General features: G+C 36.4%; 2 protein-coding genes across 2 annotated transcripts in view; one reads left to right on the top strand and one right to left on the bottom strand.

Moving 5' to 3' along the window:
• LOC110459868 (GTP-binding protein GEM-like) overlaps positions 1-2819 on the top strand; it is a 5552-nt gene extending 2733 nt beyond the window's left edge. Inside the window, exons 3-4 of the mRNA XM_021512333.1 lie at positions 58-241; positions 1479-2819. Of these exons, the coding sequence (XP_021368008.1) occupies positions 58-241; positions 1479-1741 (447 nt within the window). The 3' untranslated portion in view covers positions 1742-2819. The remainder of the gene's footprint in view (positions 1-57; positions 242-1478) is intronic.
• A 33704-nt stretch (positions 2820-36523) lies between these two features.
• On the bottom strand, positions 36524-54709 carry LOC110459869. Its single transcript, XM_021512334.1, has 4 exons — positions 53284-54709; positions 45617-45702; positions 42411-42594; positions 36524-37097 (listed from the first exon to the last, which is right to left on the bottom strand). The coding sequence occupies exons 1-4, from the start codon at positions 53999-54001 to the stop codon at positions 36823-36825; spliced, it is 1263 nt and encodes a 420-aa protein (XP_021368009.1). The 5' UTR covers positions 54002-54709; the 3' UTR covers positions 36524-36822.
• Between the last annotated feature and the right edge of the window lie 17380 nt (positions 54710-72089).

Genomic DNA, 72089 nt, shown 5'->3' with positions numbered 1-72089 from the left:
GTAAAGTATTTCATAATCTTGGTTTACTAACTTTATCTTTATTATGTTTCCCTACAGGGAGACCAGGGTAACCTGAACTTCGATGCTTACCTTGCTGTGTTTTCCGTGGATAGCAGAGCGTCGTTCGACACAGCAGTAGAAATGCTTAATCAGCTACGGGATACCCAGGGAATGGATCGGGCAATGATCCTAGTGGCCAATAAAATTGACCTTGTCCGGAGGCGAATGGTCAGCTCCGAAGGTGCGTTTTATTGATTTACGTTTGATTGACACTTAAACTCATAACGGCGATAATATGATTATAATACATTTTTTTGTGATTGATTTTAATGTTTATTTGCATTACTGTAGAAACATCAGGTGATAGAAATTCATTATTCTCTCAGGGTATTGACCTTTTCAAAATTAACAAGCTTTTGCTCTTTAGATAAAAAGGGCGTTTTGGAGAATTTTTATCTCGATTTTATTTAGAAATGATATTGGGAAATATCAGTGGGTCATGTCATATTCTCTTATCAAAGGGAGTGATGTTCTAGTTTTAATATCGTAACATATGGTAATTGATAATACTACTCGGATAGATTGAAGGTTCATTCATTAAACGTCACATATTGCCAACGTTTCATGAATGAATCATTCTCATCACCAGGCGATGCGGTACACATATCAATACAATGACAACAGACTTCAGGTTATGTCACGTGAAAGCATAGTCAGTTTCACTGCTACTAAAACCAAACAATAACAAGTCGGTAGATATAACACACGTTAGTAATATAAGAAAAGAAAAGAACAGTCCACAAATACGATATCTTTTTAAATTAAATTATTATTTAATTTTTCTTGATATAATTAAATTAAATGTCGGAAATGAAAATAATTTTGTATCCTGGAATAAAAGTAAGAAAAGTTAACAGTTCTTTGTCAACCCGAGTCAGGTGTAATATGTGATGATGTGAACGTCTATGATATAGTGTATGCTATGGTATCGATTTTAGGACATGTTACCGATACACAAGTATAGCATATCCTGATAAGTATAATAGTAATTTTGATTTATTCTACGCCTCTTAAAAAAGCCGTCCATAAATAACAAAAGGCTATTGTGTTCGGTGAGAATCACGCCATGTTTTCATTTACATTGGGAACGCTTCCTGTCGTGACTGTGTTATTGTAATTGCGTAACATTACAAATATTTGTTCACAACAGTCACCAGTAGCAATGACGTTATTGAAAATTAGTCACTGATATTTACAGGTTACTCACTATTGTATCGGTTTAATATCTGTCGCCAGGTTATAAAATCAATAAAAGGTACAATTGGCTTCAACATTTATCAAAAACATCGCAGTATAGTGTCCTATCGCAAATGACAAAACACAGTGCATATAGACAGCAGGATTTATCACAAAACAATGACATATATGCTTAACTAAAAGCACATTTTTATAAAATTGTTCCATTTCTGTCTTTTCAGAAGCAAAACGGATGGCTGAACACTTCCACAGTAAATATGCCGAGACATCCGTCACCCTCAATCACAATGTCGATGAATTACTGGTTGGGGTCTTACGCCAGATCCGCCTTAAACTTGACCCAGAAGTAGTTGATAAGTCGGAGGCATCCATTGCAGATGGTCAAGGACGCAGAAAAAGCAAAGGTGCGCGTGGACTTTTGAGTCGATTATTCCGTAAATCTTCAAAACAAAGCAGTTCTTGTGAAGATTTGTATGACTTATGAAATATCTAAAAGACAAGACATTGTTTGGAAAGTGTACGACAGTAACGGATGCAGTAGGTGTTAATCATAGGTGTTAATCAGCATTATAGACTTCATAAACATAATGCGTGGACTTGCCAGTCTTCAGATATCAATCAAACTTCGTCCATTTCAGATTTTAACTGACAATGATATCACACGGTGCGGGTGTTGACAATTATATTATCCATATGTGCCAAATCCTTTACTATTAAGTTACTTACATAGTATTGTATATATATTCGTATTGTTCAATCAATTGTCTATTTGCACCTATCCTATTTCAGTGCTGTATATAACATACTCCTCACTTACTCGATTCTTCTTTATCTTTCTCTTTTTTTTTTTTATACGAAATCGATTTAATGGTCATTAATTTAATAAAGTTTTCTACCAATAGGAATATAAATCACAACAGTTTATTTATCTTATCAGATCATTTTCATTTTTGGTTGGAAAGCTCTTAACGTAATCAAATAAAAGATCAATTATAATTCTACCCAACTGCTTTTGTAGACTCCCAGAGGTGATTTTATCATATTTTTGTCACCTCAGAGGCGTAATGATGTTACATTCCATTCCATTTTCTCCTTGTGTGTTGTATAGTTTGTCCATCTTTGAAAAGGATTTTACCTTTCCCTTTCATAAATAGTTCAGTTTTCGTTCGTTCGAAACGTTTAAATGACATTTTGAAAATATAAAACAATAAAACTGTTTACGTTCATAAATGGAAGGGAAAACAATGATTTGCTAAGACGTTCGAAGTATCATGTAATATACAGATCAGATCATGAATCAGTTGATGGTGCCCTATGTCTCATACTATCTATCGAAACATTGTATTCTTCTCATCATTGTAATCTCAATTGGTTTTCATCTCAATGTTCCCTGATATTTTATTCTCTATTTAAGTGTATTTTATTTTATTTGATACTACACATATATGTATCAGTGGAAGGACATTCTCATTCCAGAAAAGTATGTATATAAAGGTGTATGGAATATGTACATCGCAACGAGTTAGTTAAGATCCAAATAAATTGTGATATTTGTATAAATATATATCAGTTTTGTCATATTTTCACATTAATGTCGTTTTAGCTCTTTAACAAAAGTGATTTAACATTAACCATTTGGAGAGAAAAATGGTTTTACAGTGTCTTATCAAAGGAAAAGTTAAGTCTACTGTATTTGGCATGTTACCAATGTATTTCTTTAGATATCAAGGAGATGTCGAAATCATAGTTCAGTGGAAACAGAAAGGAAAAGGGAAAACATTAGTTCACCATAAATATAAAGTCATTAATGCCCAATACATTTTAAAGTTACACTCGTTGGAACGTGTAACTTGTTCAGAAACACATGAATACACATTAATCCTTCGCAATAAATTCAAATATCGTTTGGTATCATTGTCACTTGTACTCAATACACCTTACAGGATTAACCATAGATGTGGGATAATGTTAGCTCCAATACACCTTACAGGATTAACCATAGATGTGGGATAATGTTAGCTCCAATACACCTTACAGGATTAACCATAGATGTGGGATAATGTTAGCTCCAATACACCTTACAGGATTAACCATAGATGTGGGATAATGTTAGCTCCAATACACCTTACAGGATTAACCATAGATGTGGGATAATGTTAGCTCCAATACACCTTACAGGATTAACCATAGATGTGGGATTATGTTAGCTCCATATATATTTATATAATGTCTGAAAGTTTGAACGATGGAATCAGACACAGACAACCCGTTGATTGATAGAGTGATAACACTACATCGTGTCGCTTTTCTATAGAAACAAATACGAAGAGAACATGACCACTTTCACTTATGTCGATAACAGATATTCTACCACGTGACATGTAATGAAACTGTGTGTCTCGCTTCAGAGCCGATACACCAATAGTATGCCGGTACCTATCTTTTTTCGCGTATTACTATTTGCCATCTAATGCGTTTGTCTTCAAATCACAACATGCTGTGCATTTCGATGATTGTTTATGTTTTATTTTGCCTATTTAACCAAGATATATTTAGGAAGCATTACATCTGCCTATAATTTGTTGATTTATTGTAATTTCACAAGACATGATTGAAACCAATGAAGATATATCGTTTCCACTGCCTAAGCGTGACCCTTCATCTGGAACAAGTTTTGCGGAGTTTTTATATGGCTTGTGAATGTCAACAACAAGGCACTTTAAGAAAAACCCTATCTCCAATTATGATCAGAAACCCAGCAAGCGTCATTTAGTTTATAAAAGGCGTTTATTTCAATCAATCAAAAGCAACAATTCATCAACACTACTTGACATATCGCTGTTTTACCTCTGCGATGAGGTGAAGGGAGGAGTGAAACACGTGCATGGTATTCTAGAATCAAATGCATGTTCGCGCGTGAAATATCGTCCTACATTTGTATATGGTAATGAACCAATGAAAGTGTCTCTTCATCGTAAAAACAGTAAATTCGGTTATAACTACAAAAAGAAAAAATCACAGTGTAATTCTAATCGATCTCTAAATCACTACCAGTGATTCTAACGCAGGAATATAAATTGGTCCTGAAACCGATGGTCCACAATGAAGCGTCATTGCGATTATTGATAGTGTATACAATTACCAATTAACAGTTCGGAAGTTACGTGTAATACGTGTTGGCTCAATTTCAAACTTTTATCTGATGTCGTTGACAATATATATAATGTCTTAAATATTTATTACACCTTACGATCTATTAACTTTTAATCATGAGATTGATAAATATAGATAAGGAAATGGTTCGAACGGCATTTCGTTTGATGGCTGTAAAAAATATATCTCGATTTATCTTTGGCAGGTTTAATATGTTGCGGAAATATTCTTATGTTAATGTTAAATTAAAAAGTTTGCTGTGTTAAATATGTTGCAGAGTTTGTGTTAGCAAATTAGATAACGTTTTGATTAGAATGCCCTGTTTATTCATTTAGTTAATCAAAGAAAACAAAAACTACTATGAAGATGTAACAGTAAAAAGCATACTTGTATAAAGTCAGAAAATCACAGCAAATCGCTGTCGAGTAGGCAAGGTGTCTTTATCCACAGGACTTATGTGTCTAATAATCCTTTTTACTCTTACATGGTAAGAGCATAAACACGCCTCAATATATTGAGAGAGATACCAACAACATAAACACGCCTCTATATAGTGAGAGGCATACCAACACCATAAACACGCCTCTATATAGTGAGAGGCATACCAACAACATAAACATGACTCTATATAGCAGGTGTGAGGCATACCAACACCATAAATACGCCTCTATATAGTGAGAGGCATACCAACAACATAAACGCGCCTCTTCATAGTGAGGGACACGCCAACACCAAAAACACGCCTCTATATAGCAGGTGTGAGGCATACCAACACCATAAACACACCTCTATACATTGAGAGGCATACCAACAACATAAACGCGCCTCTATATAGTGAGGGACATGCCAACACCAAAAACATGCCTCTATATAGTGAGAGGCATACCAACAACTTAAACACGCCTCTAAATAGTGAGAGGTACACCAACAACATAAACACGCCTGTAAAAAGTGAGAGGTGCACCAACAACATAAACACGCCTCTATATAGTGAGAGGCATACCAACAACATAAACACGCCTCTATATAGTGAGAGGCATACCAACAACATAAACACGACTGTATGTAGTGAGAGGCATACCAACAACATAAGCACGACTCTATATAGTGAGAGGCACACCAACAACATAAACACGCCTCTATATAGTGAGAGGCATACCAACAACATAAACACGCCTCTATATAGTGAGAGGCATACTAACAACATAAACACGCCTCTATCCAGTGAGGGACATACCAACAACATAAACACGCCTCTATATAGTGAGAGGTACACCAACAACATAAACACGCCTCTATATAGTGAGAGGCATACCAACAACATAAACACGCCTCTATATAGTGAGAGGCATACTAACAACATGTACACGCCTGTATATAGTGAGAGGCATACCAACAACATAAACCGCCTCTATTTAATGAGAGACACACCAACAACATAAACACGCCTCTATATGCCTCTATATAGCAAGTGAGAGGCATACCAACACCATAAACACGCCTCTATATAGTGAGAGGCATACCAACAACATAAACACGCCTCTATATAGCGAGAGGCATACCAACAACATCAATAGTAACATATCGGGCTTCTCCGGGAGTAACCTAACCAACTACACCACCCACACAGGAAGACAGCACATTTGTTAAATCGTTCATCGAAGCACAAAACCATAGGGACTACCATGAACTGTTCCGTTAATGATAAGTTGTTGTCAAGTTTGACATAAAAGTTCTAAAACAACAGATTATATCAATACGGTATTACTATATATAGCTTGCATAGAGAAACCAGGGCGATTGAACCATATCAGGAACCCGTATCCTTTTGTACGCACACTATATACTGAACTCAATATCAGTTGTCGACTTTACTGCTGTGCCATAGCTAATTGACAGTGACTACATCGGATTGTAAACGGCTTATTGCTCTCCTGGGGGCAGTGTTCCCTTTTTAGAACGAAAAATCGTTTACTTTACCTTCAGCGCGCCTTGTGTATTCGTGTTTGCCGATCCTGGAAATGTCGGCAATAAGCACTTGTGGGATATCTTAATAACTCCTTCATTGAAAGTCCTACGATTCCCGGAAATTTAAATGTCAACCACTTTTACACACACCTATAGATTACCCTACGGTCAGATAGGTGCCATCGAAAGTGATTTAATTATAGAACTTCACACATATTTTGTCATCATTATTTAAGAGGCATCCTATACGCATAGAAGAACAGGTCTCGATAATTTTTGTCTGTATAAAAGGAAAACGTGTTAGGTAGTTTAAGATGATTTATATCATTCCCTATAACTTCCCGGTAAAGATCAACCCCTTGTGTTGAGGGAATTTGTTTAAGTTATTATATGTCAATCTTTTCTCTATAATTCTTAAACACACTAAACAAATTTGTTAGATTTAGTTTAACTATTCTACGCGGTGGACAAGTGGTTAAGGCGTCTAACATTCTGCTACCACTAGCCCTCCACCACTGGGTCGCGAGTTCGAGACCTACGTGGGGCAGTCCGCCAGGTACTGGCTGTTGGTTGGGGGGGTTTTCTCCGGGAATTCCGCTTTTTCTCCACCATCAAAACCTGACACGTCCTTAAATGACCAAACCTGTTAATAGGACGTAAAACACAAACAAACCAAGCCATTGTTTAAGTTGTATTGACTGTATGGATACAATTGTAAGCAAAGTAAAAAAAAAAAAAATCACATACACAAAACCCCAATAACTCAGAGGATTTTTATTTCAAGATATGCAACCTGAATCTCGAAACTTCTTAATTCTCAATTCTTAACTTTCCATTCTTAAGCTAAGTACGTACTTAGCTGAGAATTTCTCAAATTGGTGTATCTCGAAGGCGTTCTTAAACATTTGAGAACGTTCTTAACTAAGAATGTATTTGTTGATACATAAGGGGCCCTTTTTGGAACTCTTTAATGAAAAAAGTTTAACTAGGATAGATAATCCCGCACTTTTTTTGCAGTGCATTGAAAACCATATTTAAGACATATTATTGAATGCTAGATATTAAAAGAAAATATTGAATAATTATCCTAAACTGATTAAATTTATTTATGTATTGATGACGATTCATTAGAACCATGACTGGAAACTTTTTTATACAATGGTACAGTTCATATGTTCACGATATGAATTCAATAGAGCGATGAAAAAGGTGATAAATATGTACGCACGGAACAAAACACCCCCTTACCCCATACACCACCACCACTCCCCGCGGGAGGGGATAAAAAAAGGTTCCACTCTTTAAATGAAAATGTCTGTTACAGAAGCCTATTGGGTGAAATTTGAAGAAAAAAACTCATTTTAACGTGTTCACTATAATGTTAAAATTAGGGTTGTCAAACCAGAAAAATTTACTAACCGGTTACTCGAAATATCTTCTGACCGAGTACCCGGTTAATCGGTCAGTTCGGTAATCAAACAATTAGCAACAATAACTACAATTTATGTAATGCTTCTCTCATTAACAAAGCAATGACCTAGTTTTAAATGCGTGGAACGAGATTAACAGGTTGTAACGAGATTGCTAATGTAATAAGAAATACTATGACATTAGTTGTTGCATTTACAACATTTCCTTTAAGAAATATTTCCTGGGTAAGAAATATTTGAGGAAAGGTGCCTATCAGTATGCATGTATTCGCGATATGAAAATTTTACACTCGGGTGGGGTCAGAACCTGCCCCAAATCCTCTGGTAAAAATTTCCCTTTTCCCCATAACCGAATTCGCCATATTAGTTATTTGCCAATGTCTGATTTTATGGACATCCTGTGAAAGAAGACTGTATTGAATGGCCCCAAATGCTGGTTTTCTAATTATATACAAAGTGTTGGCTAATTATGAATAAATAAATAAATAAATGAAAAAATAACGATAAACACTGTGCCTTTCGTCTCCTTTCTCATTTCTAGCGGTTGAATTTGATGACTGATCAGACAATTACAGTTGGCCATTTTGTGTATTTAAGCACGTTCTTAAATATTTAAGCATGCTCCTTACCATTCTCAAATATTGAGCCCGTTCTCAACATAAAATTTGAGAATGCATACTTAAGAACCTTTGAGATACACTTTTTTTAAGTATATGCTTAAAGTTAAGCATTATGCTTAAGTTAAGAATTGAGAATGGTCTAAGAACCTTTGAGATACACTTTTTGAAGTATATGCTTAAAGTTAAGCATATGCTTAAAGTTAAGCACTAAGAATCGGTTTAAGAAGTTTCGAGATTCCGGGGCCAGGCCATTTTATTTTTTTTGCTGATACTTTTTAATGAATAGAATTCTGTTTAATTCTGGTATCACATACCCTGATCAATATTTCTATAGTGATACTTACATTTTAATTACAACCCTGATTCATCTAACAATAGAGAATATGCAGTTTATTACATACCTCACAAATCTTACTATAGTGATACTATAAGATGTATAAGATACCTCGTGAATTTGACTATAGTGGTACTGTCGGTTGTACATTTGTTACATACTGGTGAATACTATTTTAGTGATACAGCAAGTTATATAGCCTATCTACTGATAATATCATAGTTATACACATGGTTAATTTTACAATTGGAATGTAGTTTTATAAGATGCATGATTAATCAAACAAAAAACAAAAAGTAACGAAATGTCAACAAAACAATAACTAGAGCTAAAAAAAAAGATAAAACGCTGGTAAAATATGAAGGAAGGAAAGATTTACACCGAGAACCTTGAAAAAGTTCAAGAAGAATAAGTTGTTCCGGAAGGGTAAGCGTCTTCTGCTTCACCGATGACGCTTGCATGCAAATCTAGGTCTAATCCAAGTAATATCACGCTCTCACAGTGAAAGCTGGAGTAAGAACAACAAAACCACAAGACAGTCTAGTGAGCATAACAGTAATATCTACCTTCATATCACACAGAGAAATAACATATATCGTGGCTTGATCCTGACGGCGACCTGTCCATAGTCTTCAATCTGAATCTGTGGAAACCCTGTGTTTTGAGTTTTGTCTGTCAGCAGTCGAAATATATCATGGAAGTCGTGATACATGTACTCGGAGCAAGATATAACTAGTTTCATTAAATATCTTTTGCAGTTTTCTATAGTGTAAGCCATTTTTATTACACACCTTTGAGTGTAACGTTAGCGATACAGAGAGATTTATATCAAACCCAGTGAAACTTAGGTTAGTGATAGATAAGCTTTACTATATACCTGTTGTGTTTTGTATAGGGATACACTCAGCTTTATTACATACCTTGCATTTTATCCATAGTGATACAGCCATTGTGAGTAATAAACTGGCAAATCTCATCCTAGTGATACGGTCAGTTTATTACGTGCAGTGCAGCATGCGAATCTTACTTAAATGGTACAGACAGTTTTATTGTAACGTGCGAGCCCAACTTCAGAGAATGCTTTTTTTTTCCATCTACACGGCACAATATACATGAGTGTTACTTAGTAGCTGGAACACCGTTTTTGTAGTTGTTATCAATGATTAAATCGACGAATTTTAACAACAATTGGTTATACACTATCGATTGTCATTTTTTCGCTATGGCAACATGACGTCAATTTTCTATATAAATTTGAAATTACAACATTCATTACATAAGACATCAATATAAAGTTTCAATTAATAAATGTTTCGCATGTAACATAGTTCTTCGTGTTGGAACATCAATATAGATATAAGGTTTATCTTATACAGTAAAGTACTAACAAAGGTAGACTGTTTATATTAATATGAGGTAAATGTAAAATATGTTTTTATACTTATTGTATTTCATAAACCAATTTGTTAGACAGCCTCCATAATAATAGAGTTAATCTGATATGGGTTCTGTAATCAAACTTTAGACGGCTGTTTTTTATGGATTTTGTATTCACTTACAATAAAATATGTTTGTATTTTTCTAAAACAATTTAAACTAGTGTAGAGGAGTTTGTGTTGTAATGATAATATTTTGTTTTAAAATTTAAAATAAATGCCGATATTGTTCGTATATTATGTTGCTTTAAATATCGGAGACATAATTGCGCGTGTATAGAAACTTTAAAACTGTGATTCGGTTATCTGGGACATTGCACTTCAGTCGAAGGGAGAATGGGATTATTATACGTCATTGAAAATAATTTAAAGATGCAGACTACTATGTGGAATGGCGATTCCCACACTCCTTAGTTTAGTTGGCGTTATGGATCACTGCTACAGGCAGACAAATGGAAACAAGGTGAGTGACCAATTACCTTATTTAATGTACTTTATCACATACATATATTGGCAGTAAATGTTGGACTCCCAACGGTCACCTACACCGTTTTCATTCAAGTAGCCCTGTGCGTAGGAAACAATGTTTTTAATTAGATACAAAGGCAAACGATTTTCTCTACGTTTGTTTTCATTTATACATTTATTTATTCATTTTGTGTGTCGCACTATGATTTACTTACATCGATTTAGAGGGGAAATTTGGGTTCATAGTAACATTGTATTCATGGCCCATCAGTTGTGTACATAGACAATCACTGGACTATGTCGGTTATCAATTTGCAAAGTTGGTGACTGGACCAAAAGATTGTCAATCACAAAGTTGTAAATAAAGCCTATATTACTATTTTGAGTCTTACTTTAGGGTGTTATTAATTACATATAATGGGAACACAATATTATTATCATTGAATGCCATTTTCCATTTTCACCTGAATGCAAACAAGTTTTGAGATCAGCTTGTCTTTTAAAAGCATTCTACAAAGTAAATTTTGACTTCTTTGATAAAAAGAAGTATTTATGAAATATTACATTGAAAACCAACAGTACATGTAACTTATTGAATCTGTCTGCTAATAGAACCTAGCAATGGGCATTTTAGAATAGTATGGGTCCTTTTGTCATGACCACTACATTAGTATTACATGTTAGAATGGCATTGGATCGAGGAACAGCAGCTCGTCCCTTTCATCAAAATTCCTGTCATTACGTCATTCATACTATATACAGTATATAGACATATTTGATAATGTAGATTGGTGAATTATAAAGCATTATTTTGGTAAAATATACGTTTATACAGAAACCCTGAGAAAATTAAATATGTCTTTTCAACATACATCTATAAATAGCATATTTAAGGATTGAAGATCATGACGTTTCTTGTGTCTTTGACATGCTGTGACAAAAAATGAAGAAAGCATTTTGTCTTAACCTGTGATAACTTATATTAATTATCAACCGCACTAGATCACTCGTTTGTTTATTGCCATTAACTGTGGCTGATTTACTCATGATTTGAAGTTGATACCACACATGTGTATGATTACGGGGAAAACAGACTGGATGGGTTGTCTATAGGTACGCTTGTTACCTTGACGACCTGTACCCCCGGGCTGACGGGGGTGTAACTGACGCCATGAAACGCATCGTTTCGTTCTAATTGCATATCACAAATGATATTGAAATACGTGCATCCAGCAGTATTGTCTGAATACGTTTTGTGCATTTATTTCATTAATGTCTCTAAAAGGTCAACGTTATGTCCATCCTACACTGTGTAGCTTGGCGAACCGACCGTTGTATGATATCTTGAAACCTTACTATCAAGCCTTTCTAATCTCTCGTATTGTGGAACTGTACTAAATGAGACGATTGACTCTGTCCAATATCTAACCTTTGTAATATAAATGTTCGACAAAATCTCACTGTTTTTTCTGTATTATTCAGACATTTGCCAATGTCCGTTTTGGGACTTTGTCTAAACACATTACTTAAGACGAAAAAATACAATTAATGCCCTCGTATCGATGAGACGTGGGGATTTGTATCCCCGAGTAAGGCTAGATCCTTCGATGATTGCCTGCATTTTTTGCTTTAAATCTGTATTAACATTGAGTTTATTGACGGGTTTGTTATCGACGAACCGTTCCCAGCTAGCGTAAAATCCCCCAACCGCAGCTTGTCTTAAGAATGTACTCTTCTGAGGTTTGAATCACGTCCAAGACTCGTTTTGATCTGGTGTAACGGGGTTTTGTAATATTCAACAAATTATGCATTTACGCATCGGAAAAATATGTCAAAAAACTAGATGCCTGTTGTTTGTGGAACTGTTACAAGAGTTAAAAAAAAATACCAATATGGCAGCCATTTTGAAGATGTGTATTTATGTGTATGCCTTGCGTTTCAAAACAGTCCAAAATTTCACCGTTTTTGACACTAGGTTGATTACTTAAATTGTCATTGTGTCGCATTTTTAATTGTAGCAGGTTCAATTTCGCTGTACAACTTTATAATGTTCCATATGATAAAAAGAATATACAACAAAGTGGAAAATTATGCATTATTGGTATTATTTTACATATTTAGTGTAACTAAAGGGGTAACTTAAATCACCTTCCTGAGTTAAAAAATTAAGATTAAGAAAGTTTACTTTAATAATTTTATTAATTCCACAAGCATTCATACATATCTGATAACACACTTGGAAGAAAGTGTATGATTTTGATCTGCAAATGGTCAAAACCAAACAAATCACCTAAAATCACATATTGTGTTAAATTGGTATCTTTGACCGATCATAGCACAAAAACGAACACACGGACATACATTTTTTTTTCTTTTCTACGATGTCATTAACTCCTTTTTCCAAAAATCCATATAAGAAAAAAAGTTTGATGAAGGATGTTTTTGACTTCTCATAGGTGTAAATCCTTAAGTTGCCTTCTCGAAAGATTTAAGATTTTTTGAGCGCTTTGCGGCCTCTAAAAATGTTTTAAAATGCTGCTATCACTCCGAAAACAATCCCCTTTTGCTTTTGAAATATTTTTCCCTTCGTAGTGACTCCAGTGTATCATCGTTTGGCAAACGAAACCTGTAACAAGACACCATTTTGTGAACACTTGATCTGAAGGCCTCGGTGTTTAACACTTCCGTTAAAGGTAAAGAAAACATATGGTAGAACAATGCTTGCACCAGAAAGCAACACGGGTCATCTGACCGGGCGAGATAAGGCACACGAATGGGCAACATAATGTTTCTTGTTCACTCACAGACGATTTACGACTTTTAGCGGGTGACATACTTATTGTAGAACTAAATTTGATATTATTTAGACGAATTAAATTTAAGTAAATCAGAATTAGGTATGATAATTTGTTTTTATTAAGTTTTGTTTCATCATTCTTAATAAGTAGCATGTATTGCTAAGCATAGCTATTGTATGCGGTAAAACTTTATACAGCATGTGTATTTACCGATAGATTTCTGGTGCATGATTTCGTATCCTCTACACCATAATCAGGGCACAGTGATTGTGTTATAAATGAAAAGGTTAACTGTAACGACACAACATAAACTAGCTATGACGTTATAGATGTGTATATCCCGTTGGGGTTGAGGTGAATGTGAATGTAGCACAGCTGGTGACAACACAAACAATGTTATATCAATATCAAATTATATTCAAGCTTCTTTGAATCATTATCTGATCTGGCATTCGGCGAACGCTTACCCTGAATGCTGTATTACCGACTATAACCAGTTTTGTATTTACATGTGTTCGACATTTTACAAGCTAGGTCAATGGTCTTAGTATCTACTGCTGCATAGTCACGTTTCATTTCTGTCTAAATACTCAGCGATACTTTGAGCTTGGTCAGTGATCTTGGTCATTGTTCTTTGTAACAAAAGAGTATAAATCGTTCACTGACCACACATCGCCGTCATATTAAAATGACTTCGCCATTTGTTATGCATTTGATACAGAAATAACGTGGGCATGTCGTTGAACGGTTCCTGATTCAGATAATTACCAGGTATGTATCCAATATAAATCCACATGGAGGTCATTTTCCTTCTTGATGGACGCATCGTTCATGTTGTTGACTGTTCGTATCAACGTGATATTTAGAGATTATGATACGACCATTTTGATATCACACCCCATATCAGCCCGAGAAGCCTGATATCAGCCAGAGGGCCGTAGGCCTCGAGGGCTGATTGGGGGTGTGATATCAAAATGGTCATATCATAAACTATTTATCATATGGGTTCGTTTCCTTTAAAATAAACAAAACATGCACAAAAAATGTATATTTATTTTGTTTACTGATATTCATAAAAACATTAACAAAAACAATGATGTATATAAACAAAACGGTAACAATTATACGTAAAAAGTACGTGAGACATCAGATAATCCATGAATATTTTGATGTCCGATTGCGTTTTTCTCACAGTGTTCTTGTTTCTCGTGCTTTCCTCGAAAGCTTTGATATCATTAGCATTATTGAATTGTTCCACTGCATCCATAACACATTTCGTCTCCCTTTCCATTTGTTCGTTATCAATTATTTCGTCTAATTCAACAATCCTTGCTGCAGATTCCCCCAAAAACTCCTCGCCAGTCGCCATCGTTGTTTATGCAGACGACAGATGTAACATTAATAAGCAAAACCAAATCCGGAAGCGGCGCCATCCGGAAATTTGGATGGATTTTCCATGAAACGGCATTTGTTCTATGCCAACAATGCGTTTGTTTACATAAAAAGCAGACAGCAATAAGCGGAAGTGGCAAAATCTGGAATATTAGGAGGAGGTGCGATATCACTTTTCTAGGGAGTGTAATATCACTTTTCCAGGGGGTGTGATATCACTTTTCCAGGGGGTGTGATATCACCCGGGCTGATATCAACTTGTGGAAATTTTAGACTTATTACACATGCAAAAAGGGTGTTATTATTAGTTTATATATGATAACGTGTCTTATACTGTACATTTAAATTTAAAACGTGTGAACCAACGTTTCCAAATGTCTATAACATGTAAAAATGGCTTTCATAAGTGATATTTTTCTGACAGATGTTGACCAGTAGCATGTTGGTATGAACTGTTACGAAGTATGTTCATATAAAATATCTGAACTGACATTCAAGGTCACAGGCGTCATACATTGTATGTCTTAATATCTTTAAACATCGTCAGTAGTAATCGGTAGAATAGATACACGTTTAAAATCACTTCGATAATATAATTGGGAAGTATTCATTTTTCCGCGTGGTATGTGGATTTTGACGATTATGATCAAACGTTTTTAATTATTCTTTGTTGTTGTGTTGTCCCTACCCAAGTTCTTCATTTGAAGATTTTCGATTAATATGATTCGACATAGAACATAGAATGTTTGGTGTCGTCAATAAAGCTTACCCTTATACGGTATCTGACCTTAGTATGTTGTGCATCTGACCTTAGTCTATTGTGCATCTGACCTTAGTCTATTGTGCATCTGACTTTGGTCTATTGTGCATCTGACCTTAGTCTATTGTGCATCTGACCTAAGTCTATTGTGCATCTGACCTTGGTCTATTGCACATCTGACCTTAGTCTAGTGTGCATCTCACCTTAGTGTATTGTGCTTCTGACCTTTGTCTATTATGCATCTGACCTGATCTGTTCAATAATATTTAAATGCACACTTATATTTATGATGGGCGTCAAATTATGAGGTATCATCCTTCTGTGTCAACACCGATTTAGCTTCAGTAATCTGTACCTGTTCCAATTTATGGTTGCGTCAAAGCGTGGGGTATAACCGTTTTTACCAACTCCCATTCATTAAGGATCCTGTGATAACGGTTCATTTATACAACATAAAATAACCCGTATGCTTGAAGATATGTGGAGTTTTAATCCAATATGTTACAACTAAATATTACATTTTTATGAGTGTAATATCAGGCAATACCATTTGATAAACACCAATTATTTCTTCATGGATGATATACGACCTATTATACTCCATGTGGGAAGATGTGACATGTATTATAGTAGTATCAGAACATTTGTTTTCTATTCACTGCATAAATTGCCAATTTCAAATCCATATGAAGCGACAGCAAAACAAGTGGTTGGTCTATCGGTAGAATTGCGTTTAGTAACCTATTCAAAATGGCGGTCTGCCTTGTTTTCAAGCGTGATGTCATGAGAACCTGCCGTCAAACATTACGCTACTAACTCCTGAACGTTTTAGTGTAGCATTATTTGCGTCACGTTACTTAAATAAATTTGATGAATAAACACTTCAATGGTTGCCCGTTGAATACCATATATAGCAAATGAAATATTGAAAATATCGGTATATTATACCGTACTCGTGATATGTGTATGTATATGGTATTAACGGGAGACCATAACATAATCTCATTAGATCAATACTCCTTCTTTATGTATTTCTAGTTATATCGTACCTGTTTCTGAAGTCTCATCTAGTGTGCTATAATCAATGCGTAACCGTTTGTCATTCCACGAAAAGCTGTGTACAATTGCCGTGAAGTTCCAATTTTCGCTAGGAACTGTAATTTTACACTTTCATGATAAGACAAATGCATTTGAAAAAAATGTTTTTTAATTTATTTTACAGATCAAAATTTAAAATGTCTTAATGATAAAGAGATAATATCATATGACCATTTACATATGGAAATAAATAATTGTATATCTAATTGAATAACAATACATTCCATTGTCCCCGAGGTGGGTCGTAACCTTGCTAACCAGAGCTTTATCTTAATGAGGATCTGTATGAGTTATAATATGCAAAGTTTACTCATCATCAATTTGAAAATAACCAGTACTCTTCTAATTTCCTCCCTTTCTATTTCAACATTAGTTCAGACCAATTTGGATGTCCACCTTTCTGACCCCTACCATAATCGATGAATCCGCGAATGAAGAAATAGCTGTAGGGAGCAGTGTAATTCATTTTTAGAATGTGCTATATCTTACATCTACCATAATGTATAGGTGTATTTACGTGAGTATGTTACGTTCGTCTTTATGAACTTAATTCCTAATTGTTGGAAAATACATAGGGGGAAAATCGTATCCAAACTTTACTTTCGTAGTAAACGTAGGAGTGTGATAAATGGGGATGTTGTAGACATGTGAGAGAGAGGTTTCCGAGGGGGTTTAGGTTAACAGAGTATTAGAAATGGTCAGACAGATCATGCCGTAAATGAGGTGATTTAAAGAGTAGGCCACCTGAAAGTTGGCGCTGCCTCTAAAACAACTTCTATATCAAAAATGCCATAACGTTGTATCTCAAAGTATTAATAAGATAAATAACTACATTCCTGTTGATATTTGTGTCATAAAGGACAGATTCTACAAGTGTATTTTTAGGAATTCAGAACAATATCAATGTTACGAATGTACATTAATGTGTAACATGGTTTTCCAAAAGTGCGCCACCGAGATCTTTGCTGTGACTGTGATAAGTGGGTTGTATTTGTCATTATGGTAACAATGGTTCTGAAGATAAATGTTGAAACTTTTCTAGAAAATTTAAACGTTTTTGTCAACAACGGTATAACGCGTTTTGCAGCAGCATCTAATATAGAATCCCGATAGATACCTTAACCCTTTTACCACTGTAGACCACCATGGAATCATCCAGATGAATGCATGGAAAAGCCTACTAAAGTTACATAGGGTTGAAAGGTTAAACAATAGCGACATCAGTGATGGCTAGCAGCGGCATGGCACTTATAGGTACCCTGCGGCTAAGACAACAGAAGCCTCCATCTGCCGTGTAATTGCATCATCTCATATTGAACTCAAATAACAACCAGAAGCTTTGTTCGTTTGTGACCAAAAATAGAGCAAGTTTCTTTGTATAGAAAATTTATTATAGAAAATGGAAAATTCAAAGAACAAGTTTAAAAGGAAATCTACACTGTTTAATCAAGGGAATTTGGTTAAGTAATTACTATTTTCAGCCCAACTAATTTCCGCTGGGGAATGGTCATGTCTTCAGAGAGGCTGTGTATGGAATGCTCTCAATTAGTATCTGTTGTCCGCACGGACGTATCGAGCTATTACGTAGGATTATAAAACAAACAATATCGACCAATAGGATTATATGTTCATTTAATAAAGTAAGTTGTACTTTAAGAGGACGATTTTTCAGATCGACCGTAGACACTTACAAAATGAGAAGTTCGCCTCTGATAGTTAGGCAATAGAGACACGCCAGCAAACCACTCATTATATACTCATTAAGCCCTCTTGGTCTCCATTGATAGACAAGTGTGATTTTTTTTTTTCACTGATTAAACAAAAGACTGGAACTAAACATAATCTTTTTATCAAAAATTGGAAAGGTTTAATTAAATTGACTGCAATATAAAACGTATATAATGTTTGAGATGAAACACGTATGGCAATATCGAAATATTTCATTTAACATGCCTCACGCTCATGTTTGATATATAATTGCATATCTCACTTTAAATCTTTAAGATACGGGGAATAATCAGAGAATGATTCTTCTTTGAGCAATATAAAACACGATCAATGTCGCTTTTTTGTCGCGAATTAGTTACCAATGACTGTTTCTGATGAACTTTTCTTGAAGTCAAAACCCTTTGGCTTGGCGGTGTATTTATTTATACACGAATCCTGCAGTGTGTTGGTTTTAATAGGTTTTATTAGGTAACACACTACGGGATCAACCTGTGAGCATTCGATGAATAGGTCGCATATTAGGAATAATCAGACAGCCGAAAAAATATCAATGTGTGTTTTGAGCAACGCGTTGGTGAATATATTATCTCCTCATAACAAACAGTGAAACTGATAAAAGCTGCTTTTGTCAACCTGTTGATTTTTTTTCATATTAATCTGCAAATAAAGCGGATATAGAACAATCCACACATTCATGCATACAGCATTTTTCTTTGGTGTTTTTTTTGTCACATGGATTCTATGCCACTGCATTGCATACAATAACAAAGAGATATGTATAGTTAAATAATGACTGTGCTATGTTCTCTGCTTTCATCTAAGACGAGTTATTGTTATTGTCTTTATGCTTTGAAAATCTATATTTGGTATCAACTTTTGTATGCCGGTTACTGACATCTAGTCGCGTGGAGCTACACCTTTCCGAAATGTGTGTGAATCATATCATATTAAATGATGGCCTGAATGTAACAATATTGCATACGTATCGTGAATACAGCGCTAGCGTCAACACACAGGTGCAAAGTGGGAATAAACACGAGCAAAATAAACTGTTGAGAGAAACATGGTTTGTCTGTGCATTACGTCCTATTGTTAGCTATGGTCATTTATGGACGTGACTAGCTCTAGGCGCCTCGTTTATTTAATAATAAATGAGCATCATGTCAAATTAAACAGAGAAAAAAAATAAACGACACATCTACATTTAAGGGTGGAAACCAAATCTTGAATACAACTGCAAACTTTTCCCAAATGATTATAATTAAAGTCTGTCAGCCAGAAACCCCTGACTAAGCTGCATGATGGTAGACCCTGGCAAAACCTGGAATAACTGTAGTACATACCATATATTGTACATGTAGTTGCAAATATCTATACCGATCATTCAACCAAAGTCGTCTCGTTTTTCATATCATTAAGAAATGAAATAATATTGTGTTTTATTATGAAAGTTTCAAGATTTGAAGCTGTTTGAGAGCATTCAGCTGTTTTAATAAAGCCAACGTTATGGACATACATTCAATGTAGCACTATAATGAATGACTGCACGTGTCAACTGGACATTAAAGCGATAGAGTACCATGCCTTGATACAACTTTTTGAAGTATGTTTAAAATATATGTGTTGTACTTGTTATATGTTTACAATTTGATTTTCGTCTAGCAGTAATCATTATTGAAAGAACAAGTTTGGTTTCATCAGTTGTAGGAAGTTCAAAAAAAATTCGTTTAAATGTAAATAGAAAACGGACTCTCATTGGCTCCATTGCATTTATGCTTGTAAAGATACTGATTCTTTGAACTGAGTTATCTCAATATACACTGTGCTACTAATGAACGAAACCTATGACATTGCGCATGTCTAAATAAAGTGGTTAATATAACATGAATTATGGCTTATTTCCATTTTAAACGATTAAATAGCATTACTAATTTTAACTTTAGATTCATGATTATGGTATTTTATCGACTGATGACGTCATTTCAAAATATACTTTACGTCGCCGATACGCTAGCAGAGTCACAGGGAGGCACACACTTAATGCTAAGTAGAACAATATGTCGATGGTCTTTGATGACTAGTCTCTGACGTCACCCCAGCTAACGGGGTTCATTAATACGTGTAAACATGCTCGCCGTTCACCAGCTGGTACATTGTAAGCTGGTCGGTCATTGTACTGTGCATACAATGAAGGTACAGTTGTTATCAAGAAAAGAAATCGGTCGATTCCTTGCCATTATATGAGGCGGTCAGTGGACTAGACTAACGATTGTTAAGATGTTACACTGCTCTTTATCACCCCATGTTACATGAGAAAAGAATTAAAGACATATAGGCAGGTTACTGACATTTGGTCATTGTTCGAACAGGAATCAAAAGATAGGACATCTGATTATTTCAGTTTATTTCTTAATTGATCACATATGTAAACGGTCATGAAAGTTCGTTACTCGTTTTTTGTTTTGTTTGATTTTGCATCAAAACAAAACGATTTAAAGTTTACAAGGAATCGAACAATAACTCAAAGGAAATAAGGGTTTTCCATAAAAATTACATGTTATCTTTACTGAACTGTGGGTAGTTAAATAGATATTAACGAATGTATGTACAGTAATGTCAAGAACATTGGCTAGTCCTTCCTCTCACAGCATCATACCTAAGTGATTCATCTCACTTCTTTTCAATGGTCATACATTACACAGTGGCTACTCATTCTTGATGCATGTAATTGCAGCCAATCAAATTACCCTTGTCGAAACATCCATGACGTATGTGTATACTGATACCACCCAACAGTACACAACCAGACTTGTTAAGTCCGGTACACACCTTTCTCGCTAGTGCTATTGTTTACGAACGTTGTCGCAGATAAAGTGCAAGATACACCATTTGGAAAGCATCAGTACGAAAACAATGAAAACAGAAGAACGGACCTGGCTTGGAATTGGCAAACTGAAGGAAATAGGTTAACATGATACGAAAACAAAGAAACCATGATACAGTACGTGGTAGAATAAAAGAATAAAATTGTACTGATCAATCATAACAACTGATGTATCAGTATATAAATAGCATGACACTTACATGGTGCTATATGCGTAGTCACCGTAGTGGTCTTTAGTTTGGTCTCGTGTCAACAATATTTTCCTGGACAAAACTTGGCAAAACGATCACAGAAAGATAAAGCTCAGCTCACTTTACATGAATTTAACATGTCTAACGAATGTTTATCTAAGCCAAAAAGTATGTATCTCAGTTGGTTAGGAGTATCAGGTGTTCTCGAAATATTATTCAGCATATCGTAGAATTGTCCCTCTGTATAATTGATAAATACATTTACGGGGACCGAAATAATGTTCACCTGAAATATAAAATATGGAATTCAAATGAAAATTCACTAATATACGCGAAATATCGGAAGGTGCAGGAGTTTTTCATTTATTATAGATGTAATTGAACAAAAAGGTCACATGCATCATCAGGATCCTATATTGTCGCTATCTGTTTAATGTTAATCTGTGGTCGATTGTGCATGTACTATAAATAGCCCATGTATAGACTTGAGTCATTTATTTACGTAACAAAACAACTTAATACGTCATGTCCGGGTGCGTGTAACCGGTGATCTACCACCACATGTCCATAATTGAAATCACGCGTGAGTTCTGAATGATTCATGCTGTCGAGGACATCAAGGCTGGCCAAGGCTTGGTTATATTTAGAAACACTGAAATTGATTGACTTTTGTCAATATATTGGTTAAGCCATAGAAAAAGATTATTGCAGGGTTATTTTTCTGCTTGATGTGGGGATTCAATTTAAGCCGTTCCTATTTAATGAGAAACTACTGATGATGTCTGATTGCGAAACATCACTTATTTTGATATCAATCCATACAAAAAGTGATGGCAATCAAAGGGACTTCAGCATGTTCAATTTTAATATTGAAATCACATTTTGAATTAAAAAAATACTCTTTGTCTGAGAACTTAACAAATGCAATATGTTTGTCACTTTTAAACAAGCAGCCAGAAATAAATGCATGATGTAAACACTTTACAATAAATGTACATCATCGTATAACACATTCACATTTCAATAAGTGAGTTGTACGGATATTATTTAAAGTCCCCGTCGCTTTCAGTGCCTGTTCACGCCTAAATTACTATGAGTGTTCTTGTACGGATATATTTATTCGGTACTCGAGCGCTTGCTCCGAATATCATGACTCCTTTGATAGATGTCGTATGCTGACTGACTGTCACACTAAACAGGGTTTCCGTGATAGATGTCGAATGCTGACTGACTGTCATACTACACAGAGTTCCCGTGATAGATGTCGAATGCTGACTGACTGTCATACTACACAGGGTTTCCGTGATAGATGTCGTATGCTGACTGACTGTCATACTACACAGGGATTCCGTGATAGATGTCGAATGCTGACTGACTGTCATACTACACAGGGTTTCCGTGATAGATGTCGAGTGCTGACTGACTGTCATACTACACAGGGTTTCCGTGATAGATGTCGAATGCTTACTGACTGACATACTACACAGGGTTTCCGTGATAGATGTCGTATGCTGACTGACTGACATACTACACAGGGTTTCCGTGATAGATGTCAAATGCTGACTGACTGACATACTATACAGGGTTTCCGTGATAGATGTCGAATGCTGACTTACTGACATACTACACAGGGTTTCTACAGGTTGGACTGTTATACTACACAGGGTTTCTACAGGTTGGACTGACATACTACACAGGGTTTCTGACATACTACACAGGGTTTCTGACATACTACACAGGGTTTCTAAATATGCAGGTTGGTGAACACTACGGACAAGTTGTATGGTCGCCATCTTCTTTGTGTAAACATTAAGGTCGGTGTTTCTGATAATGTCGTCAATATTTCCCAATGTGATGGCGTGACATTACTTGGATTTGGCATAGATTTACGTGGTGGGTGTCGCCGTGAACGAAGACACGTACCCTTCCGGAACACCTGGTCTAGTTCTCCTGGGACTCTATCAAGCGTCCCCATATACATCTGTCCTTTGTTTACAGCTTTGGTTTTGTCGATTTTTAATTCACTTCGCTATTCTTTTTTTATTTTTCCAGTGAATCGGCAAAGTCCTTCACTTTTATTTACAAAAAGATGTCGTAATTAATAACTTCATATAACGGACAGTTTTTTTCTAAAATGGTCATCTCTCATTTTCTTACATGCTGATCACAGCTCAGAACAAAATTAACAATTGCTATTTTGGCCAGTCAAACCAGAGATGTCCTTGTTTTCACACTATATATATATATATACAGTTTATCATGCCCATAAACGTTACTAGGTTGACAAGGACGAGACACATGGAAAGGAGTGGCAAAGGACCAATCGTGCTGTTGATAATGATTTATTGTAATACATTCTCCACCACCAGAAGTCAACAGATACCAGCGACAGTTATCTTATCATGTCAAGTTTAGTATGATAGAGATATCGAGGTGCACACATGTTTTAAGAGTTTACTTTTCAGACAAAAACATATTTTCTTAATTAATGTGCATTTGTTTTTATCTAAATAAACCGTCCTGTTTTTACTTTTCATTCAAGAAGTATCCTACCATTCTGTGAAAAGTGAAATTATACTTTTATGACCTTGTTTTCTATCAAACTATTAAATCATGTGTGACCAGTTTTGTGAAGATACCTTGGTTTCACACCTCAAGTGAAAAGGTTCTACATACCGGAGACAGCAGTAGGTTTTTAATTTGAGACAATTTGATGGTAAGTTTCATGCAAGTATAATATATATATAAAGTGTGTGGTATTGGATAATGTTTAATCAATACGAACAGAAGGGGGTTGTTTGACCGAATTAACAAGCATGTTTCACAATGTGTGTTAACATATCTATACCTAAAATCTATTTAACTGATAATTCAATATGACTTTTATGTATGTTGTTCTGAAATATTCGAGACATATGATGGTATGAGTTATTATAACGCGGTTATAAAGGAAAATAAACCCCTTGTGTAAGAAATACAGAGCAGAATTACGGGATCACATAAAATGCTATTATATCCGATTTCCCATACAAGACAAAAATCAACACATCCTGAAACAACCATAGAATGAAAAAGCTATCAAATAAAACAAGTTTACATTTTACCGTCACTATTTCTTGTCTGATCTGAAAGGCAATTACCTGTTATTATGCGCGAACTTTCATATACGACTACACATGTATATTCCTTTAATTAATAAAGCACTTTTCATTGATTTTTTTTTGTATGTCATTTTATCTAGTACATTTGATAACTTACATTGTAGAAATGCTAATTATTATTCTTGTGTTGTTAGCGCCTTTGTGTAATTTTGCAAATCAAGAAGGGCGCTACGTAAATATTGTATATATAATTATTTTTATTACAGTTGTGGGATCGCACAACGTTACACGATGTGCGGTGTGCGCACGATGTGTGCACGGTGTGTGAACGGTGTGTGCACGATGGGCGAACGAAAAAAAGCTGAATGATCATTGCTTGCGCACATATGTGCGCACGATGGACGGACGTTGTGCGATAACAATCGTGGTTGATGTAAATTGAGGAATGCCGTAGCAATTTATACGGTTTCGTGTTTAAACATATAAACTTGATGTTTACGTATGTTTCTATATGTGCGCACCATGTGTGAACGATGTGCGTACGGTGTGTGAACGATGTATGCACGGTGTGCGCACGCTATTTTTGGTGCGTTGTGCGATCCCACAACTGTATTATTAAATATTCCCTATATATGGTTTAAAGGTGTTTTTTTGTTTACTTTCAAATTATTTTTTAAATGAATATAATAAACTCCGTGACATATACTTTTCCTCTTTCCGTAGCACAGATAAAGTTTTAACGAGGAAAGATTCAAACATAGAGACTAAGTGGCGGGGAGAGTTATTGTTTTTAGGCTGCAGACGGGACACTTGTTCATATTTTTATATCTAATGTGGTGCGTGCGAAACAAATCAACTACACATCTACTCGTAAGTGTGCAAGATAAAGTTATTCTAGTCTCAAGGATAGATTCTGCAACGTCCCTATCTTTGCTTCTGACATGGTTGGGATTATGGCACAACATCTTAGCCCTCGACAGAGATAACCCGCCTCTGTCAATTACAGGTAACTCATTATAGTGCTCTGCATCTACCAACATTCTTAATTACTAGTTTAATGACTCTCTAAGCGCGTCTTTCTTTATGTCGAAAAACTTAAAATAACGATATTGTGTCTATTAAGACAGGATAGGGCTCAGTGGTTAGCGCGTTCAACATTCACCAAGACGGCCTATGTTTATTTCCCCGTTAAGACATGTTTATCTTGTCCCCTTCCATATAAAGACTGCCTTCAAATAACTATCCGGACCCTGACGATTAATTCATATACGTTGTTAAATGTCATAACCCGTATCAAAAGTGTTGTTAATTCGAATTTTATCATAATCAATTAAAATCTTTATTATTGTTCTCTCCTCGTAGACTGTTGTGATGGACGGAAATAGAACACATTTATACAATTTATTTGTGTAAACCGTTGTATTTAAAACTGCGAGGCGTAGAACCGCTTATTGTATGTATACTGACTACTCACAGGATATATTAAACATGTATGACATTCCATACCGTATATGGTCATACATTATACGTACATAAAGCCATATATGAATGTAAAATAATCTCCTTTTGAATTAGATTTACGCGTGGTATAGATAGTATCGATGGAGTAAAGTTACAATGACACACATACTCGGACTCATACTCACCTTGCCGTTTGGGTGGATAAGTATAATAATACTTACTTATTAACGCTGTACATGTACACTACGATAAACCGTGTCAACACCCAACTCTACGTACTAATGAGAACCTATTGCGTATACTTCCTGCTGAGCCCATTCCCTTCAACTGTGTTATTAGAGTCGAATGTCAAGCTTAGTAAGGAACGAACATATCATGTCACTGCCACGTAGGCGACGCTCGTCACTCCCACGGTCCATTGATTTGTTGGCGTTTTATTGTCCCTGTCTATATAAGAGAGGTATGCAGGCCTGTTGAACCAATGGGATGGCGAAAGCACAAGCAACATTATCTTACATATTTTGTCACACGGACAATATTAGGATGAACAATGACTTTCATTACTTTTAAAAATGATTAACTATCTAAGACATTTTTTTCTAATAAACAAATACGTTGACACAATATTGAAATCAGTGGGCGATAGTAGGCAGGTTTTCACGGTTTCATTTGGAATACAACTTGAATAATACCATTTGCTTTGTGCTTTGATTGGGCAAATGGGTAATATTCTAGGAATTGTTTAATTGGAAGTTGTTGTCGTTAAAGCATGATCATGATCATAATCACTGTCCTAAAAATTCGAAATAGTAATATGGAGAAAATCATCATGTAAAATGTTCCCTTTTCCCTTCTGTATTTATTAACAACTTTTTCAAACAGATGCTTCTTTTCCTCGAATATCTAGTGTTTAATTTAGGAACTAGTTAAGTTAGCTTTGGTCCACATGGAAGTAACACTCCCGTAGCTTTTGCATTGATGAATATACAAAAAACAATATGTAATTTAAATCTGACAAATTGTTCGGGTTATTGCGACACCATGATTACCTGAAATGTTCCCTAGAATAACAATTAGAGAGCAATGTACGGAGGGGCATTGGGGCCGAGTAGAAATAACATATTTTTTGTTTAAAATGTCGAGTTAGTAACAAGTGGCTGTAATACTCTTCCGTAGCAAAGATCTTTTACGAGGATAATTATGGAGGTTAACAAATCAATGCTATGAAAAAGCCTTACTATTTAACTGTTTTTGTAAATAAGATATTACCGAAAACCAGCCGAAACCTGTCATTACTGTATAAGGATAGTACCTTGTACATCCCACATATAAGCAGTGATGACGCAGATTTGTATATCTCTTCCACAGAAAACGAAGTTAAACACAACAGTAGAAATCGTTCAAATGTCAGATATGACAGTTGCTAAAATGAGAATCCCTTTAAATAAAGGAGAGTGACACGCCCAATACTAGCCATCCTATTATAGATAAATGCAGGCATATCAGACAAACTTATTGAAGTTTTTATTATGTAATGGTCAGGGGAGAAAAAATAGCCTAACCCCTATTTAGGTTGAGTGTGCTACTTCTGATCAAGTCATATGCTGACGTCGAACACGAGTCAATAATTTGTCCAGCTGTGCCTTCTTATAGATAAGATTATCAGCACGAACATTTTTTTTTCTATATGCGGTAACATCTATACCCTACGTCATAATCTGTCTTATCAATATATGTACTCTACGTCATGATCTATCTTATCAATATATGTACTCTACATCATAATCTATCTTATCAATATATGTACTCTACGTCATAATCTGTCTTATCAATATATGTACTCTACGTCATAATCTGTCTTATCAATATATGCACTCTACGTCATAATTTATCTTATCAATATATGCACTCTACGTCATAATCTATCTTATCAATATATGCACTCTACGTCATAATCTATCTTATCAATATATCTGCTCTACGTCATAATCTATCTTATCAATATATGCACTCTACGTCATAATCTGTCGTATCAATATATGCACTCTACGTCATAATCTATCTTATCAATATATGTACCCTACGTCATAGTCTGTCTTATAAATATATGTACTCTACGTCATGATCTATCTTATCAATACATGTATATGTACTCTACGTCATAATCTATCTTTTCAATATATGTACTCTACGTCATAATCTATCTTATCAATATATGTACTCTACGTCTAGCTATCAATATATGCACTCTACGTCATAATCTATCTTATCAATATATCTACTCTACGTCATGATCTATCTTATCAATATATGCACTCTACGTCATGATCTATCTTATCAATATATGTACGCTACGTCATAATCTATCTTATCAATATATGTACTCTAGTCTATCTTATCAATATCTGTTCTCTACGTCATGATCTATCTTATCAATTTATATACTCTACGTCATAATATATCTTATCAATATATGTACGCTACGTCATATTCTATCTTATCAATATATGTACTCTACGTCATATTCAATAGGGTTAATACCGTAGAACATATATCACATTTAGTTTGATACACACTATTCAAGAGCAGAACGGTAGCCGATCGATGATCAATGCTAATGACGTTCTGCAGTGACAAAAGATAGGTTGTGGTATGTGACAACGAGGGACTATGGTATGTTACATATATAATTGGAGCTTGATACATTGTATCAGCCGTTACGATCACTGCGGTCGGAGACATAATCATTGTTGTGTGTCCCAAACTCTCGTACTGTGACCTATGTAAGTCGGTGCTTTGGGAGGGTTTCGGCCACGATTAGATTGCTGGTAAAATATTTATTTCTAGATGATAATGCAGCAAAACAGATCAAAACCACGTTAATATAGTATAAGCCGTTGTTCAAAATATCCTATCTTGTAGTGCCTTGTTGATTCCGTCGAATACAAATACGTAAAGGGAGATAACCAGTAAATATTTTCATTATCATAATAGTTCATCAAATGATTCCTTTTAATAAGGATACAAGGAACTGCGGATGTATCTGATATACAAGGAACTGCGGATGTATCTGATATATCTACACAAAAGATTGCAATTCATTTTAAGGAGGTAATACACTATAAAAGTACCATCACAATGTCAAAAAGCCTACTGTTTTTTTGCGGACCGATTTGGACTTGATTAAATTGGCGATAATCAGTATTAGACATACAGCTTGAAGTATCCTCTATTTTTGGCAAGATAAATACGTGCATGTGGGTCTAAGGCGTACCTTAGTGTGAGCTAGGTATTGTTTAAGCCACAACAGGATATCCGCTTTCACTGACCATTGCTCTGCGACCGTATTAAGTTTCTTTCTCTGACGTCATAGTTACATTTGCTATCAGCCGTCCCACTCAGCGTGAAGATTACGTACAACAGATCCGCCTGGGAGGGTCTCATATTGTCTCGGAATGGGTTGATTATACCTGGATGTTGCAACAAATTCACATACTTTGATAATACATGGAAACGTATATACATGTTTCTGTGTAGTTTATTGCATATGTAGATATATCGTTGCTTCAACCTACACAATGACCTGAACACACGGAGATCTTTGTTTCATGACCTCGTCCAGAACGTTGATAAAGTTTGAAAACACATTGTGCGTTAAACCATATTAATGTCGACTCTGTGTGTATGCCTGCTCCAATCAACTATAAAGATAATTTACGGTTGACCTGACGACCTGCAGTCCACCGAATCGATTCCAAACTTTGCAATGATGAGACTTGTTCACGATTATTTTATCTTACTATATCCTTGATGTGTCAGGAGACAGCGTGACAGATGACACATAGTATACGGGATACCGTATACGGACACTCCTGTGTTTATAGATCATGATACCTCGCCTCCAGCTTTCAGTGAAACATTGTGACATATCGCCTATATTTGGATCAGTGATAGTCCAACTCTTCACTTTCAGTTATCTGTTAGGTTCATGACTTTTCCCAAAGTTGGGTTTCATGACTTCGCTTTCAGTTATATGTTTAGGTTCATGACTTCCCCTAAAATTGGGTTTCATGACTTCGCTTTCAGTTATATGTTTAGGTTCATGACTTCTCCTAACGATTGGGTTCATGACTACGCTTTCAGTTATATGTTTAGGTTCATGACTTCTCCCAAAGTTGGGTTTCATGCCTTCGCTTTCAGTTATATGTTTAGGTTCATGACTTCTCCTAAAGTTTGGTTTCACGACTTCGCTTTCAGTTATATGTTTAGGTTCATGACTTCGCTTTCAGCTATCTGTTTAGGTTCATGACTTCTCCTAAAGCTGGGGTTCATGACTTCGCTTTCAGCTATCTGTTTAGGTTCATGACTTCTCCTAAAGTTGGGGTTCATGACTTGGCTTTCAGTTATCTATTTAGGTTCATGACTTCTCCTAAAGTTAGGGTTCATGACTTCGCTTTCAGCTATCTATTTAGGTTCATGACTTCTCCTAAAGTTGGGGTTCATGACTACGCTTTCAGCTATCTGTTTAGGTTCATGACTATCTGGTATCTGGTAGATTCATTAACTCACCTCAATTTTGATGTTCATGACTTCACCATAAAGTTTGCTGTTTGGGTTCATTATCGGGTTCAAGACATTGCATTAAGTTATTTGTTTGGGTTAATGACATCGACTTCCGTTATCTGCTTGGGAACATGACTAGGACTCAAGTTCGGGTTTCATGACTTCGCAGAGCTCATTAAATTGCCTATTTTAGAACCTTCATTATCCTTCACATACTTATGTCGCATATGTCACCGACGATTTATAAATAACACAACTTCCTGCCGGTAAATGTCACCCTTCCTGACATCTGTCATCAACTTTATAGTTTGTTTTATGTTCCGTTAATTATTATTTCACATCATAAACCATCCAATCAACACCATGTTGACAACACCTTTGAATGTAAAGTGTTCGTTTTATCATGTCGTGAATACATCTTGTATATTTTGCGGAAATGCGATTTTCATAACCAACTCTCCACATACATATATAACCCCTGTTAAATAACATACATGTATTTGAGATTATATTTGCTGCACGAAAAAATTACCGTGATTATAAGTTAAGCTTCATGTGATACATCTGTGAATTAACAAAGCAATGATGTCTGTTTTTAGCCCAAGAAAAACCTCTTTTACTGAATGAAACAATCGCAGATTGCAATATTTTGTTCTGAATTCGTTGAAAACCAACACAAAATGACTGTTTCCTGAACCTTTAACATAATGCTAGAAGTTTTAATGTATAAATAATCTTTGTTTCACTTCCTGTGTTGAAACATTTCAGTACAAATATATCTTGCTCGGAACTTAGTTTCGTTAGCGGTGGGAAACGATGGTTTTGTCAGTGGTATTTGCTAATGATGATATTGACGTATGAATTGTTATTCCTATTTTAGCTTCGATCCGTTGCAAACAATGGCTACGGTCGCACATATTTGACATGTACTTAGTTTAAGAATTCCTGTCCCATCGCGGGCAAAACACTAGAGAATGCCACTGTAGAACTTTCATATATACAGTAATCTCCCCTTAATTCGATTTTGATATTGCAGCACGACTAGGATATTGATATTGCAGCACGACTGCAGCACGACTAGGCCAGAAAACGTCCACTGACCAGGTAGCTAAGGAGTAGCACGTCCACTGACCAGGTAGCTAAGGAGAAGCACGTTCACTGACCAGGTAGTTAAGGAGAAGCACGCCCACTGACCAGGTAGCTAAGGAGTAGCACGTCCACTGACCAGGTAGCTAAGGAGTAGCACGTCCACTGACCAGGTAGCTAAGGAGTAGCACGTCCACTTACCAGGTAGCTAAGGAGTAGCATGATATGTAGTTCATGGTTCAAATCCTGGCCCCGTTGTACTTTTCACTCAGAATATTGTTGCTGTGTTTTCTTTTTTTTATATAAGTTCCACAATGTATCATTTTCATTTGAGACAATTTCTGAAAGCTAAACCTATATCCTAGGATAGTCACACGTGTCGGCAGTGTGATCATTAACTGTTCAGTCATACTAATACAAGGTAAATGTTGCTATCCTACATCTGTATATTTGCTGTTAAAACTGATGACAATGTATGTTCTGTATAACATACCTTGAGGATGTAGATTCGTCCAGATTCAAATCCTTACCAGTCCGATGTCGATGGTATTAAATAATAATCATTAAAATGTTCAATGTATATGACAGGCGTATTAATGATGCATTGGTGTAAATAAAACTAAAACATTGTTAAACATTTGTATCAATATATTCTATAAGTTTAATATCTACAAAATATCAATGTATATAAACATATCACAAACCAATGACCTCTCATGTGGTATAACGCCCTCTCAGTGTCTACAGTACTCCAATGAGATCAATAATATACACATAACATCCAGTTCTTCAATTAATAGCGTGAGCTCTAATTGAATCAGAGCACATCTTTAATATAAATAGTTCGATATCAATGTATGAACATTATACAAAGCATGGTTTGATTTATAATTGAAAAAGATATGTTAAACCAAAATTAAGCTGAAATTGGAATTCCATGTAAAGTGACTTCAACGTTTTAATGAATTATGAAATAACTATAATGTCACAGGCAAACTAACACTGATACCAATCATTGACTAAAACAGTGTCGATATACAACTAGTCTACCAAAGTTTGTTTAAAATACAGGTTATAAGGACAGAATATAAACAAAACCGCTTTCTTCACAGAAACATATTCTAATTAAGATACTATATATCCAATAGGGAATTATATACTATCGGCATACTGAATTAACATCATATGTGTGGGGAGACGAGAGTAGGCTACACGTTTGTGATTACACCTATACAAGTCAGTAAGAGATACAGCATGGCGAAAAAGATACCATTGCACCATACAGCTGATTGGAAAACACATAAAAAAAACATGTTTGGTTTAAAAGTATATCGTATGACGTCATAGAATGTATATATGATACTTCCATCGATTTTTCTTAAACGTATTTGTGATAAAATACTTCTAGTATACCCCAAAGGTGTAAGATAATACGTCGAAACTTCAAAGTAAAATAACTAAATGATATATTAAACATATTTGTAATTAACACATATATCAATGGGTATTTCTAAATATTTTCTTCAGGTTGGTAAGTATGGATTAGGAAAAAGATGACAGTGTACATATCGTACTAGTCAACGAAACGTCACATACAAAAATTGTATTGGTTGTGTAAAAAGAACTTCATAATAATTACAATAGGTTATATAAGTGACTAAATGCATGTATTCCTTTTGTTATGTTTTCCAAACTGTTCTTTACAAATCGTATTGAAATTAAATAAACGGTCTGACACGCCTACCGTGTTATCTTAATCACGGTCTGCCACGCCTACCGTGTTATCTTAATCACGGTCTGCCACGCCTACGGTGTAATCTTAATCACGGTCTGCCACGCCTACCGTGTTATCTTAATCACGGTCTGCCACGCCTACGGTGTAATCTTAATCAAGGTGTGCAACGCTTACCGTGTTATCTTAATCCCGGTCTGCCACACCTACGGTGTTATCTTAATCCCGGTCTGCCACACCTACCTTGTTATCTTAATCACGGCCTGCCACGCCTACGGTGTTCTCTTAAACCCGGTCTGCCACGCCTATGGTGTTATCTTAATCACGGCCTGCCACGCCTACCGTGTTATCTCAATCACGGTCTGCCACGCCTACGGTTTTATCTTAATCACGGTCTGCCACACCTACGGTGTTATCTTAATCACGGTCTGCCACGCCTACCGTGTTATCTCAATCACGGTCTGCCACGCCTACGGTGTTATCTTAATCAAGGTCTGCCACGCCTACGGTGTTATCTCAATCATGTGTATAAAGACGATGGATAAATAACACGAATAAAGGCAAATATATTTCTCTTCTGTTACGAATCGATAAAACAATTTGAACTTATTTTTGATTGCTATATGATATTTAAGCAATATGGTCCTATAACACACATTTCTATTGCTGAAAAAAAATACATAAATCCAGGCTTTATGAAAGTTTATCAGCATTAAAAATTCGTGTTAACAATATTTGATACAATATTCATTACTTATATTTACATTTTGTTACAGTAATAATGCTTTATTTAGTCAATCCAACAGTTTTTGAACAGTAAACTTAGTGTTGACAACAATAAAATTGATGAAATCACAATAGAGATGACATTACAATAGCAAATGTTTCTATAGTATAATAACAACATTTGACTTTTCAATGCAATAGAAGGATGCATAGAGCGAATGTAAACATTTAAGTTTAAACAGTTATACAGCGTGAAAATCATTTCCAATGAGCTTAATACAAGTTATCCCCAGCTAGCAATTATTTATATCTTAAAATACTGCTTCATTGTAACCGAGGCATGTATGTTTAAATAATCGTCGACCAAATGTATATGATGACCAGATTACCTGGTTAAGTAGATCCGTTAATCATATATCCTTCAGATATACTATATACTGACCAGGTTTTACTTATGTCAGTATACGTGTGTGGTAAGTTTATGATAACTGATCCCAGAGGTGCAGCTGTACTGTCACTCAAAATGGGACTAACAGCGTGATCTAATACAATATCAGAATGACCCGTTTGAAAATAGTTATCATATTCTTACAGCATTAACTCTACTGGAAGCCTTAATTCTCATACTGCAATATCGCTTATGGAAGGTATAATAAAACCCGAATGAATATCATGAGCAGTGCGTTGTATAAGACGTTGTAGTGGATACATACGGCTTTATTTAATACTGGTCCGTTATGAAATTCTTTGTATTAAAAGCAATATTACTTATTGACGGAATATTGCTTTCTTTTTTTCTGATTATTAGGACAAATGAAAACAAATAGGGATCATTGCTTTTCTAATTTATTGGTTGTGTCAATTTCGAAACATTGTTTCGAAACATTACCGTAATAAACATTATCACCTGTACGGTTTAATCGTGTATAAATCAGTCAATTGTATTATTAAAGATGTATAGTACATAACAAATTTTACGCAATTTGTATCTATTTATTTCCTTTCATTTTCTTAATAACTTTTATGTAAAGAATTAATACTAAGAATGTTTTTTTAAGTATTCCATTTTATTTTTCAAATATGGTACTAATCATTAAAGTCGAAAATTACCATTCATTAAAAACGTGTCACTGTTAGAAGCAATGGACCCTGAAATAGAGGATGCGTATATCGCAGTCACGTATTGCATGCTATTTGAGTGTTCTGAGCGATGAAAGGATTTTTTTGTTTATTGGAAGCATTCCTATCATTCGTGTCTGGATTCAGTTAAAAGAAAATAAATTTGGACAGGAATGGTTAAAGATTATACAAATAAAAACTTACATTAAAAAAATATTTCCCTCGAATTACTGTTTATCTCACTCCGACACTCTTTGAAGTTTCTTCACATTTCTGTGTTATAAAGAACATGGCACTATAACTAACAACACAAGCATGAACAACGATGGTACAAAATACACTTATCTATGTTATTTGTTTATTTACACTGGTCTGCACATATCAAAGGTAAAGCGATAAAGTCAATCAATCTGTACCGCATGTGCCAACACGATACATTTTAGTACATCTTGTATATATACAATGCTTTTACTAGCTTTAATACCAAATAATTCATAAATAAAGTACATACCAGGTACCTCTAACCTCAAAAATAATGTTTCATTAAACATATACTGATTTATAATTGAATCGATTATTGGAGATACATGTGCTATTAGCACACATGGCACTTTTTATTAAAGAAATCCTAAATAAATAGAAAACTGAAGTCCATAAAGGCGTATACTCCCGGTGCCATACAACGCACTGTCTTCATTGCTTATCTGTCTAACTAATAGCAGGTACATCTTAAACGACTTCCGAGTAAATATGAACACATACCGATCATAGATATTTAAAATAACGTACAAATCACAACAACATATTTGTCCGTATCACACACTTCCAAATGCACAGACTGTGTCTACTCGAACTATATTTAGCAGTGCAAGTATAATCGGTTCATGTTTATAATACAAAGTATACATGAAACTGTCTAACTTTCGAGAATAGCACTATGGTTGCTGAATCGACTTTAGCACTGCCACTAATATTCAAACAAAGACTCTCACAACAGCATATGCATCGTCCATTCCATTTTTGGTTTATCACAGTCACAATCACACCCTAAATAAATCCAACAGCATATGTGGTCGAGTTATTCACAAGTTGTATGACATTTCGCCTACCGTGTTATCTCAATCATTTACCAACATGTCTGTTGTATGACATTTACCAACATGTCTGTTGTATGAAATTTACCAACATGTCTGTTGTATGATATTTACCAACATGTATGTTGTATGACATTTACCAACATGTCTGCTGTATGACATTTACCAACATGTCCGTTGTATAACATTTACCAACATGTATGTTGTATTGCATTTACCAAAATGTCTGTTGTATGACATTTACCAACATGTCCGTTGTATGACATTTACGAACATGTCTGTTGTATGACATTTACCAAGATTTATGTTGTATGAAATTTACCAACATGTTTGTTGTATGACATTTACCAACATGTCCGTTGTATGACATTTACCAACATGTCTGTTGTTTGACATTTACCAACATGTCCGTTGTATGATATTTCAGCGCTGAGACGTTCGTATATCATTTCGCTTTCTACCTTTTCGGCTTCCTCGTCCAAATAATCGACTCAACAGGTCGAATGGTCCCTTAAATGACATTCTGGAAATGGTGGGTTTTCTCGATTCAACGGCTAAAACTGGTTCTGGAAGTGTCGGATTAAGTTTAAATCTTATTTGACTAAGCATTCCAACCAACAGTTCGTCTACGTGGTGATTCAGCGCTGCCGAGGTCTCTGTGTATTTGGCGTCGTATTGTAAGGCAACGTCAAGAGCTTCTGTAATAAGAAAACAACAATATGTACATGTTCTTAATAAGAATTTAGATACAGGGCAAACATGTGCATGTACCTATAAATAACGAAATTGAATACAACACAGTAGTAACTGTTGTCCCACAAGTGTAAAGTGGGACATTCATCCTTTTTTCAAAGTATCAAAGTATTCCACAATCCAGCCAATTTAGTATGCGAGCCTTTTGTTCTGTAAACCTCTCGGTGGTTAAAACACAACTCAGTTTCAATGTACATTTGTACATAATATACTAGAATTTGTATTTAAAGAGAATCTTTTATCTTTCGCTATCTATTTTCAAAGTGTAGTTGACCATTTTATGTATCTTACCATCAAGTCAAAACAGTGCGAGATGCTAATCCATAAGTAGGATGTAGCTGGCCATTATATTTATTCATCAAGTCATATCTGTTCGTTATGTTTATCTATGTGTAAAGTGTAGCTGTCTGATTTTAGTATAAAGATTGTCAGCTACTTGCATGATACTAATGAAATATAATATAACCATAAGAAAGGAAGGTTACCATCTCTCTATTGGTTAAATTGTCTTATTGTGTTTAAAATGTTATTTTCATAATGTTATTAGTTTTAAGATTAGCTGTAAATCAAGACAGACACTTTAATGTAAGGATATCAGATTGCGCTTATGGCGATCTAGTTGTTTATTTGGAATTATATATTGTTTCTTCAAATTCTATCCCTTGATTTTAAATGAGGATATATTTCGTCACAGTGATAATTAATTCGGAAATGATATCAGTGCAAGATTTCCTTACTACCTTTAACCATATTTGTATCCTAACTCTGCATCAATACGTGTTTATGGAAAGGATACTGTATTTGTTGCAATTTTTGTGCCTTACCCCGTTGCTATTGAACGACAATGTATGCACTGTTTGTTCAAATACAAAATTCCAATGGATAAAGGAAGAAGAGTGCTGTGGCCTAGGGCTATAGACATTTATCAACTTGAACCTATAACCACAGAAAACTGAGCCTAAGGTATTTCTTTCACTTCCCATTTAAATCTCTTCATTGAGTTAACTAAGTATGAATGGAACTATAGCCAATATGGCGTAGTGGCAATGGAAAACCACGTAAATATAATAACAATGAATCAAAAGTCAGACTAATGTAATACATAGTTGTGTATATGATGACATTGTACAACAAACAGATTTTTTACATAGAGTTGATAGTAATAATATCCACCTAGTTTCTTCTACCCACGCGATAATTAAACGTTGCATTATTTTATTTTTTAAACACTTATAACATCAAAGATCTGATATTATCACCCACCTACTTCCTGATTTGTGTCGATAGACAGTCTTCCAACGTCCTTATAAACAGGTTATCGAAATGCCTATAGTTTCGCTCTGTCATCTTTACTAATGGGCCAGCTCCGTTTATGAGTTTGATGACTAAGCTAATTGTTCACGACCTCTTTCACGGACAGTCGTGTTTGCGGGGTTCACCTAAGTTTGTCGAGGGGTTGTCTTGTATAATGGTATTTTTTTTATATGTGTGGTATCCTGCTCGACCTGATATTGAAGACAATGGCTGTTTCTTTCAACATGTTTATTTAAGATGTTATTGTTCATCAAACAAACGTTTTATTGCATTTGCATACGAAATGTTTGACCTTGACATTAATCAATACTTCCTGTGAACCTTAACATCAATAAGGGCATGGCGTTACTAAATGCCGTTTCCTAGATCATATTATGAAGGTTATTGGTTGTTCGGTTCATTACGTACACAGGAAGGAGCGTTGCGTAAACGTTTATTACATAAATGACTGTTTAAGTGCCCTCCCAATTGCTGATGAAACAATTTCAAAACATTGTGTAATGCGATGTCGTAGAGTACATGTTTTCACATCTTTTCTCGCTCGACATCACAAATTATACAGCCACAGCCACGCTTTATATTTTCACTTTTTACATTCCTGTCGTTTTTGAGATTCCTATAAAAGATTCCAAGCATTGCTAGATACGTCTTATCGATGCAATTCATCTACTAACGCCCATCGGCATATGTTCCCTAAACGTACATAAGCGCATCAGTCATAAAAACACTGAGACAGATTTAAACGTTGGGACGTCGTAATCAATCGTTGTCTAAGCACCATACATATCCTTACAACGTAACGCATGGATATAGCTGTCTCTACTTTTCGTTATATCAAGCACCTGAACAGTTTTCTTCTCACGATAACACTCTCTCCTTTAGTTTTGAATATCTGTAATCGTGAGAACCATTTTAAAATAGATCTAGGCTGAAACCTCCCAGATCAAAACACCGTAACAGAACAGGTACATGACGTAAGACAAAGTAGGTATCGCGTGCATTTTGGGCTGGAGTGAATTTCTAAAGAGTGTAAGGTACAAACTACCACGTGTAAAGGGCGTGTACAAAGAGTGAATCGTAGAATTGCCAACAGATACCACGATTACAGGTCATCTTTACGAGTGGAGAATCATGAACATAGTTACTACATTCAGTTTATTGTTCGTTTCAAGGCAATATTTGTCAATGCGTTCGTGCGTTTATCTGTGATCAGAATGAACAGAGGAAAGCAGTACTAGAAGGAGTAAAGGAGACAAAAATTACGTCACCGTGTAAACTATAAGGTAACAAGGATATCCCTACAGTAAATCAACAATTAACAGGCTTACAGCTTACTGTCGTTGTCCCTACATAGATTCAGAGGGAACAAATTCGCAGATTACCATTGAAATTCTGCTACTGTGTATCTACAGTGAACAGGCAATACAGTAAACTTACAATGAACAAGCTGACAGCGTACCGTTGTTGTCCCAGAAATGGATTTAGAGGGAACCAATTTACAGCTTACTATCGAAATATTCTTCTGTGAATCTCCAGTGAACATGCTTACACTTTACTATTGACATATACACCACACAAGCGTACAGCTTACCATCTGTATGGCTACAGATAATCTACAGCGGGCAAGTTTACAACTTAATATAGACGTCCCTGTAATAAATTTACAGCTTATCAATCAATGACACCCCTACAGAACATATACACCAAACAAGCTCACAGCTTACCATTGACATATCTAGAGTTTATCTACAGTGAATTTACAGCTTAACATTGACACCCCTATAGTGTATATCCACCAAGCAAGCTCACAGCTTACCATGGACATCTCTAGAGTTTATCTACAGTGAAGTTACAGCTTAACATTGACACCCCTACAGTGCGCATACAGCAAAAAAACAGCGAACAGTGGCGAGCGCAACGTTAACTAGTGTTTCATCGAAATTGAATTATTTCTTTGTTTTCGTGGCAAATAAACTAAAACGATGATTGGAATTACAGTGACATATTGCTATACTGACATTATTTTAACATAGGAAACATTTAAAAAGGAAGTAAATGATGGTGCATTCCTAACATAGATGTTCCCCTCACATTACAATGGTATAGATGACATTATTAAAAATAAAACAATAATATGTCACTTCCAACACGCGTACATTTTTCTCTACGGCATCATAGACAGATGTCTTTTTGTAGGAGTGATCGTTTAAAGATGAACTCAGAATTGTAGGCTGCTCTTTGGTCATGTCGAATAAAAACAGTCCTGACCTAGGTAATTACTCAATTTAAAAACTGCTACCATCCGACTTCTGAAAGGCAGGTCAAAATTCTCTTAAGGTTAAAGGTTTAGATGGAATTTGGCACTTAACGGAAATTTTAGCACTATCAGTCACACCAGTTTACTTCACCTTTCCATAAGTACACGTGCATTATAGATATAAACATTTCTGGCATGCGACAGGAATTTACAAAATGTACAGTATTTAAGATTGTTTTTCACCTATTCAATTAGCAAAGGGTACAGTTTCTTTGGAACCGATAGATACAATGTACCTGTAGGTTGCAGCTGCAGTGATCGAGTGCAAAAAACTCAGCATCAATCAAGATGTCATAACGTGCCTACGGGGCTTGGATCCTGTCTGAACTGTTGTCAAGGTGAGCTGTAACGTCAGCTACCTTGGCAGTCTAGCTATCTCAGCCATCCGAGTACCTTTAGTGCCAGGAGGCTTCAACCTCTGTGTCTGTGCATACTCTTGGCGAGACTACCAGAGCAGGACAATTCTGGGTTACAGAGAATGGTATTTCCACCATGTTGTGGTCATGCAACGTACGTGTACAAACAGAAGATAGCCAGGTAGAACTGTTACCCAAAATTTAACACGGGGCACCTGTTAAATATTAAATAGCAGTTGAGACCAGGATTCAGTTTCATTATTATTAATTTGCTTTCTACTATGTAACACGTATTTGCAGGTCAAATTTTCCTGTTTTAAATTTTGGAATACTATATACTAGGAGTTTATGTAGAGATTCTGAGGGTGATGTTTTTAAGCAAGGACTATGCTGATTTTGTCTTGTCAGTTATCCCTTTGTAAAACCAACTGGATAAAGAAAGAGGTTCATTTGATTTAGTTCCAAAACAGACGACGGAAAGAGATCATTATAAGGCTACAATGGTTGTTACTTCCACCTTTGAAAGCAAATCAACTTTGTCACGTCAATTTGTTATCAACCATTCAAAGAAGTGTAAAACGACCGGAAAACCTTTCGTGATATGCATGGGCGATGTAACGTTGTGTGTGGGCACGTCAAGTGCTAAAACGAAAGTGGTTTTATGGATTACCTCGCCGTTATTACATTTATTCTGTATGGAGTTAATGGATTCAGTTTCGTATTTTGCTCAGTGTAACGAGTAAACGTTTTCATTATGTATTCTTTTTCTATGGAAAAGAATATTATTCATTTGAAGAGGAACATAAATTGCATATTCTTCATTTTGTTCAGAATAGAACGACAAATGATATAATAGTAATTTCTTCTGACTGTGAGAATAAACTATGTTTAAATTTGATTTGCTAAATCTATAACGCCCTTTTGTTTGCACCCATTTGTATTTATTTCAGTTTGTCATATGTACCAACTCGCCCCAAATGTCGCCTTGATTATCGTTGAACAGAAAAGAAAATATCGTGTGGTGCTGATAGATGTCGTAGATCGTGTTTTATATATATACGGATTTTCTATGTTCTAAATGTAATTCTTTAAAACCACACTACGTCACTTTGGTTACTTTACAGATATCACGGCTTAAATATCGTTTTACTCTTCAATACATTTATTTGTTCGTGTAAAAAAAAAAAAGTTTTGCATTGGTAGATAATATACATAAAAGTACGAATCAATCAAATTCCGAACTGGTACGTTTATTGTACATGTATTATTACCTTCGGTCGTAACCTTTCGTTTTCTGACGAGATCAGCCTTGTTTCCGACCAGTATGGTGGTCCTGTCTGTACCGATGTCGTATAGTAGCTCGTTCAGTATGTTAGTGGCAGCCACAAAGGTGTCCCGATGGGCTATTGAGAAGACCACAATGTAGGCATCTGCTCGGAAGTCCTCGAGATCATACTGAAAAATACATAGCCATGTACACATTAAGTTAGGGTAAATGTAGAATATAAAATACATTATAAAATGTCTTACTTGTTTGGCTTTCCACAGCAAGATAGATATGTGCTTCCTATATCGTATTTTTAATGACTATTGTTGTGGTTTTTGCTGTCAACACTCGATCGATGTGAGGGCGTGATATTACTTGGATTTCATCTAGGTTTTCAGGACGGATGTCGTTGATGAAGCTAAAGACGCTTACCCTGCCGGAACACCTGTTCTTATTATCCTTGTACTTTTGCAAGGGTCGCAACGTAAATGTTTCCTTTGTTTATATTTCCCCTAGTTAATAAATTGGAGTTTTGGTTACACTTAGGTATACTTCTGTTGTTTTCTGTTACATTGATGATGTGTTTAATAAATAAATCGTTTTATTATTATTATTAAAACACAAAATAAACACTATGAATTGAAAGTTATATGGTTTCCTCATTTCACGTTATTTCTGGTGCATAACTATATTTTAAGCGTTATAAATATATAACTAATACATTGGATCAAAGAGATGTACTTGGCGAGGAAGCTTTGGAGAGAAACACATAGTGAGTAATAGTTGGTAAGTTTGGTGACCTAATTCAAAGTTGAGAGATAAAGTATGTATCAGCTAAAAGAATTCCGTCTACACTATTTAATATACACAAATCTGAACACGAGGGGGCGTGACAGGGCATGGGGAAACAAAACAAAACAGAAAGTACAATAAATCAGCGATACATCTACCCACACAAAACTCAAAAACGAAGTCATTCAATGCTAAAGAGCACAGGCTTGACACTCTTGCTTCCTTTCCAAATCAAGAAATGTTTATTGTTTATTTCGTGTGTAATAATATTCAGCAACAATCAAACCTAAACCGAGCTATTGCAGTTCCATTATTGCAAAGCACAAAAAATAAGGTGAATATAAAAAACTTGTTTTTTTCGAATACTCTAAAACCTAGATTAAAAGTGATGTCGTCGAGAAAAAATCTTTATCCCAGAACTAACTTGGAAGCAACACAGCGGAAATTAATATCGAAAAGACACAGCGACAAAACGAAAAGTGGAAATTTCATTATTTTTTCAATTACAGATGTCGCTGGTTGGTTTACCGTGTTTTACTCCTAAGACGTGGTACTGCCAATCTACTGTTGTAACCTTCAGCTGACCTCCATGTGCTACCATGTGTGCCACGGACTCACCGCCTAAGCTGTGAGTTGACAGATTGCGAACAACCTGGAGTTGATCACAAAACGTAGTCTAGTGCAGTAGGTTTAACGCTATCTTATTCTTCAAATATCGTGATCGCACAAACCCTTATCGTAAACAACCCAATCGTCGTTATTTCACTTATGGTTTAAACTGACAAAAACAAAGCAAATGGAAATAGAAACAAATGATAATTATAAAAAAAGTGCCATCTTATCTCCGAGCCGATCCAACCTAATGACACCATGGGGTTCAATTTGTAAGGTCTTAGTTATATAACGCGATCGTTCTAAAGCCTAATGGCATGTTATTTGCCGTATTGGGACAAAAAGAGCCTGTCTGGAAGGTTGTATATATCATAGTAAAATTTAATAATGATCTCTTTGTGCAAGCAGCTGACATTAATGCATTATAAACACATCCGAACCCAAAACATCAATATGCAATTAATTTAATTTATTTTCATCCCGGAATTAATTGAAAAAAATAATTGGAAAGGAATGAACGTATATCACGTAAAACATGACCGCTGATCAGGGTGGGCGTATCAGTTGGCGGCAGACGTAAATGTAAAGGTAGGACAGAATGAATAGTACAATATATTTCCATATTGTAAGAACAATTTGTTTGTTTATGAAATAAATTAGCAAATATTCATCCCGTTATATTTTTGCTTATTCAACACATGAAAATATTGCGTCTTTTAGCACGAAGCACAACTACACATTTATATTAATCACATAATCGGCCTGTTATCCAGTGAATTCGCCCGTGTAATATTTTTACATATGTCACTAGTGTTCTATACGTTTTTCATTGGCTGTGCCAGTCAAAAATCGATTGTGACGTCATAAGATGGACAATGACGTGACGTCATAAATTGTGAATGGCGCAACAAATGATTAAGCCCTCTAAATTTTGCTTTTAAACCTGTCAAAATATGTTTTGAGCTATGTGATAATGCGCTAACTGTAAAGCAGTCAAACGAAATGGCCTTTTTTCGGAAGATACCATGAAGGCAACGAAAAATCTTGCCCGTAGCCCTCGGCATCATTCAATAAAACTTGTCGTATAAGTGTCTATGTCGCATATTCGGCACCTACCACAGGAATCGAGATTTTTTTCGAGATTTTTAATGCAAGCCCGTATGTTACTGTCAAGAATGGGAAAGTTCACGACCAAAGAAATTGTTATCCTGGCGCTAATCATACACCTTATTTGTAAATTATTTTGAAGGTAGACTCACACGTGCAAACAATATAGCTAAACAAATTAAGTGGGGTAGACTTTTCATCATTCTTAATAAATAAATCTTAGCATCTATATAGTAGATAGAAGCGACACCGATATCCATCATATCGGCTATATCTACATGTACTTGTAACCAGCTGGGCATCGTATCTATTATTTGGTTTCCGGCCTTGTCTGGCTATCAAATCAACCGCACTGAGATGCTTATATTTACGATCATAATCATTCATACGCGCTGTTGTTTATTATGGTCACGTGCGTTTTGACGTTTCTGTCATTAGCTATCCAAGAGTCGTTACCAATCTGAGGAAATCTAATACCACCAGATGAAGGATTCGTTTTGGTAATGATTATATATTTGCATCTCATCGTTCATTGAATTATCGACAGTTAGGAGGCGGAACGACACCTGACACTATGAAAACTCAATCCATTTTCTTTGAATCTATTTGTTTTAAATCACTTGAAATACGAAGTAGGAAAAACGCATATTGACAAGTTTTAATCTTGATTTCTGAAAGCTGGGTTCTGAGTAAACTTACTTCCGGGTCCAACCCATCTGTACATTCTAACGTGGACTCCTCGCCGTTGAGAAGAACAGATACCGTGTTTTCCTCCTCGTCTCTATCTGAAACATAGAACACACGGTTTATACTTCTGACCTCTCGAGGTGAAAGGTTCCTGTGAGGAAACACGAGATATACAGTTGATAAACAGTACAATAAAGGGCAGTAGCAGAAATAAGAAATAGCAACAGGCCGGATAATTACAGCGAATACCAGATCAGTCGCTTAAACGTGCCCATCTATTTATAGTGTAACTGGGGTAAAAAGCTGTTCTGTGAACCTGAAGATGGAATACAGGAACAGTAACAAGCCTAGTCATTAAAATGTTTTGCTCGATGACTAAAACAAACACGATATGTCCGTTGCAAACTGGCACGAAAACGCTTCTCAAAATGAGAACAAATTGAAACGACATCTGGCCAGCATGAGAGTTGTGTTGAATCCTGTAGTTTTTATGGATTGTATTTCTGTCCGTTGTCTACGAGATATATTTATTGGTAAATTAATCTGCACTCAAAATCACATTAGCCATAAGGTTAGCAGCAGGTAACACATGGTACTATATCGTGCTCGCGTGCTGCCACATTGCTGGGTTTTAGTACTGCTAACCAAGATGATCTAGTATATAGATATTAATCGTCCACTGCTGCATGAGGACAAACAAATGAAAACTTAATTTTGATAACCTATTATAAGGAATAGTGACACAGAACGTTACATTGAAAACTATTACATTCTGAAACACAAGTTGTGATGCTTTAAGAATATTTGTTTTTAATTTGAAATAAAAAAAAAAAGACATTTCTCTAAATTGTACACATGCATATCATCATGTGCCCTGTTTGTAAATGCGTAAGAACTAGTTGCGTACATATGTGTGTATTATGTGTACTCTGATAGTTTACCTGTATCCGTTTTAATCACGTTTGTGTATCACATATGCATTGTTTTAGCACGTGTGTGCATTATACATATATATATATGTTTTAGCACGTATCTGAGTTATGTATACCCAATTTTAGCACATATTTGTATTATATATATCTCATTTTCAATATTCGAATTATACGTACCCCGTCAATAACGGGTATTTGTATTATATCTGATGTTGTAACGCATGCATGTGTACCCAGACGTGAGACCATGAAAGACGTTTTCGAATGATTTTACAGAAAATCAAGATCACAGAATGTGTCTAGAAAGTCGGTACTCTGTTTATCAAGTGAATGTTCATCTTCCATCAATTTAACTCAATTTCCAAGATCATAACTTATTCCTGCTTTTCTAATTACGGCGAAATCAATTTGATTATCCGCTACTGAAAAAGAACTAAACAGAGCTAACACAATCCTCTCAAAGTACATACGATATGGGGTTTTAACTTACAAGTACGTCAACGTCATTAATATTTTGAGTTGGTTCATTTACAAACGACAAAACTATTATTAAGATACACTGAAAAAGAAATAAACATTTCTTCCAACACTTCAGAAAATCTTAAACGTCAATCCAATATAGACACGCTAAGAGCAGCACTCTGTCCTATCAAAATACAAGTAACCTCTGCCCCCATCTGGCCATTTGATGTTGTAGAAGGCAAAGATGAGCGATAACCTTGCATGCTTTTGAAGTATATATTCTAGAGCTTACTTTCTGAAAGCTATTCATGCTTAAAAGAATCATATTTGCAATAACATTCTATATGTAATTAAGAACTTATAAATTATTTTGGTATTTATTTTTATCAATTATTATGTTAAGATCCGAACTCATCCAGTGATGAATGGACTCGGTTTGAATATTTCTGTTGCAACTGTTTTAAATGTAAATAGTTTGTTTATAGTAAAGCTGCGCATACTCGTAGCTCCCATATATAATGTCATCAGTATAAACAAGACGTCTGTGTGTGTTTGTGTACAACCCCGTGCCTCTCTCAGCAGTACTGGCATATTCACTGGAGTACCAGTTATTGTCGGTTAGTGTGAGATGTGATAACCATCACTGGAGAGCGTCCACCACATACCAAGTTGAACTAGTTAAAAATGTCCTACCTATAGCAATTGTACCATAGCAGTGCACGACACCTTTCGGTATAAAAGTCAGTATAGATTTCAGCAGTAAGGATTTAGCCAGTAGTACATCTTAAATGCCAAAGCACTTATAATAAACCAATCTGTAATGGTCACACAATAAGTATGGGTGCCAAACACCTTTAATTATATATTCTTATAAGCTGTGTGTGAAATATGTTAGTACAGTTATATTTCATTGTTTATCCAAACTACATTATATAAGTGCAACACCCTGTATGGTTGGTACTATAAAAACGTATAAATCACATCGCCAACGTTGTAGGGTAAACACAGTAATACAAGTGCACACTAAATATTTAAGAAACACCCAAAACAAAGGGGAAAACATCTGTCTTTCTCAATAGCATTTGCAAACATTGTATACTCGTATTTTGATTCATTAAAATACAAAATACAACAAAAATGTTATCTTCTTTAGACTTTACATGTATCATACAAAAAATAGGGAAAAAACCTTAACAGTAAATTAATGAATGTTTGAAATATAATCTTGGAAACTCGCGGGTAGGTGCAAAACACTCGGCAATATACGACAAAATACCATCAGCATCATCCTCTTCTTACTTTTTGTCTGATAATGAATAGTATGGTATCTCTATTTTACTTAGCTTGCGTTCACCTTTCTTGTATGCTGTTAATGTAAGCTAACAAAAGATCGCTTGTGCACAAATCGGTCTACTGGTACAAAAACATACTCAAATGCCAGTGAAACTACGTGACTCTTGACAAACACCATATGCAATGCTGTCTTCAATTTCCTAACTAACCACTTGGTAATGGTCATTACTTGATAGACATGTACATTGGGATACTTGAAGACATTTATCTCCGCAAATCGGTTAATTACAGTGACGTAAACACCGTTGAGTCTTCCTCGTCTCTGGACGAACCCCCCTCCGAGCTAGCATTGGAGAAGAGGCTGTGTGAATCTAGTCTGTCATAGAGACCGGCCTCAATGGCTGCCAAGCGATGAGTGAGGGAAACCAGCAGGCGTGAACGTTCTATTTTAGTTCTAACGAGGAGCACAAACTCGTTAGCTCATTTACAGGTCGTTACTTGTTTTCACCGAGTGTCTGTTTTAAACGGGCCCCGAAAAGGCATGGTAAATGTCCTTTTTTTACTAGCAGATATTGTAGCAATGTCATCAGTTCGTGACTATTTTGTCCTGTTCGGCTGTGTTTGATGCCGGAATTTTACTACCTATATATCAGTCTGTAATTTATTGGTAAGCTGTAGCATATCAAACAGTAAGGATGCGTTTTGTGGTTATTTGCATAATTCGAATGACCCACTTCTTTGTTCCAAAAGAAAGTTGGCCAAATAACTGTCAAATTCAGTATACGTTACTTCAATGGTGAAATAAGGAACACGCATACAGGTATACATCAGGTGTTCAAAACAAGTGTTTACTAACTGTAGTGTTCGTTACCAGAAATAAAAGCGTCCGGTTATCAACACTAGTGTACATAAAATCAACAGTTGAAAACCATAAGTGTTCGTCACCATTGTTTATCAATATCTGATGTTCTTCGCTAACCATTAGAGTCTGCCATTGGTTTTAACCAACCATTATTGTGCATCACTTGTTTATACGAACCATTAATGTGCATCACTTGTTTGTATTGATTAACCATTAATGTGTATCACGTGTATTTACCAACAATTAATGTGTATCACGTGTATTGGCCAACCATTAATGTGTATCAAATGTATTTATTAACCATTAATGTGTATCACGTGTATTAACCAACCATTAATGTGTATCAATTGTATTTAATAACCAATAATGTGTATCACTTGTATTTATTAACCAATAATATGTATCACTTGTATTTACTAACCATTAATGTGTATCACGTGTATTGACCAACAAATAATGCGTATCGCTTGTACACTTGTATTTATCAACCACTATTGTGTATAAATTGTAAATATCAATCATTAGTGTTTATAACTTGTATTTACTACCGTAATTAATGTGTGTCACCAGCACTTGCTTACCATTTATGTTTTACTTCAACATTAACCGTTACTGTTTACATCATACATTGTTCACCAGCGTATTTTCCGGTACATCATATACGTCTGTGTATATATCAGAGAGTTCATTAGGAGGCTGACTAGCTCCGAATTTCTTTTTACATAAACCGGACTCGCCAAATCTACGTAAAATTGCGATTATAAAAGAAAAGTTGAGATTATTAGAAAAGGCTGTGTAATGACCGGAACATCGGGTACAGAAGGAAGTATTATAACAAAGGGAACGGCTTTCTTAACTAGTTCATTGTCTTTGATTAGAGAGATCTGTTGTGCATTGCTATTTGGCATTCCACCAGTCCAGGTACATGCAGATCATAGCCTGACTCAGGTGCAAATGTAAGCCGTGCGTTCCCGTTAATTATGCATAGGTGTGTTCTGCATTTTCGTCCAAAAAAAAGTTAAACTGTATGCCCTGTCGGGAATACAGAGTACAAACTAGTCTTTCGTAACGTCTACCGTTCACATTCAGCGATTGTACCGATGGGTTGTCAATATCAGTTGTAAAAATGGGTGTATAGCATGAATTCAACAAAGTACTCGTTAACGGCTTTTCAACTGAGACATACGAACAAAGTTATGAAGGTTATGTATTAAAAAGAATTAAAGAGATAAAGTTATAAAGAGAATAAGGGTTTACGTTGTATGTAAGCAATCGAATATCATGAACAATGAAAAGTTTAATGTAAGGAAAAAGTAATTGCAATAACGAGAACAAAAATGTTATAGCACGTACAACGATCTTTCATGTTTTTTCAAATGTAAGCTAGACTTTTGACAAGTTAGTCTTCCCTTTTTATGAATTTGACTGACCTTCCATCGAAGTAAATTAGTGTTTGATGATAGTGAGAATTGCGAAGTGTAATCAAAATCCTAAATAGGACAAAATCTGGACAAGACAAAGATTAAAAAGAAGAACACTGAACAGAGGCAATACGACCAGGTGTTCCGTAGGTGTAAGCGTACTTTTAAGTACAGTGTGTATACGGAACATATTTTTCCTGTATTCATCGCATTATTTTGTTGTTGTTTTGATGATATTTGTAGCGCAATAATATTCATGGTTTCTACTAGCATGCTTTCCTTGCCTACGTGATGCAACAACGGTACGGGGAGTTACACGGTACGGGGAGGTACGGGGAGTTACACGGTACGGGGAGTTACACGGTACGGGGAGGTACGGGGAGTTACACGGTACGGGGAGTTACACGGTACGGGGAGGTACGGGGAGTTACACGGTACGGGGAGTTACACGGTACGGGGAGGTACGGGGAGTTACACGGTACGGGGAGTTACACGGTACGGGGAGGTACGGGGAGTTACACGGTACGGGGAGTTACACGGTACGGGGAGGTACGGGGAGTTACACGGTACGGGGAGTTACACGGTACGGGGAGATACACGGTACGGGGAGTTACACGGTACGGGGAGTTACACGGTACGGGGAGGTACGGGGAGTTACACGGTACGGGGAGTTACACGGTACGGGGAGATACACGGTACGGGGAGTTACACGGTACGGGGAGTTACACGGTACGGGGAGGTACGGGGAGTTACACGGTACGGGGAGTTACACGGTACGGGGAGGTACACGGAGTTACACGGTACGGGGAGTTACACGGTACGGGGAGGTACGGGGAGTTACACGGTACGGGGAGTTACACGGTACGGGGAGGTACACGGTACGGGGAGTTACACGGTACGGGGAGTTACACGGTACGGGGAGATACACAGTACGGGGAGTTACACGGTACGGGGAGTTACACGGTACGGGAAGTTACACGGTACGGGAAGTTACACGGTACGGGGAGATACACGGTACGGGGAGTTACTTAATGCGTTACAGAAAGCCTTAAGAACATTCGTACCGATCAATGTATACAGGTACACGTTGATATCGCGGAGTCCTTACGCCCTTAGCCTTACGTAATGGTTTCTACCGAAACGGTATCAAACAGGCCCCGGGATTTAGGCAATGTTAACAGTTTTTCATTTGAAAGCATTATTTACGTCAAGGAAATCTTAAGTGGTGCTATCCGATCGAGAATCTTATATTTCCGTTAATTAAATGTAATTAATGTTCGTAAAACTAGAGCCAAGCCTTAGTTTCTTGACTTACTTTTTCCCATGGGAAGTATTTGCTTTAGCTAAGTAACTTTAGGTATGCAATTGTCAAAAAACACGGAACGATCGTAAGACTAGGGCCTGGGTACAATTATATCTTACTGGATTGACCAGGACAGCGTCAAAGTATAAAGACCTCATGCAGATTGTTTTGTTACACAACGAATGAGCATTGGTCAATAGAATATTAAGGTCAAAGACATTTAAATGTGTATTGTTCTCAAAAGTGTGGGAGTACAAACATATCCTTATTTAGGTATTTGCTTTAAGAAATTCCTGAGTCCTAAATACGAATTGGCTTATATAGTAGAACCGGAGGACTAATGGTATTACAAACCACAGGTTGTCTGTACTTGACCAGGTACATCTGTGTAGTCAAACCCCGACAAATAAACACAAACTAATTACAAACGTTTCGTTTCATTTCGTAATAAGAATGGGCGAAAGCTTCTGCAGGACACATATGCCTAATCAACAGTGGGATGCCTACTCCGCAGAAGAGTTTTGGTAATTGGGGGCTATGAGGGTATCAGTATATATATATATATATACCTTCAAAACCTCACTGGTTGTATGGTTTACCCGTTACACATACAATGGGAAGAGTGCTCGTTTCGTGAGGTTATAAATGTCATTCATTTACAAACCGCCAGTTTACTTCTCGTGTGTTTGAGCAGAGGCTTTTTGTCCAAAAACTGTACCTTTAGAATCCAATCGAGTTTGGAATGGGAATTGTTGTCGAAGGAGCTGGTTCCATTTCGCGCCTAAGCTGACGTATTTCTGTGAAAGGCGTGCCTCTTTCACATTTTGAAAGCAATTATATTTCGGTTCCTTAAACATTTAAACAAACATTTCACACGTTTGAGAAACTAGTTTGAAAGGAAAAGTATCCTTTTGTATAGTGTTTGTTTATTTCATTGATTATTAGGATATATACATAAATGTAGGTTGTAGACAGTAGCTGCAAAAGAAAGAGATGAACTGAACAATCGCTGGAAGTGGGAGAAGAAAGAATACATCAATCCAGTATTGTTAATGGAACTTACGTTTGTTCCTTTAATGACTCTAAAAATAGGACACCAAAGAAACAGTCAGAACTGCAGTGGTTCCCGTACCAAAAATGAAACCACATATGATAATGCATTGTAACAGAGCTGACCTGTATGTTTCCCTATAAATGCAGAGAAATATTTCAGCTGTATACATTACAAACTGGCTAATTATAAAATAGTTCACCAACACCATTATAACACGAATATATTGTTATAGTTTCATAATAATAATGCGACTATGAGAAACGAGGGAACACTATAAAAGTGTTTCCTGTATTCCTACACAGCATTGTTTAAATAAACAGTTAGTTTTACTATTAAAAGTATGTATACATACCCATTGAATTGTCGAAAGCAACATATTCTGACGTCATGAACTGTTGTGTAATTGAAGACTTGCCCACCCCTGTGGCCCCGAGAACGAGCACCTTAAAATAGGAGGCGTTGCCGGATTGTGATGTCTGCGTAGTGACACGAGGGGTCATGAGCGGGAAAGATCGCGTGCTTCCACCGCCATGGCCGACATTGTCACGTGAATGTGTGGCGTTGGTACTGCCAGAGTTACGACCTCCTTTTTTTCTGAAGGAATCACCTCTGTTGACGACCCCTTTAGATGTCGTCTTGAATGACCTGACTCGCCTTATGGAAGCGTCTTTGTTTTCCCGTCCGTCACGAACATCGTCAAACGACACTGACAGGTAACTAGGTTGTGTTCCTGACGTCACACTTCCACGTCGAGAATTGTCATCTTTTATTTGACGTGTTTCTGGCACATTTTGGCGTGACCTTAGCTCGCCGGCGACCTTGAACGATCCTGCACGACTATGTGACACATGATTTCCAGGCTGCAAGTGGTTAGAGGAATGGTAGCCTGGTTGTAACCCGGAAGATTGACTGCCGTGGTGACCAGAGGAAGGATACCCCGGTTTTAAGTGTCCGGTCGAATCCGTCATGGATTCCTCTGACAACATCTGTCTGTGATGAGAACGCGTGTAACTCTTTTGACTTCTGGCACTTTTTTTAGACAAATTCTCACAATTTCTTTCAACAGTCATGTTATTAGCTAGAGATAACAGAATAAACTATATTTCCCTCGCACAATCGTAATCGAAATATCACGCAGAAATATGCTTATTGTATAATGGAGTGATAACTACAACATTATAGGCCGTGACTACTGGGGTTTTGATGATAGTGATTTCGCGGAAGAATCATGGCGTAGGATTGTTTCGGAGGTTTTGGAGTAGAAAATATCCTGTGTGAGAGAGCGATGCACGCACGGCTAGTCTATGTATCATATAGCGGTGTTAACCCTTCCGACAGTCTGCTTACATCCTATCTAAGGGATCCCCTTATAAACATACTCTCGCAGGCAAACCACGTGCAATGTATGTGGTGGCCGGTAAAACGTTAGTCATACTTTTCCTATCTCCTCATTCTCCCGTGCTTTTACGTGCACATCCGTGTGTGGTCGCTTATACCTCTCCAAATTTTCTATTTTGAATACCTTCTCTGAGAATTGTCGAATTTGAAACATCTTAAAATGTCTACTGCATTGTACATACGATACGTACGTGCCAAGTTCTTGAAGATTCTCAAACCTTCCAAGTGTTTAAATTTCAACGCGTTTTACTTCCAAGAGTTCGTGCCAGAATTCTATAAACCTCCTACTCAAACCAGGAAGTGATATTGAACTAGTTTACAGCTCAGACAGCCATAAATCAACACACACTATCGATATAAACATCATTTTTCTTCATAACATTGTGTATAGCCGTCTTTCTGCGTGTTGGAATTGTCTAGTGGGGAAATGTATCCTCGTGTATCGTTTGGATGGAACAGCTAAGAGACGTGAATAAAACTTTTCAATGTTATAATAACTACAGGGCGAAATGGTGCATTTCTATAGCGACTGTCATTGGTTCAGTATGGTATCATTATGGATGCTGAGTAATTCTATATAGTATAATGCAATTAGGTGTGATATAAATATGCAATACATAATGCGGGCGGTATTTCTTTGTGTAGTAATACAGTACAATATACCGATATTCGTTTGCGGTTTGAAATATAATCTAATTATTTTTTTACTATATCTTATATATAAGTTTATTATCATAAAGCCATGATGATTCATAACAGGACTGACTGGGAGCAATACCGCTTTTGAAATATCTGACTGGCTGACAAAATAATAGAGAAACAAATAAGTTGATAATAACGTTACTTTATATATTATTTTATAGAGAACGGTTTTCAAAAAGGACTATACAAACACGCTTATAGCTTCGGTTGTAGAATGTATGTAATCAATGTACGCTGTTTGTATAGGAAAGAATTTTGTTGTGTGTGCAGCACGGAATTTGTTGTGTGTGCAGCACGGAGTTTGTCGTGTGTGCAGCACGGAGTTGGTTGTGTGTGCAGCACGGAGTTGGTTGTGTGTGCATCACGGAGTTGGTTGTGTGAGCGGCACGGAGTTTGTTGTGTGTGCAGCACGGAATTTGCTGTGTGAGCAGCACGGATTTTGTTTTGTGAGCAGCACGGAGTTTGTTGTGTGTGCAGCACGGAGTGTGTTGTGTGTGCAGCACGGAATTCGTTGTGTGTGCAGCACGGAGTTTGTTGTGTGAGCAGCACGAAGTTTGTTATGTGTGCATCATGTAGTTTGTTGTGAGAGCAACAGGGAGTTTGTTGTGTGAGCAACACGGAGTTTGTTGTGTGTGCAGCACGGAATTTGTCGTGTGTGCAGCACGAAGTTTGTCGTGTGAGCGGCACGGAGTTTGTTGTGTGTGCAGCACGAAGTTTGTTGTGTGTGCAGCACGGAGTTTGTTGTGTGTGCAGCACGGAATTTGTTGTGTGTGCATCACGGCATTTGTTGTGTGAGCAGCACGAAGTTTGTTGTGTGAGCAGCACGGAGTTTGTTGTGAGAGCAGCAAGGAGTTTGTTGTGTGTGCAGCACAGAGTTTGTTGTGTGAGCAGCACGGAGTTTGTTGTGTTTGTAGCACGGAGTTTGTTGCGTGTGCAGCACGGAGTTTGTTGTGTGAGCAGCACGGAGTTTGTTGTGTGTGCAGCACGGAATTTGTTGTGTGAGCAGCACAGAATTCATTGTGTGTGCAGCACGGAGTGTATTGTGTGTGCGGCAGGGAGTTTGTTGTATGTGCAGCACGGAGTTTGTTGTATGTGCAGCACGGAGTTTGTTGTGTGTGCAGCACGGAATTTGTTGTGTGAGCAGCACGGATTTTGTTGTGTGTGCAGCACGGAGTTAGTTGTGTGTGCAGCACGGAGTTTGTTGTGTGTGCAATACGGAGTTTGTTGTGTGTGCGGCAGGGAGTTTAACATTATAACTCCTAAGCAAGACTCGTCTAGGGACGTGTTTTTTCACAGGACCACCCTCACTGATCAAGCTGTGCACACTGCATATACAGTCAAAAGAAGTTATGCAATGTTTAATTTACTATACAGAAAGTCTATACGGCTTTACCCACTGCTATCTAAAAGGTCATCGCGCGCCTGCCACTTCAGTCACCCTCATATTAAACGGAATCTGATGGCTTATCGCTATCCCCAGATATCTGCCTGTAGTCAGAAACAATTACAGGTGGCGAGAGGCGTTGTCTAAACAATCAGCAATTGTCCCGGTACTTCGTTCTCTCAGTACATGTTACTGTGCAGGAGCAGGCAGAAATAGCATTAAGGCTTAAACATGGAAAAGTATAAGTAGGAATTTCCTAAAACCATTAACAGGCATGTTTCGGGTTAGATGTAGTGAGATGAGATTAAAATATGTATTTATTTAATCATCTATCACTTTTCAAAAGCCAGTGTTGCACATTGCTATCAAACCTCGGTGTTTCCCGGTCAAGATCGGAAAAAGTCGATCGATTTCGGCCGTTGTCGGTGTATAGAAAGTTCATGTAGAGCATAGAAATAAAACTGAAATATGCATGTACAATGCATATGTATATTCGTTCCGTCATATTATACAAGTATACGTACGAATACAATCAGATAAATTATCAAATTAATGCTGGGCTTCTTCAAACTATTCTTACTCTTCCAATTTGAAATGAAGTTGTGATCCAGTTATGTAATTTAGATATATCTCAAGCAAAAAGGCTAATCCTCCAAGGATTATGACTAATGTTTTTTCTTTTTTGAAGTATCAAATTGGATGTAGATTATCATCATTAGCATGTTAACGTGAAGTACGTAGAGTAGGGGGTTAGCGCCAAACCGGATACAATGATATATTATATATGACTGGGAGGAAGCGTGAAGCAATGATATAGGGCTATAGAGAGAGAGAGGAACGGGAAGAACGAAGTATGAGGCAAGGATACAACGATATTTAAGCATTGAACTGATTTGTATGACATTTATGATATATTTGAATAACGAAGCTTTACCAGCAAACAACATAATGCGCTTGCGCATTGTGATGTATTTGCTTGGAAAGGTGTCATTCAATAAGTTATAATTGTCATACAAAAAAATATTCCAATGCTTGTATTTACATTTTCTCCGCCTTTCAATTTTATTTTGTTTTTGTTTTTTTAACTTTGAATAAATATTTGAAATTTAAAATTCCCGCCTTATCGTCAGTCTCCACTTTGTTCAATAACTGGAGCAGCGTACAATGTATTTCGCGTGCTGATTGGCTAAGAACTGTGTCTCGATTTGCAATTTAAAGTTACATCAACGACACAGCTTTTAAGAAGGTTATCTAGTGACAATGTCATGCAAATGTAAATATATACATGTACAGTGTATGTATATATAGGGGGAACCATATATAGCAGGGGCGAAGCATGAAGTAAGAGTGTGTGGTGTGGGTGGAGTGGTGCGAAGCATAGCAAGGACACAAATATATATAAGAGTGAGACGAAGCATGAAGCAAGGATACAAGTATAAATAGAGAGAGGGGGGCGAAGTATGAGGCAAGGATACAAAGACATACATATATACAGAGAGAGAGAACAGAGGACGAAGCATGAAGCACGATGGGTGGAGAGGGACGCAGCATGAAGCACGATGGGTGGAGAGGGGCGCAGCATGAAGCACGATGGGTGGAGAGGGCCGCAGCATGAAGCACGATGGGTGGAGAGGGCCGCAGCACTGAAGCAAGGACAACATTATAGTTTAGGATGAGACAAAGCTTAGAAGATTCAAGCCTCATCAGCTCGAGTCATGCACCTTTTTCAATCCAATAACAAAACCAAATTAAATATTTTAGTTTGAATTTTTGTTTCTAGTACAATAACATTGATATTAAGATGTTACCCTGTATTTCCGTATGCTGTAGTCAGGTGGACCTCGAGACGTGCGCTCTGTAGACTCGTGGGTTCAGTGTATGGCGCTACAATTCATCTCTCATCTTTCAAAGAGCATTTTAGAAAGTGATTAACATCTAAAGTCTATAATGTTGTTAACATTGCGAACAGGGCTTGTTTTAATGAAGTATTTATCCGTAGCAGACCCGTCTGATTCACCACTCCCTTAATAAACACACTGCAGCTGAGCCAAAGGTTTGCATACGCCTTTCATTTATTTATAAACTGTGATAAGAGAGATAGACTTTAAGTGTTATGATAACACCAGGGGTAGATTATATAACCGCTATTTAGGTTCACTGTATATATTTTCTTACATAGATACTACGTACAGCGTAAGGCTATACGAAATCAAACACAAAATAACCCGGATATCTACTATAAAAATACCCGTATGTGTTCTAATAGTACGCATCTGTGTACGCCGTTATTTATGTACTTTGCACAGTGAAAAGATTATTTTCAAATATATAATGCACCGTATAAATGTCTGTACCCCATGTTATACCTGGAGGAAAGGTTCATCGGTACACTTGTAGTTTCTCATTGAAAGTTTAATACGGTACATGGGTTTTAGATGTTTATATTCATCAAATGATTAAGAATTACGTAACGATATGATCCTCGTTTGAAGCTCTCATCGATATAGTTTAAGTGTCAATCAAGAAAGACTTTATATTTAAGTACAAACTATAAATTCTGTATTGTTTTTTTATAGAACTATCTCATTAAATACAGCTGAGCAGCATTCGGTCTTTGTCGAGTACTTTTCTATTACAATCTCCTTGGCTTAGATCTCTAGATGCTAACACTACGGCTGTATACACACAATTCAGTGCTAACTTAACGCTAACTACAACAGATACTGTCTCAAAGGGAAACTGATTGTAAATATTATTTATTTGAAGCTACATGCAGTAAATTGACTGATTTATTCTAATGAACAAACTTCGTCAGCGTATCTGTTGATGAAAGTATAAGAAAAATGGGTTCCTGGTTCACAATATCATTGTTGAGTTCCATGGCAAGATTTTCCAGCAGATTGTACGCATTCCTATGGAAAAATTGTGCCCTCTTCTGGCTGAACTGTTTTTGTTTTCATATGATTCTGGCTTAATTGATGGGCTTTTTAGGGCTCGTTACAAAATCCTAGCCGAGTCCGTCAGTTTCACATGCAGATGTATCGCCGAAGTGGTGCCTTTTAATAACAAGAAAGTTATTAACTACCTCGATCGCATATTCCATCCCGAGCTTAAAACTAAGGACACTGCAGACTATTCCACTTCAGCTGTTTACCTCGATCCTAACCTACAACATGACTAAGAGAACGGCTTACTACATGTACTAAGCTGTACGATAAAACGGAATCATTTCCACTTTCTGGGCGTGAACTTTCCCTTTCTTGATAGTAATTTCCCTTCCCAACGGTGTTAACATATCGCAGTTGATTTAGTATTCATGCTCGCTCCGGATAGTACATGTGTGACTTCCGTGATTAATGTCGACTGGTGTACGATTACAGTACAAGGTTTCCAAAGATACAGGTTGATGAATAATATTGACAAGGTTTTTGAACGCCATCATGAATTCATAGGGAAGTATACCATGTCTTTGTGTGACATGCATGTAGACTTGATTATGTTCATTAGTGTGCCTTGTGATTTTGTTATCACTATTCGAATTGTCGATGTGAGGACGTGACATTTCTTGAAATTGACCTTGATTTACAAGGTGGTGTCTTCGATGAATGCGGAATTCTAACTGTCTAACATAATTCATCCAAAATCTTTTCATCCTCGTGACCTTTAAACCATAATGCACACTCTGGGAACCAATTAAGTCTTGACAGTGATAAGTTGAGCTAATATTGAGAAAAGTCGGCGAAGAATTACGAGCATAATTAACTCTATGCACTTGACCACACCAGATTTAAAGCTTTGGCAGTTTGGATGTTATTATCTTGTTGTTTTTGCAAAATTAACCGATGTATTCATGCTAACGAGCACATGCGATCACTACCGCTTGTTTTCTTACCATGCACTTGTAAGTAAATTAAAAGAAATGGAACCATTGAGCGCTGTTATGTACTGCATAGTCAATCTATCGAGCACAAGATAGACAGTTTGGCTTGACTGATAATATAATTGGTGCATCACAGAAACCCCACATTCCATCAACGTCAATATGTGGTTTAACATCGCTTTATTTGTTTATTATCATAATTCGGTTAAACCCAGGCCATGTCAATATGGGAGATCGTGGATGTTACTCCAAGATAAGACGGAGAAAGCATGCTGAAACCGGCTGTGGCGTTCTTTATTTAACATCTTCACAGATCTATGACCTTGACAATGAATGTCACATGATCCCTCTTAATCAGCTGTTCTGATCTATAGACTCCCAATTCGCCAGTAATGTATGTTTCTACGCGAAACGAGGCACGTATAGCAGCTGCATATAACAGACGCTAGACGGAAGTTCAAGATATTGAGATTGAATAAAAATACATGTACAGCATAGTTTTATGGGGAAACATTGGGAAATTGTCTATTGTTCAGATTTAAAAATTGTTGAGTCTGTAACGATTCTATCCGTCTGTATAACGGAATAGAGGTTTATAATAATAGTCAACTTAAATGTGTTAAATGGGTTTTTGTTTCATTCACACTGCAGTTATTTATAACCATCATTGAAATGTTGGCAGTCATACGAAAAGTGTTTGCATACTCATACATTATAATACGCAAAATGTGTGTTAATTTGGTTGGAGCTTAAAGGTCTTCGAATCGTTAATGTAACATTAAAAACGGCATTTGAGGCGAAAATACATAAACGTGTTTAGTCCTACTTGAAATTCGTAACTTACCACTGTATGTCTCCAATGTTTACATCGTCATATTCCAAATGTTGACATTTTTACGGTATGCATCAAATAAATAAATTATAAGTAAAACAACGTATAGATTGCTTACTTAGCCATACATAAAAAGCTACTTTATAACACTGAAAACATACAGTAGTTAAAAGTTATTATTCGTCAAATTTAACATACAGAATAAGCATGCTGAAGTCCGAAATCCATCGATCTTGTCTTAGCATCGCTTCACTGGTAGACCGGGCACGTCCTGTCAGTCGCTGTCAGTACTTGGAACAGATTTGTGTACGTTATAAACCTCTAAATATACGTTAGGAGTAATTATAGGAATCGTATTGCGGTAATGTATATATGACTTATCTAAACACTGTAAGTTAATAGCACATGCTGACGTCATCGCACGCGCACTAGATGTATCTCTTTCAGTATTATACGAAGATACCTGTCTTATAAAATATCATTTTATGTTTAACTCAATTAGTTTAAGATAATACATAGCTGTCTTGTTTTGATGCGTCTTTTAATACATTAAATGACTGCTATTGTGTATTTAGACAAAACGAATATATTTTCCTCGATAAAATATAAGTATGATATTTCTGTACTCTGAGGGTTAGCATTGCGTACTTGGCGTACCAAGTCACACTGTACTTCTCCTATCTTTTTATATACACAGTGCAAACATTTAAATCAAATCAAATCATATCGCTCACTGGCGTGCTACATGGAAAACAAGGTCAGACAGAGATGGAGGGCAGAAATAAAAGATCGCCCGCCGAGGGTTTTTGAATTATCAAAATACCTCAGGTACACACTTAGGAATGATAATGTGTTTATGCTTCCCTGACGTGGTTTCATGACGTCACTGTTAAGTGGCGAAGGGATCGTAATACATTGTAGGTCAACGTGGAAATTGTTATCAATTTTACGTTCATTCTCACGCTCTTCACCGGTACGAGTTACCTTGGACTCGGTAAAGGGTATCGCATTATAAATCAGCTTTGGAATAAGAGTTACATTAATTCTAAAATCAAATTTATAATCAGAGATGTCTATCAATTATAACTGGAGAATATTAGCTCGAAAAAATATTTTCGTGAATTAGAGGCAAGGACATATGTGTATGTTTTGCTTCTAATACTAGACGTACACATTTCGTTTGATCCGCTAAATGACGCAGGCTACATGTAAAGTGCAAGATGACTTAAATGGCGTCACGCATGCGTAAATTACCAAGACGCAAAGACATAAAATATATTTGGTTTCAGAAACTTCAAGAGTTAAACTGAAGATGAGGCAGATAAAAACAAATGTTTTGAAGAACAAAAAACAATAAGATGCTCGTGCCAGTCATTTCCCTACTAGATTAAGCAATACCTTAATATCAAAATGACAAATTATGATACCACAACTTCGTTGCTTAATTAGTTTGGTTTGTTTTGTTTGAGTTTTACGTCCAATGAATATCTTTAGTCATTTAAAAAACAATGATATCATGTCTAACACTTCAATTACTCGTATTTGAAATAAGATCTCCCTTTTACAAAATAACTTCACGTATGTAGAATATCGTATTATCTTGATCAAACTGTTTAAACGTTTTCAAAATATCAGTTTTGTCATAAGCAGAAAAAAAAATCGTTGCCAGTATATCCTTTTACTGTAATAAACGACGTCATATCGGTTAATTTGTGATGTCACAAAGCGTCTATTAAACTTGTAAAATATTGAAAATATCACTACACAGAACAAACTAAAAACTGATGAAATAAAAACAAATTTAAAAGAACAATTGCATAACCGTTGTTGACTAAGTCACAAATCTGAGACTGTCTCTTTATCCCTGACACTGAATTGCGTGACGATGGCCATCCACTCATTTTTGCTATCGTTAATAAGAGCACAGGTCTTCTTGCGCCGAAGGCGCAAAAAGCGAAGCTCTTTTCCGGTAACATTTGTACGAACAATTGAAGTCATGGTAACGAAATACTATGCTTCCAAAATCCTTCGTCACGGAAGTAGCTAGTATAGAGTTACCGCGGTCCTATATTTACGATGCTGTTTAGCTTTGCTACACATTCTCAAAAATATCTCTTTAATTGATATTGTTTTCTGTGGTTATGTAAATTCATGACATTAAAAATTATAGAAACTGAAGCTTCTTTCAAATTTTCAGTCTTTTCTTCTCTCCACCCAAACCGGAAGTATATAGTAACTACGTATATACCAAACCAGACGCAAATCCGGATACGTTTGTGCTATTGTGATTCTCTTTTTACACGATTTAGAGGGATCAGGCAAAGTATATCATGTCAGAAAATAAAATTGGAATTTAATCACCAATAAACTTAACTTTTATAATAATAGATAATAACAGTTTCATTTGATAAACAATACATCTTCAAATATGAAGTCCCTCTACTGGGCCTCACTCTTTCTGCAACATTACGCTGAGGCCATAGACGGGGCAATTAAATGCAACAGTACCAAATGCATTTGTGTTTTCTCTTGAACTGCATAATTCATTCGAATGCTTTTCTTTACTTATTATTAATTTTACATTTATCGCTATAAAACGAATAAATAGATAATATTTTAAACAATGTTATTTAGAAAATAAAATTGAAAAACACCAGCATTTAGACGTTTCTCTCGTTTCAGACAATGCCTGTTTCAAAATGAATGCTTTTGCCCAGTAACAGATCCAAGTATATTATAAAAAAAAAAAAAAAAAAAAAAACAGGTAAATTTTGTATGTATTAAAATGGGTAATTTTATGATTCAAAAATTATACTATACTATAGAAACAAATGTACGAGCTGCGCTCTCTCCAGGCCATGCCTGAGTCATATTATGTCTGATTAATGTACAACATCATTGTCAGTCTGATGTACATAACTAATCTGTGCTGATAGACCTTGACTAGGACCACGAAGGGATGCATGTATCATGTCCAATTCATTCGGTACTTATTTATGATATACGATAATTGTTTGTAAATAGAGACCAGCTACTACAAAGACGGGAGAACCGAACAACATACTGGCCATTAATTGATCATATATAACGATACATATATCGCCTTTGTGTAACAGTGTCGGATTGGATCCCGGCCGTTAATTAAACATCGTGGGTGTTGATGCGCGTGTAATACTCGTCGTGTCTGTCTCTCTGTCTCACTGTTCAGTTGTGTAAACTTCGGTAACATCGATTTGATGTAACCCCTGAAGGTCCGGAATGGGGGGTTGCGATCATTAACCTGATGAAGTCCGTTGCATAATGGCATTGGGCAACTAATGAGCAGACTCCTGTGGAATCGGAAGTTTTCTTTGGGTCTTCGAATGTTAGACGAAATGGAATCTGCTCTCACCACGTCACCGCTTCAGTTCTCTGTGTTTACTTCTCTTACATGTCTGCTCTCACCACGTCACCGCTTCAGATCTCTGTGTTTACTTCTCTTACATGTCTGCTCTCACCACGTCACCGCTTCAGTTCTCTGTGTTTACTTCTCTTACATGTCTGCTCTCACCACGTCACCGCTTCAGATCTCTGTGTTTACTTCTCTTACATGTCTGCTCTCACCACGTCACCGCTTCAGATCTCTGTGTTTACTTCTCTTACATGTCTGCTCTCACCACGTCACCGCTTCAGATCTCTGTGTTTACTTCTCTTACATGTCTGCTCTCACCACGTCACCGCTTCAGATCTCTGTGTTTACTTCTCTTACATGTCTGCTCTCACCACGTCACCGCTTCAGATCTCTGTGTTTACTTCTCTTACATGTCTGCTCTCACCACGTCACCGCTTCAGATCTCTGTGTTTACTTCTCTTACATGTCTGCTCTCACCACGTCACCGCTTCAGTTCTCTGTGTTTACTTCTCTTACATGTCTGCTCTCACCACGTCACCGCTTCAGATCTCTGTGTTTACTTCTCTTACATGTCTGCTCTCACCACGTCACCGCTTCAGATCTCTGTGTTTACTTCCCTTACATGTCTGCTCTTTCTGTAGGCATTGTGTGTTTAACCATTTAGGTTTTTCACTTTGAAAAACTTACGTCATAACAAGACGGTATTCATAATAAACAGATCGACTTAAGGGACTATTTTGAAGTCCCGTGTCCCTTGGATCGTCATAGACTCGAAAATTTGAATTCCGCCCAATAACCTTTTTCTGACAACATATTAATCAAAGGTGCCCAAACGGTGGTAGGTTAGGTAGAAAAGAAAAGACAGGGGTTTCAAATGTTGCAATCGGAGTGATTTTTGTTTCTTCTGTGTTCTCAAATACAGGATGAATAAAACCGATAATCCAAGTCTGCAAGAGTTCTGAAGTAGGTCGTGTCTTACATATACTATCATACCACTGGGAATATCATCTCCGGGCAGCACGTTCTCTGAAGATCGTGCCCGAAATGAAGGTCACAAATGTGCTACCATATCAAAAATTATGACATATCAGTATTTTGTTATTTTAAAATGTCCTCTTCGGTTTCCCAAACCATCATTGGACCCTGTCGTCACATATGACCTTATTTTTTTACGAAAATACCCAAGAGAATATCGAAGTGCCAAAAACAACTTAGTTTGAATTCAAAGTCGATAAAATTAGGGCAAAATCTGAACAAAATAAATAAAATTAAAATGAGACCATTAAAGAAGTTCAAGGAGAATCCGACCAGGTTTTCCAGAAGAGTCAGCGTCCTCTTCTTTACCGACGACATCCGCTATGAAAATCTAGGTAAAATCCGAACAAATGTCACGTCATCACATTGAGAACTCTTTTACTGAAAACAAAACCACAAGACTCAGTTATGAGTATACATGTAATCACAAACATCGACACACAGAAATAACATGGTTTCCGATGAGCCTATGCTAGCAACCATAAAACTTGTCCATAGTCATCATCAAAAAGCATTTTTGTAAACCCTTTGTTGTAAGTATGTCCGTCTGCAGTCAACATCTATCACGGAAACCCTTTGTTGTTAATGTGTCCGTCTGCAGTCAACTTCTACCACGGAAGTTATGATATTCGGAGCAAGCTCTCGAATACTGAATCTAGGGGAGCAGCAGGATGTTACTATAAAATCGCGATTATCTATTGAATTAATATGAATTTATAAATGAAGTTGTACCACAAGGTTACATGGCATAACTGTACCTTCATCGTTGCTACAAATAAACACAAACGGAAGCTGAGTGATAAAGGATGAGAAGTCCTACGATATAACCCGGCGGTACTCTGGCCCGTGATCGATCCAGCAGGATCGGCCTCCATCGGCCTCACTTCCTGGCGTTGCTCTACCGACCTAATTTTGGCCTTTACGTGACTCGCTGAAAGGGAACAGTTGTGTTACGCTGATAAGTTGTACGGCTTTAAGGTGAACAAAGATCTTGAAGTTGTATCGCGAATAACAATGCTTTTCTCATTACGATTATTAAGAATCACAACCGTTCCTCAGAGACGCATTCAAAATCATATAGTACGTTTATGTGTGTTAAGTAACTTGGACGCGGCGATGCTCGTTCCGGGTGTGCGCGTGTTGTTTTGACGTTGACATTAACTAATCAAACATGCGCAGTGAATAAATCTTATCTACATTACTCAGAATACCACCTGCAATCACGTGCACTTACATAACCGTACCATTTGTTGGAAAGGTTGTTTTACGCGCATGCGAGATGCTATTCTTTCAGAAGTTGACCACCTGTATGTAACAACGTAACATGTTTTCTTTCGTGTGTTCGTATAATGTCAATGTGACGCATGCACGTTTATACACGTGCAGTCTGTACTTGATACTCCTAAGCTGCTTAATGTACTGCCAACGCCCGTGCCAAACCTTGACGCAGTAGTGTGAGGAAGTGACTACACACCCGTCTGTAGTAAAAGCTTGTGTTCCAGCTGGCGGGCTCGTTACTCTAGATATCCCACTGAAGCTGAAAGACCAGTGACATTCAGTTCAGTGTTTCTTATTTCTATGTAATTATTTTCAAAACAAAAATAACCAGAAAAGATCAGCCCATCACAGCCGAGCCTCAATGTAAACAAGTCCTGTGTTGTCTTTGTTGTATCTTGCTCTACCCCTGTGTGAGTATCGACTATAATATAGAAAAATCATCGACGCTGACATATATCTAAGATAAAATGGTGCAATTTCCTTCTGTGTTTTCTGTGCTTATCTGTACCGAACAAAATAAACTGTGCTGCTTTAAACTGTATTCTTACATCGAAGTAGAGTCAGTACAGTTATACAAACACGCTATCACAGGAGATGGACCTGGGGTAAATGGCGTTCCTGCAACATGGATGATATTTTAAGGATGTTTATCATTTGAACACTCGTTATCATTCCATTTTGCGAGGTATATATTTGAGGTATATTTTTTGGTTATTAAGTCCATTATGAATTCCAATATAGGTAACACGCCGTTTACAAATGCGTTGTTTACATATTAATCACGTCGACTTCCGAAATGAAGTGACGTACAGTTTCACAGTGACTACAGACGAACGCCGTTGTTCTATTCGGGGGGAACACAATATGACCAATTACATGATATGTGCCCGAGGTCTTCGCATCCGCAAAGAATTGTGTAGCATAGTCCGAGTGAGTGTCTCCAGTAGTGGAGGCCAATCACATCAGTCCACTGGAGTGTCTCCAGTAGTGGAGGCCAATCACATCAGTTCACAGTGCTGTCTATTGTACATCCATTCATAAAATAATTGTGTTTTATCCAACTATTGTGACTTCAATTACCAGAACATGAGTTGATATTACAAATATGTAGTTCGAATGGTAAAATTCAGATTTTCAACATCTAATAGTGATGTCAATATTCAAGGTAAAACCTCGATACTTTTCTTATAATTTCATTCTACTTAAGTATTTGCTCTCTCAAATGTTTAAATGCAGTTAGTGCTAGTGTCTTAAACAGACACAGAAAACAATATTTTAGCTTCTCACCGATTAAGTAAGTTACCCGTCGAATGGTGTGCAACAGTTAGGTGAACACTAACTGTCCAGGGAGAAGAAATATCTCCTGTTTACTGACATAGTCCGCACGTTGGAATTAATAAATAAATAAATCTGTCTTCAGGTATTATGGTAGAATATGTAACAATGATGAGAAAATGTTCAAATGTCACCACTCGACTCCGTCTCGAGTTATATAGATCAACCCTACCCCGTCTAATTGGAATGTGTTGATTATATCAACCCTACCCCGTCTAATTGGAATGTGTTATCGTGCCTGTCTTAGTGCTTATAAGACAAACGTTACCGGGATAATACAATAATTTAGAACAGTTTAGACATGTGATGTAACGGTTATGAAACAGATATTCAAAACATATTATCTACAATTCAACTGTCCCTTATGTTGAGGAGGAGAACCATGTTTCTCCCATAAAATGTATGTGTATTATTTAATGATACGGGGTAGGGGATATATATTTTGTCGGTAGGGCAGCGCCCAACCACTCTTGTTTATCTCTCACCCTGTACACGGTGATAACATACATAAAATATACATATGGTCCGGCTATTAGCAAGTAACATACACTTTTAGCACGAGCATAATTGTTTTCAGTCTTTTATGAAATACTGATTAATGACATCACATGTCCTAACTGAGTTAATTGAATTGTGATTGTTTTTAAATATTTCATAAACAGTGTGATTGTTCTCTTAACGTGTTCAATCAGTCAGTTTGGCTGGACACATTTTATACTAAAATGTTGATATGTAGTGTGATTTTATTAATACTATGTGTTTGACACGAACATAAAATACTTTGAACTTGAACTTGACTTTAGAGTTGCCGTCCCGTTACATGTCTCCTTCGCTTTCTTTATAAGCAGGATAAAACATATTTATTATGTAGAAAAAGTTATAACCTATCCTTTAATACCACACTCTGTGTGTGACACATGTCAAAGTTATAAAACAAAAACGAATGAAAGATTTTCTTACGAGCCGTAAAGCATGCCCCAATAAAGATTAACTTTGATCCTGTCGAACACGTGCTATAAGCTATAGGTAGATATTACGACTGACCCGGCCCAGTCGAACACAACGTCGTTATTCGTTTGATTCTGATTTCATTCCGTTAGCGCTCAATACAGAATATGTTCGTTGCCAACTGCGTTCATACTACCATATACGCCGTCAAAATAAAGGTCAATCCTTATATTTAAATTCAAAAAATAAATGCTACATTACGCAGAAAAAAATTCGTAGCGGGTTGCCACGATGATAACTTTTAAATTTATTTGCTAGGACAATATAGTGCCGGTGAATCTACATCGATATCTGAGTAAATTTAGAAAATACGCATTGAAAAACACAGTTTTCTTTTCTTTGATGGTTTTTTATTTTTATTTTAATTAAGCAATGTCAGAAGCCCCTCCGAATTTTTCTATTCCTTTACAACGGTTGTCATGTACGCGCATTGACACACTGCTTATGGAGTGACGCGGTCAGAACGAAGCCGCCATTGTTGACGTTACCGCCAAATAAGTTTGAATGTGCATCCATGGAATAAGAGGTTTGTCAGCATTCTTTTGTTGTATAATTAGACATAACGGTTCCCGAATATGTTCTATGTATCTAGATGGTGAATGATCCAAGCATTGGACTGTTATCTCGCTGAAGCGTGAACGGCGCCATATTTGAAACAAGTATCACTACGCCGAGCCTCTTTTCATTGCGTGTACGTGTACTAAGAAGGGAGACATGTAAATATATATATATATATTTACATTTGCATGGCATTGTCACTATATAGCCTCTTTGAAAGCTGTGTCGTTGATCGGACTTTAATTACCATGTAGCACGAGACACAATTCTTTGCGTATTAATACAACACTGACCGGAACTACAATATCTAATGTAAATAAACATAACGGCTGTTGAAATATCGCTGGACATTGTGAGACTTGACAATGTAATTGTAAATGTATGTGCAAAAGNAAAAAAAAAAAAAAAAAAAAATACAACAAAAACAAGACCAATGTCTGCAATATCGTACAAAATGCACATCGGTTGAAATCACCAATGCCAGCAATAGAAACAATTTTAACTCTCATGCAATTTATCAGAAATATCGTCTGTTACACTGCACTGATCAACGTGAGTGAACATGCGACGGAGCAAAGGGTTTCGTTACAAATGTCTGAAATACACATATTCTATAGACCTACTGACACATATGTAACATACCTACTGATATGAGTCACAGCACACAAACATTTCAGACATTTGTAACGAACCTGTGCTCCGTCGCAAGATCACTCTCTACAAACGCTATCAGTTTCACGCGTCTCGCGCCACGGTTTCCTCAGTTTCTGACGACAGAAATGTGAGATGTGAGATAGTAAGCATTACAAGTGAGATAGTAAGTACTACATATGAGATAGTAAGTACTGCATTTGAGATAGTAAGTACTACATATGAGATAGTAAGTACTACATGTGAGAACGTAAGTACTACATGTGAGATAGTAATTATTACATGTGAGATATTATGTATTACATGTAAAATAGTAATTACTATATATGAGATAGTAAGTACTACATGTGAGATAGTTAGTACTACATGTGAGATAGTAAGTACTGCATTTGAGATAGTAAGTACTACATGTATATTTGAGATAGTAAGTACTACATGTAAGATAGTATGTAGTACATGTGAGATAGTATGTAGTACATGTGAGATAGTATGTAGTACATGTGAGATAGTATGTAGTACATGTGAGATAGTATGTAGTACATGTGAGATAGTATGTAGTACATGTGAGATAGTATGTAGTACATGTGAGATAGTATGTAGTACATGTGAGATAGTATGTAGTACATGTGAGATAGTATGTAGTACATGTGAGATAGTATGTAGTACATGTGAGATAGTATGTAGTACATGTGAGATAGTATGTAGTACATGTGAGATAGTATGTAGTACATGTGAGATAGTATGTAGTACATGTGAGATAGTATGTAGTACATGTGAGATAGTATGTAGTACATGTGAGATAGTATGTAGTACATGTGAGATAGTATGTAGTACATGTGAGATAGTATGTAGTACATGTGAGATAGTATGTAGTACATGTGAGATAGTATGTAGTACATGTGAGATAGTAAGTACTACATGTGAGATAGTAAGTACTACATGTGAGATAGTATGTAGTACATGTGAGATAGTATGTAGTACATGTGAGATAGTATGTAGTACATGTGAGATAGTATGTAGTACATGTGAGATAGTATGTAGTACATGTGAGATAGTATGTAGTACATGTGAGATAGTATGTAGTACATGTGAGATAGTAAGTACTACATGTGAGATAGTAAGTACTACATGTGAGATAGTAAGTACTACATGTGAAATAGTAAGTATTACATGTGAGATAGTTAGTACATGTGAAATGGTGAATTCTTAATTAGAGTAGATAATAGTAGGGTAGTAAATAATATGATGAGCTTATTTTCGAGTTTGTATACTTTTGGTTCATTGGAATAATTAATAAATAAGTTCGCAAGACAGTTGGCGGCTGTATACAGAAGATCGCCATGGCAGATCTTACTATTAATCCACCTAACATTGATGTAATATGCCGGGGTGTAGAACTCCACAGGCAGCTGCTCTCTTTGATAAGCTCAAAGCTGCTGTTTGAACTACGATATCCGGACAAGATTCATATGTTATAAGTTCCTGATCACGTGCTTTTCCCCCAGGTGCTCCAGACAGTCTTACATGTAATGTTGACCACAGTGCACGTGAGCACGTGACATAACGTGACATAAACAAACTAGTCGGTCAAGTCACACGTGTACTTAGTATATTGGCATAACTCAGACCGCCAAGTGCCTCTTTCTCTTTCTTACTTGTTCTGTCTGTCTGCCATTTCCTTAATCTGATATGTTCTTGTTCATACA

Source organism: Mizuhopecten yessoensis, unplaced genomic scaffold (assembly GCF_002113885.1).
Source record: "Mizuhopecten yessoensis strain PY_sf001 unplaced genomic scaffold, ASM211388v2 scaffold10247, whole genome shotgun sequence".
NCBI classification, from domain to species: domain Eukaryota; kingdom Metazoa; phylum Mollusca; class Bivalvia; order Pectinida; family Pectinidae; genus Mizuhopecten; species Mizuhopecten yessoensis.
The sequence above is the reverse complement of the archived record's forward strand: the minus strand, read 5'-3'. Positions and strand labels throughout refer to the sequence as shown.

Excerpts from the sequence above, each read along its gene's own strand:
- LOC110459869 (XM_021512334.1), bottom strand. The coding sequence starts at position 54,001 with ATGACTGTTGAAAGAAATTGTGAGAATTTGTCTAAAAAAAGTGCCAGA. Across the intron at positions 45,703-53,283 it reads TGCTTTCGACAATTCAATGG|ATAGAGACGAGGAGGAAAAC; the intron begins GTATGTATACAT and ends TCTATGTTTCAG. Across the intron at positions 37,098-42,410 it reads ACGAAAGGTTACGACCGAAG|AAGCTCTTGACGTTGCCTTA; the intron begins GTAATAATACAT and ends TTCTTATTACAG.